The sequence below is a fragment of the Arachis stenosperma genome, chromosome 9 (assembly GCF_014773155.1).
Source record: "Arachis stenosperma cultivar V10309 chromosome 9, arast.V10309.gnm1.PFL2, whole genome shotgun sequence".
NCBI lineage: Eukaryota > Viridiplantae > Streptophyta > Magnoliopsida > Fabales > Fabaceae > Arachis > Arachis stenosperma.
In genome coordinates, this window is record NC_080385.1 from 153,187,853 (window position 1) to 153,248,794 (window position 60,942).

Genomic DNA, 60,942 nt, shown 5'->3' on the forward strand with positions numbered 1-60,942 from the left:
TAATTCAAAATACGGAAAAATTCACATGCTTTCTTATAAAGTTGATAGTTAAAATTTGTTAGATAATTTAATATATTAAATTAAATTATTATTTAATAATTTTTAACTATTAATTTTACATAAAAATGACTCCATATAAATTTTTATTTTAAAAATATCATTGTATCACTATTTATTACATAGTAAAACGAATATTTAATTATAAAAAATAATATATCAAATTACAAAAATATTATATGTATACTAAAAATTAATTATAAAAATAATTATTATATATTTATATATAAATTTATATAATATAATTCATTTTCAATGTATATTCTATATTTTAATATATATATATATATATATATATATATATGTAACTGATATAGTAACTGATTTTTAGTAGTGTATAATTTTAAATATTTGTACAAAACTTATTCTATTCAATATAACTATTTTAAATTTAATATAATTAAGATAAAATAAATTTAATATTTTTTTAATTATCTAATATAATAACATTATCAATTAAGTCTAAATTTTAAATTATCAAATTTTAATCAAAATATGTAATGCACCTTTTTACAAATAAACATTATTAAATGCTCTCAGATTAAAATAAAAAAATTACTTTGTCCAACTAATTTATGTCATACATACTACTAAAATACTATTATTATATATAAATATTTATTGATGACTTATTTTTCAATTAATATATTAATGGAAAAGTTATAATTTTCACGTATAGCACCGAATAATGTTTCTAGTAGGTGTATGTTATACGATTTTCATTTGAAATACATTCTAAACCTCAAACATTAGCATCTTTATATATAAAAAAAAATTAATTTCTACGTACAAGTGTTTTGCATTTACAAGTTTAACAAGTTTAAACGAAATCCATTCATTAAAACCCATCCATTAAACGCGCTGCTTGTTACGTGCCTTTTTAACAGAATTTTAAATCAATTCAAATCAATTAACACACAAATATATAACTTCCATTTTTTAAAAGATTTCGTTTCTTTTTTCGAGTTTCTTGCCAAATTTGTTGGATCTCCTTCATACGTTCTCTCTTTGCTTCGTTTTTTTTTTTTTATTTTCATGATTTCTGAAATCAAGCTTTGAAATCATTTTTAAGATAATGGAACTTTAGAAATACACCCAAACGATTACATAAATACACCCAAACGATTACAGAAATACACCTAAAGATTTAAGAAATACGCCCAAAACATGGGGAGACAGTATATTTCTTCTTGAAATCTTTTAATGTTTTGCTGGTTAAGGATGGGCACATGACAGAGATAATCTAGAAGAAAAATCTAGAAGAACAGTAAAACAGTACCTTGAATAATGTTTCTTCCTTTTTTCTAATGATTTTTTATGGAAATTTGTATCTTTTCTTCTTGATTTCTTCTACTCTTAGCGGGGAGTTGGAAAGTTTCTGTAGAATCGTAGTAATTTGTTTTGAATGTCCCTTGAATCTTGATGGTTTGCGTTTTGATTGACGAAGAAGAAAAAGAGTGAACGTGTTGTGGAAGAGGCGCGTGTTTTTTTCTTGATGGTTTGCGTTTTGATTGAAGAAGAAGACGAAGAGTGAACATGTTGTGACTTTGAGCAACTTGTATAACTTGTAAGCCAAAAAGACTTGTATGTGTAGCAGGCCTCTAAAAAAAGGAAAAAATATAGGAAGTCAGCAACTTTATTAAATTATGGTCAGCATGTAATTAGTAAAATAAAAATAAGTAATCCCACATCATTAGATAAAATCTCACGCCATTAAAAACATTATTGACACACAAATTGCCAACTCCTAGCACTCCTAACAAAAAAGTATTGCTATCACAATAATTGTTCCATTTGAAATACCTAATTATTCAACAAAGATAAGGAGAGATTATCTCAATTAAATTAATTTAATTAATACACATATAATTCGGTTCCCACGGAAGATATAGTCCTCATTTCAACTCTAAAATTCTCCGGGGTCTTTATCTTCATTTCAACGATTTTTTTTTTGTCTCCATATGCATATGTATTGTGATCTTCGAATATATTTATAGATATCCAAATTTACGAATTTTCGTTGTCATTTCTAATTGAAGGAGACATTACAAAACTCTTTCTATTATTTGCGAGCATATAAATATAAATTTTTATCTGTATGCAAACTAAATAGTTTGATATGATATGAAGCTCATCTAAATCTGAGTTTAAACATATAAATGTCGACCATGATACTAGATAGTGTGGTACTGCTTTTCCCACTGGGAAAACATGCACTAACTGCTTAATGGATGGCTTTTTTTTTTTTTTTTTTTGGTCGATGGATTGGACAACCCCCAATCCTAGGTTACACACTCACACACACCACACCCACACACACATGAAATCCCCTTTTTTGTCAAGCTTGCCCTATATGAGGTTCGAACTGGAAACCTCTTGGTAAAGAAGGGGAATGTATGCCACTGAGCTAAGGCTCGTTGGCACTTAATGGATGGCTTAATGAGTAATATGCCATGGCAAGATAAGAAAGCTGCCCAACTACAAGAACCTCATGAGCTTTGGGCCTTACTATTACAAGTATAAAGTGGGTTCCATCTATTTTCATCACAAACAGACAGGACTCTTGTTTTTCTCCTTGTTTTTTTTTTTCCTCCCATCAAACATAGAATCATGATTTGGGTAGTGGGTCATTTGTTGTTTTAGAATTTTTAAATTTGTTTAATGGTTAGTTTATTAGTCTAAAGTAAGTGTTTAGGAGTTCGAATTTTATCTGGTGTATATAGTAATTTATTGGTCAACAATAAATCTTTAAATAAAGCTTCAATTCGCGATACCGTAAAAAATAAAAACTAAAAAGAGAGTACAATGATAGTATTTCCAAATCTAATTTAGTGGCACTAGAAGATTTGGTCTAATAGCATCTATGTGTAACTTGTTTAAAAAGTATATGAGATTCAAATCATGGTTATGACTAGAAAGTGATTATTATAGAACTCGTGAGAAGAAGGAGTATGTGTTAGAATGTAACTTGATAAAAAAAAATTGAGTTTAGTAACTATTAATTACAACGGAATTCTTTTTTCTTTTCATGTGGAAAAGAGTATTATTTCATTGCTCTAAATGAAAAGAGAAAGTAATAAGTGAAAATGGCAGTAAACTTAATATCAAAGCAGGAGCAAAAGTTACTTTGATGAATGATGACATGAAATTCTCTATATATGTGTGTCATTTTGTTGTTCTTGTAACTTTAGCTGACACCAGCAGAAAAAAACCTTGTCCCTTTAAGTGTCTTCACCCTACTCTCCCATATATATTAGGCATTGGACACTCCTAATATTAGTTCCACAAGATCTGCCATTTGATCCAAATCTAATAATCCAATTGTTCCGTAAATTTTCAATTAGATTTATCATTAGTATTAGTATACTAACAAGTGTTGTATTCATGATTCAGTTTTGGTAGAGACATATGATAGTGGCCTAGTGGGACTAGTCAGTGTTAGTAGTTAGTACTTGTGCTTTTGCCTTTCGTAATATGTATCAACTTACTACAGTTGCTTCCCCTTAAAAAGGTTCAAGACCTCTCTCAAGCATACAATGAGTTGAGGGTGGGAAAGTGGCAACAAGCACTATGAAAATTAATAATCACACATTCTACATATGAAGTCCATCATAAGGATTTTAATACAGTCTAAAAAGTACTTAATAATCGCTGTATCATTTAATAAATACTTGTACTTATAAGACCAATAGATAATTAAATCAAATAATAAAAATTATATACCATGATATTAGATGTACAAATATTTTTTTAATCAAATCTAATTAAATTGAGATAAGCCCAAACAAAAAAAAATGTATCTATGCATTGTTGTTCTGCTTCTCTTTGTTTTTTAACATAAAAAATTTTGTCAAAGAGCACAAAAATTTAATAGTATAGCACAAAATTTTTATATAATATAAAAAATTTTACATATAACACATAAATTTTTGTTGTGAATGTATTTTATTAGTTGAGTGAGTTAATAGTTTGGGTATGTGACTTTTAAAAAAAAAATGATATTGTGAGTATTTTATTAGTTGAGTGTCTAAGTTCTAAATACGTGATTCTTCATTTTTCCTTTTTTTTTGTATTGTATATATTTTGTTAGTTTTTTTTGTTTATTCAAACGGTATCCCCCAACTCGACAGGTTAAGAACTAATCCGTCGCGGATCTGAGCTCCATTTAAGGGTCTGCTGCTGGCTAATGGGTTGCTGCATGTACAAGACGGGTTCGAACTCCCGACACTTGCTTAAACGGACGAGTGAGCTGACAGTATATATTTTGTTAGTTGGGTGCTAATATTTTGAGCATATAATCCTTAAAAATTTTTGTATTATGCATAAAAAATTTCTATAGTCTAATTTTGAAGATGAAAAATAAAAAAAAAATGACAAAAATTTTAAAAAAGCATGCATACAATAAACGAACTTAATTGGACTTGATTTAATAAGTACTTGACTGTTTAATTTTATTGTAAAACATATTAATCTTAATAAAATTAACATTAAAATCATATCATTAAAAAAATATATTTATATAAAAATATTAAGATAATAATTGAGATACAATATATTTGATTAAACTACCTGATATAATACCCAAGAATATTAAAAAAACAACAAAAATGGCTTTGTAAAAAAGGAGTACTAGGCCGCGAGTACTCCATGAAATTTGTACGAAAATAGTGAAGGTGTGGGTGCTTATATAAGATTCCAATATTTGTTCTACAATTTCCTCAACAAACGGCCTTGGCTTTTCTTTCTTCGCATTTCTCTAACTCTTTTTTCTCCTTCTTGAATGCAATGGTTAATGCAATGGCAATAGACTGCATGCACTCCATCCCTCAACCACCAAAAGAATCCCCATTGGTGTTTGATGCCTCCGTCCTCAGCCACCAACTCAACCTACCGTCACAATTCATTTGGCCTGACCACGAGAAAGCCTCCGTCCATGTCCCTGAGCTTCAGGTCCCATTCATTGATCTCGGAGGCTTCCTTTCTGGCGATCCCCTCGCTGCAATGGAAGCCTCAAGCCTTGTTGGCGAAGCATGCCGGAAGCACGGCTTCTTCCTTGTCGTCAACCACGGCATAGACAGGAACTTGATCACCGATGCTCACGCTTTGATGGATGATTTCTTTGAGCTCCCCCTGTCTCAGAAACAGAGAGCTCAGAGGAAAACAGGGGAGCACTGTGGCTATGCTAGTAGCTTCACCGGTAGATTTTCTTCTAAGCTTCCATGGAAGGAGACACTCTCCTTTCAATACTCAGCAGAAAAAAAACACTCACCCAACCTTGTCAAGGACTACCTTTGCAGTAAACTGGGTAAAGAGTTTGAGCAATTCGGGTAAGCATAACTAAATAATAAATGTAGTTACTAATTAAACACATTCTAAATTTAAACCAAACTTGGTTTGTCTAGCAGTCAGTTCACTCATCCGCTTAACAACCAACTACAAACTCTTAGATTAAATTCAAAATTCAGATCCACAGACTAGTCCTTAGAGCATTGTAAATTTGACTTGACATGACTTACATACATGCAGGAAGGTGTATGAGAAGTACTGTGAGGCAATGAGCAATCTTTCTTTGGGGATAATGGAGCTTCTGGGGATGAGCCTTGGAGTTGGCAAATCGTATTTTCGAGAATTCTTTGAAGAGAACAATTCAATAATGAGGCTCAATTACTACCCTCCTTGTCAAAAACCTGACCTCGCCTTGGGAACTGGACCTCATTGTGATCCAACATCCTTAACCATTCTCCACCAGGACCAAGTTGGTGGCCTCCAAGTTTATGTTGACGATCAGTGGCACTCAGTTACCCCAAATTTCAATGCTTTTGTCGTCAATATTGGTGATACCTTCATGGTATGTAACACTATACATACTTAACCACATAATTAATGGTTTAACCTCCTAATATGTATAACTGTTTTTGGTTTGTATGCTGATTACTAGGCTCTTTCAAATGGGAGATACAAGAGTTGTTTGCATAGGGCAGTGGTAAATAGTAAGACAACAAGAAAATCACTTGCTTTCTTTTTGTGTCCATCAAGTGACAAGCTTGTGACGCCACCATGTGAGTTAGTGGACAATTTGAGCTCAAGGCTCTACCCTGATTTTACATGGTCCATGCTCCTTGAGTTTACTCAGAAGCACTACAGAGCTGACATCAGAACCCTTGATGAATTCACCAACTGGCTTCAACGGAAGGACGATAAGATTATTTGATGAGGGAAAGACATTAAACAAGAACAAGCAGCATTGAATTGGAGTTTCTTCATGTTTTGAGTATGCTAAAAAAATGTTTAAAAAAAATCAATAAGCAAATCTTGTCAGGTAATTTTGTAATTTTAATTTCATTATATAGAAGGGTATCTCCTTCTAATGTGAATATGTTGATTATATGTTAAATTGAAGCAAGTTTGTATGAATGTATATTGAAACCTTTAAAAGGTTAATTACGTAAGCGTTTGATCAAACAAAGACTTTAAACTTCCATGTAAATATTGTAACAACATTTCCTTATAATCAATCATCACTAATACCAGGCTATATTAGGTCGGAAACAAAGGTTAACACCTAATAATCCTAATTAATGGTGATTAAAAACTTAAAATATTAAAATGATGCTTTAGTTTACCAGTACATGTGATGTCACAATTCTCAAGCATCAAACCAATGATCTTTCAATATCTTGGAGGCCCTTGGACATATGTAGGAGTAAGGTTAAAACTGGCAAATAAATCCAATAAAAATAGGTGGCCCACTATTTGAATGATTCGGTGGAATTGAAAGCTAAAATCCAATGACGATTATGTTGTTATCAAATTTGGAGGTTTAGTAATTTAGTATGCGAGCTAACGTTCGCTAATCTTTGTCCTTTTCCCTGTCCTTAGATGCTGAAACATTCTTCTTATGATTTTCTTTTCTTTCATTTATTTCCCTCATTTTAAATCTTATGTCTTATTATGAATGTAATAAAATTTTATACAGATATATAGCTATTTAAAAAAAGGGTAAGTTAATCTCTATGTATTTAAATTTAAAAATAAGATACCACTTGTGACCGATGAGTTTGCAGTTTGTATTCAAATGGCACATTCGCCATTTCACTCACAACACTGTTTTATTCCTCTCATTTTGGCACAATCTAAGACCCATAGAATTTCTATTACCGCTTGCTTGCTCATCACGTGAGTTGAATGAGTACATCAACATGAAATAATCAAACTTAATGATAATAAAAATATTGCAATGAAGCTCATCACGTGAGCAGAGTGAGTACATCAACAAGAAATAATGAACTTAATGATAACAAAAATCTGCAATGAATATATTATTATAATTTATTTCTGTATTATGATTCGATAACTATATGCTATATGACGCTTGTTTAGTTGTTACAAATCAGATTGATTACATAATACAATAAGGAAATAAATGAAGAAAGACATGCTTGCTTCAAACTCGAAAGGCTCAGCCGCCAGGCCACAACTGAAGACAATGACAGTCCAATTCTCGTACTAAACCCTGCACCACGTGCAAATTAAAACCATTTCATTTTCTCATACTACTTAATACTTATTTCTTCTATCTCACTATGTCTTCAATAAACGTAACCATTTCTTAATATTTGTCATTGGCCATAAATATTTTAGTCTCAACAGATAGAATAAAACTAAAAACTAGTTCAAGAAAACTATTAATTGATATGACTTTTTTGTGTGCAAAATCATTTAAAAAGACCAAACATTGCGGTGTGCAACACAGCTACGGTATCTTCTAAAACAACATTTTTCCTTAGTAGATTTTGGTCATATTATATAGATGCCTCCGATCCTATACGATCTTCACCTATATGTAATTAATATTCTTGTATTTGTAGCATCCCTAGTACTAGCTATTTGTCTATAAGTTCATTTACTTTTATATAATTCCATGGCCCAACCACAAACAAATAATGGTATCCTTAACATACTCCAAAAGAATAAGAAGCAACTAGCTTAATTAGCTGGTAATTAATTATGATTAAGCATGTTTGCATGCCCATAGAAAATATATTAGCTTCCATTGATATTCGGATTCGACCCCTTTGATCTCCTTGACCCTTCAAAATTATTTTGTTAACTATTATTCCAATTCCACCAAGAGTTGTTTTTCATGCACCATTTGGCAAAAAGAGTGAGGTAAGGTAGCTGATGCGTCCAATGTGAATCAAAATGGTAACTATTAAAGTGACATATATATAATAAACAAATGGGATTGGAATAACAACTATTTTGCAAATTAAAGAATTGACGAATAACAACTATATGTAATAGTATAATTCTAAGATCCATGACTATTTAGATCATATCATCATACTCTATCACCAAGCTAAATCTCTTGTGACTGCAGATGTTGTTGATTGAAATAAATGTTTTTGTCTTTATGATAATTTCCATTGGTTCATCAATAAGGACAAAACCTCAATAATTTTTTCATTTTAGTCAGTAAAATACAATAATAGAAGAAAGAAAAATAGGTGTACGCACCCCCTAGGCCTATTGATCATTGAGATTTGATATAATTATATTATTCTTTTAATAAGACAAAAGGAAATAACTATTTATGAGTATGCTCACACAAGAGATTGGTTAACTTGCTATGACTAATTTGGCACTACATTAGGACCACAAAAGGACAAAATAAAGCATGATCGAATCGAGTTGCTGAATGGGGAGTTGGGACCCCTCGTGTTCTTTTTCCTGCCTCCTCCCATCAATTATATATATTTTTCGTTTCCTTTTTTTAACAACATCTAAATTTATTATAAAAAAATTTGATTCCAAAAAATTTGAGTACTCGAATTTAATTATATGATTATAATTACAAAAGAAAAAATTGTATTCTCTTTTCACTTTAAATCTCATCCATAATTACGTGTCTAACTAATACGCACATTTATTAGGGGTTTAATCAAATAATAATGCAGGATGAATATCCGATTTTTCTTCTATGGCCTATTTGTCACTTGTTTTGTAGTTTTGCTATATGGTGATGAAATGGGTTGGAGAAAGAACCGACAAAGCTTCAACAAAATAATGAATCAATTTCCATGCATGTCATGACTCATCCCTTAATTTTTCTAGATTTTAGAGAGGAAAAGAGATCATACTAATGGGTAGATTGATAGGACTACTCTTATTCAAAACACTGGCTAAGATTTAAAGTTGGCCACGTAATTTCAGACATTATAAAAATATGGCTCAAAATGGCTTCCATTCGTTAGTTTTGTTTCTTCTGTTGTTCGGTTTCGTTTGGGAAATGGGAAAATTGAGTGCTCGAAAACGATGCTTGCTTATAACTATTGCATTATGTTATGTCATGATGAGGAACGTATGGTCGTATGGATATGCTACGCATATCTCTATTCAAAATCATGACACGTTCACGTATTATGTATTTAAAATTTTGAATACAGTTCCCTTTTTTTATCTCTTTTAATGCATTGTTTCTTCGGAATTTTATGTAGGCCAGTTCTCGGTGACTAAGGATATGGTGTCTAAAGGTGTCTAATAGTTGATAACTAGTAGAGAAGTAATACATGTCATTGTTGATTATAGTGAGAAACACCCTCTAAAACGATAATAAAAGATTACTTCAATGCTAATATATGTAAATTTTAAATATTTACTGTGATGACAAATGGATAATTTTGTCATCAAAACAGACTTTTTTTTCGTATGAGCTTTCTACTATATGGACCAAGCATGAAAAAAAATTAAATTGGAGGGGCCTAGAAAAAAAATCAGTTATAAACTTAGAGCTTCATCAAATTATGATAAAAAAAAAAAAAAGCTTCACCAAAAAGCCTATGATGTTGGACTGGGTTCATCAAGTATGGTTGTTTGCCAATGAGCCTTAGCTCAAGTGGCACAAGTTTCCTTTTCTACTAAGAGGTTTTAGGTTCGAATCTCATCATGTGTAAACTTGACTAAAAAAGGAATATCATGTGTGTGTGGATGTGGTGTGTGTGAGTGTGTAACCTAGAATTGGAGGTTGTCCAATCCATCAACAAAAAAAGTATGGTTGTTTTGAAACCCTCTTCCGCCGTAGGATCGCAGCTGAGCTGCCCTAAGTGAAACACATTCTAGCTTCCGCGATGGTCACCGCCCAGTGAACGCCGCCTTAATCTAGCGGCCTCTAGTATCACAATAACCATTCTATCGTCACAGGATGGTAGTGAATGATACTAATTGGCTAGCAAGGTTGACCTTTGAAGGGAGTAGTTATGGCATTAGATAAATTCCAGAACAAGAGAGTTATGATGTTAGTTTTGAATGATTTTAAAGTTTGGTGTTCCGTTAGTTGTTGTTCTTTGATTTTGAGGGAAAAAGATCCCAACAGTGAGAATGATATGATTTTGGTGACTAGTGAAAGTGAATCAAATTGAATCAAAGTTAGATGGAAGAGAAAAATATAGTGAAAGCAAAATTGTTACAGTTCAATACCACTTAAATTATTGATTTCTAATATCTTGCAGTTCTTTTTCTTACTATTTTTCTTTGTTTTTTCTCAATAACTGCTTGTCATATGCTCTGATAATATGATATTTTGTTGTATAGAAATAGCATGTCTATTAAAATGTGTTTGGGAATATAATCTGAAAGTTGAAGATGAAGAAAAAGGAAAAGGAAAAGGAAAAGGAAGAAGATATAGTTTTATTTTGGTTGGATTTGGGTTAATTTGTATTTTCTTGGGTTAATGGTTGTGCAATACATGATGTTGGGAGAGAGAAAATTTTACTGTAGTAACTTTACATTAATTAATTCTATTAGTGACCTTCAAATTTGAGTCAAATCTAAATGTTAAATTCAAATCCATGACATGTGTATGCATTACAATGGTAGATTTATCCTAGTCATGACAGTCACCATAATATCAACCCCACCATAGAACGCACTTTTTATGTAATGGTGACCAACATCACCTTGATACGTGAACATGCTCTACTGAACCTTGCAAGCCTTTTTTTTTGTCTTGGAAGTTTGTTCTTTCCAAAATAGGCTTACGTGTTTTTTTTAAAGAAAGGAAATTTTATATTTTCAGCTGGCATTCAATGTTGTCGCTCATACAGTCATAGTGCCTTTGAAAAACATGGATCCCACAATTCTTCCCACTCGATGATTAGTATATATATGTGTTCATATCCTAACCTAACATTGGTCTAGTTCTAAATAAACTCAAAAGCCTTAATTCAAAGATTGGTCTTCGCTGTCGACCGACCTTCTTAAAAAAGGTCGGATTCAACAACTTCACTCCAAAAAAGTCGAGCTCGAAGGAATAAATGATAACTGGCAGATAACACTTATTTTAAATAAGTAACTGTCCCAAAAATCTCTCAACTCACTTTCAGGAGCCATATCTCAACTTTCATAAGATAAAAGGACGGTTACCCACTTTAAAAGGTGGAACTACTCCAACAGTGATTATTGAATCACTACTATAAATACCCTAACACTCTTCAGGTATCTCTAACTTCCAATACTCTCTAAACCTGCCAAAACTCTTTGTTGACTTAGACATTGGAGTGTCTTTGCAGGTACCACCTCCCATTCTTCCATACACACAAGTCGGACGGTAGTCCCCAGATGCTAACCAAGTTGTAGGCCGCTCCATCCCCGACGCTTAGGCCATCTTTATAAGCCCAGTTCATTAATTTTCGGTTACCCATCGTAACATTACGCAGATAAACTAATTTGTCCGATTCATGAAAAGTTATTTGCCATGTCAAACTCTCGCTGATTTTCATTTTTCAATTATATATATTATCTCTCATATATAGGAGGCCCACTTGTCTTTCTTTTTACCATACATACACCTTGGCAAAAACAAGAATTGACAAAATTTGAGGAGATGAATGAATGATAAAATGCTAAATCTAAGAAGCCATTATGCCACGTGAATTTGACACTATTGATGATAGATTCTGTCGCATTCTAATAGGAATATTGTATGTGATTCAAGAAATAAAAGAGATGTTAATGATGGGGTGATCAAGTGCGCCACAGTGAAAAGAAGTCACCTTGATGCATTGATACAGCATCCCTCATTCCCTCGCCAAAAAATATTGCAAAGAAGGAAGAGAAACACAAAATAGTCGCCCTAATACTTTTTTTTCTTTTTAATATATTTTGGGAGTTTTTTTTGTTGTTGTAAAATAAGATTCTTTTTCTTTGGGTCAGTGATCCCTTAACAAGATAAGTGGGCTGAGATTAGAGGTCCATTGTCTAGCACCAAATGAATACTTACGTACTTCTAAGAAAGAAAACGAAAAAGACAAGAGACTATCTGGACTCAAAAAGCTAAAGGAAAAACCTGACTTGAAATAAAAAAACTGGCCTATATATATATATATATATAAAAGAGGATACTCAAGGTATAGTTGATTGCGAATCCCGAAAAGCCACCTAAAGGCCTTTGTATTTTCTTTTGGACCTTGCTTGATTAAATACGGAAATTGAATATAGCGATGATTTTATTCACGTGTGGATAATGAGTAGAGAAGATACATTAACGGAAGGAAGATGGAAAGTAGTAAAATGATGTGGATCAATGAAGAGTTTTAAGTAAATGGAAGACTTTGGTGGACATGGAAGCATCACCAACAAAAATGCCATGGCGACCAGCATTATAAAACTGGCCCACCACATTCACTCTCTTGTCCTTTAGCAGCTTCACGAGCTCCTTCTGGCGGTCCACCAGCTGGTCCCCATCACACCCAAACACCGCAACCCTCCACTCAAGCTCCCTTATACTAGCCAACACCTTTGCCCCTCCATTCACCGTTGGATTCGAATACTCGTGATCCCGGTCAGCGCCAACTGGCAGCGACAGTTTCCACATGGAATCCGTAACCGTCAGTGGCAAGTTCAAGTCCTTCGCTAGCCTCAGCTCCGACGGAGTTCTTTTCTTCCCTCCGAAAAATGGCTGAATCAATATCATCCCTTTGATCTTGAGCGGCCTGATCTGGTCTGCCTTCGCGGCTGCACGTAGACCCGCGTTGTACGCTATGTTTCCTCCAGCACTCTCTCCCATGAGAAAGCATCGGGAGAAATCAGCGTGAGCCAGCCACAAGTCATTGGAGGCTCTGATCCAGTGCAGCGCCTGCACCGAGTCCTCGTACGCCGCCGGCAAGCGGTGCTCCGGAGCAAGGCGGTAATCGACGGAAACGACGACGGATTGGGTGGCGTTGGCCATGCGGACGCAGAAGTCGTGGAAGTAGGTGGAGTTGGCATGGTAGAATATGAAACCACCGCCATGGTAGAAGACGATGAGGGGAAGGTTGGGGTGGTTAGGGGGAGTATTGAGTGCTTGGCGGGGTAGGTAGATCCGCGCCCAGGTGTGCTTGGATTGGTCGATGGTAAGGTCCTTGGAGAGAACGGATATGGGGAGAGTGGGATCTGGTGAGGGAGGGGTCTCTGGATAGTTTTGGAGGCGGGTGAAGGTGCCGTCTGGGTTGGGGATTATGTTGAGAATCTTGTAGGGATCCTCAGATGATGATGAGGGTTCCATTGAGTTCACTCTTACTACTGTGAAGAGGAGAAGATGTAAGCACAATAATGCTGTTATTATTGTCATGTCAGCACTGTAATTGGAGTGTGGGATTGGGAAAGCGAACAAGAGCGCCATGGCTCAAAAAGAAGAACGAGAAAGTATTAGAGAAATGACTAGGAGCGTTTATTTTTCTTTCATGCCATGTGCTGCTTCTTGTTTTTGGTGTCAAGACTACAGCTAGATAATTATTAATTACTTGCCACCGGACAATAATTTACTACTACAAGAGAGAAACCGAACATTACTGGGAGGGTAAATTTTGTAATTTATAGTCATTAAATAGTAATTATTAGCGTTTTTAATGGTAGAAGATTTTATCCAATGAGCTAGGAAAACAGGTGTCTAATTAAGTAATCATCTTAAATTTCAAATGGAGACCTTGGACGACACGGCGGCGCAGCAGAACGTGGTCGTCTTTGATAATGAGTGGTTCTCCGGGTTGTGGCGGTAGTGGACTGAAAACCAAAATTGGTCGGTTGAAGTTGGAAATCATTCCCAGGCAACAACCAGAACTGTTGGACTTTAAAGTTACGGTGTAAGGTAACTCAAACATGCGAGCATCCGGGGCAGGTACACCCGACCCCACATCGTTTCTGATTGGTTTGTATAATGATCGGGGAACACATACACCAAGACATGGTTTCCAGCTACGACAGACGGGAGTGTTCCTACGCTAGTGCCGTTAGGGTCCATGGTAGACTTCACAGCAGGTAGAACAAGAAGAATAAGAAGAGTTGTGATGGTTACACCAAATTGTTTTTAATGGTTGAAAGCTAACCGAGACATTAAGCTAAGGTTAAGCTAGCTAAGCAAATTAAAGGGTGTGCAATAGAAAAGAGATTTGCATATAGATATAGATACATGATGACAATTAGCGTTATTCATGAGGCGATACTATACTTTCTAAACACCGCAGCGTACAAGTCAAAGAGAGTGCAGTGGTGTATTCTTGTCATTATTTGGTTGGAATAACTGCCCTGATCGGAGCGGACTAAGTTATGTAAGCTAATTCTTTTTCGTGTGAAGATAATAGATAAAAATAATCAAATAATTTCATATAGTTTTTAACTATGTCATCTTGCTACGAAAATGAAATAATAAAGTGGTCAAACAAGAATATCAGTTTGTTACCGTAGCTCCACATTTGGCAGGTGTATGTATACATCCTTTAATATTAGGAACGAGTCAAATGAAATTCAAGTCCAACCACTACTTCACAAATATATATGATCATCTTCTCTTATGCCTATCACTGTCAGTACTTGCCATTTTCAACTTGGATTGGTATGGTGTAATCTCTCCGTAATCATCGTCATCCACTTCATCATCACCATTACCCAAACTTAGAGAAGGAGTAACCTCTCTTCTTCTCTTGCCAGCTGCACCCTTAAGCCAATCCACAACCTCTGCCATGCTAGGCCTCTTCTCAGGGCTACCATCGGTGCATCTCAGAGCTATCATCACCACAGATTTCAACTGATCCAAATCAAACTTCCCCTTCAGCTTGGAATCCGCGATGTGATTGAACGCACCCTTTTGGAAATAAGGTGTCACCCATTGAACAATGTCCCTTTTCACTCCACCTGGTAGCTTCTCAATTGGTTTCTTGGCACTAACAATCTCCAAAAGAAGAATCCCAAAGCTGTAAACATCACAACTCTCCGACACTTTACCCCACATGGCATATTCCGGTGCCAAATATCCGAGTGTTCCTTTAACCCTTGTTGTGAGATGGCTCACACCCTCTGGTATGAGCTTTGCGAAACCGAAATCAGCTACCTTTGCTTGGAATTCAAGGTCTAACAGAACATTGCTTGCTTTTATGTCTCTGTGTATGATGTGAGGATTTGCCTCATGGTGCAAATACCTGATACACATAAATATATTTATCTTCTATCCTAACAATACACCAAAATCAACCATAACGTATTAAACTATACATGTATTAAACTATACCTGTATTTATATACAAATATATTAGTAACTGAATTTGATGTAAGAATAATATTTTTATATATTTATATAACAAAAATATATACATACAAGAAGTGATGAATGAAATTGGACTTACGCTAAACCTTCAGCTGCACCAATTGCTATGTTGATTCTTTTAGGCCAATCTAAGAGACAATTAGAAGAAAGGTGACCGTGCAAATGCGTGAGCAAGCTTTGATTAGGCATGAAATCATAAACAATTAACCTTTCATCTCCTCCAGCATAGAAACCTCTCAAACCCAACAGATTCTTATGCCTAACCCTTCCAAGTACTTCCACTTCGACTGCGAACTCCATCTCTGCTTTTGCAGTCATCGTTTTCAACCGCTTCACTGCAATCTGTCTTCCATTTCATTTATATTAGGCTTTTTCCGTGCATAACAAACATCGTAAATAAGCAAAACAAATCATGGGTATAGTAAAAAAAAAATGAATATAATTGCCTCGACGCCTTTACTTGTTCGACCCCAATAAACACTTCCAAATCCACCTTCTCCGATCTTGTGATCTTGGTGAAAATTGTTTGTTGCACGAAGCAGCTCCTTCGATGTGTAGATTTCCCATGGATAATCCTTATTCTTATTCTTTTCTCCTTTATTCCTACATATATTCGAAAATCTCGCGTTAGAATTTTCGTTAAAAGCTTCATTAACAACTTTAATCTACAAATATACACACACACACACACCTTGCTTTGCTTTGCTCTTCTTCAGATAAGAAACAACAGAAACATTTCTTGTGCATGTCTTGTGTATTCTCAATAAGTTCAAGCAGGAAGAAGTGAAAAAGATTCGCAAGAAATTAAGAAACAAAAAAAATGGGGAAATGTAAAGAAAGAACAAGAGAAGAATAATGAGAAGGCTTAAAGTGAAGACAAAAGGGTGCTTTGGAAGTCAAGGACTCTCTAGGTTGAAGAGGAGACAGTTCTATTTGTATTATATATATATGCATGCCAGCACAAGTGTTATTTGCAAGGTTTTTCTTGCCAAGCCACATATTCCATTGGAAATGTCTTCATGTTTATACTCCTCTTTGGCGTAACAAACATTCTTTAGCTTTTTATTCATCTAATTAATCTTATTATATGGATATATATTTAAAAAATACTAAAAAATCATTAAAAATTATTATTTTTTATTATTATTTAGTTATTATTCATCAACTTAATTTTTTTAATTTAATTTTATTAATTTAATAATTCAATAACATATTTTATCTCATATTAATAAATATTAATAACTAATTAATCATTAAAAATAATAAATTCTCATGATTCCCTAATATTACTCTTTATTTCTTTTAAAAAAAGTCAGGCTAAGGTTGAATGGGTAAGCAAGCTACGAACTAATTAGGTCTTCAATTTTTTAAAATTTGGTACATGGACAATGACGCAATCATCGCAACTACTATATTCTCTTCTCCTGGTGGTAGAACACAACACTTTTAATATATTGGAAATGGAACTATATTTAAGAGAACATGACTAATGAATCCCCTATAAAACGTTTGAATTCTTTAATTTATAACTAAATTACATCATATATACACCGTTGGCTGTAGCATCACTCTTTGGAAGAAGGCTTGTTTTTTAAAAAAGAAATGTTTAGTAATTATACTTTTTAGGACAAATTCTATCAAAATGAGCACTTTGATGAGTTTGATCTAAATAGTAATTTCTATTGATTCTTTTAAGGTTTAACTAACATGTGATTTGAAAATTTTTCATGTTTATGTTTAGGAACTGCATGCAGTTATACTTGGGAATCGAGAACTAGAGAAGCTAATGATGAGAAGTATTCCGATCCTTATTAGCTTTCTCTTCATCAATAAGTAACTGGCGTGGACTTTTACGATTGGATTGAATGATCAAGATTGATGGTTGCTGTGTTGTTTTATATCCTGTTCCTGTATATTTTTATTTTGTGAGGATCATATATAAATTTGCCTTACCATGTAGGCCAATCCAGAAGAAGATAAGTTGTCATTATTTTTTATTAATTATCAGTATAGAAATACAAGGCCAAGTCATTTTTGTTCTTTTCTTTTTCATCCTATGCACATGTCCTGTATCGGTCAAGGGATGGTGGTATTGCTTTCCATTCTATTCTATATTACGTACGTATGTCATTATTGAATAATAACTAGCAAGAGGTCCGCGCATACGGCGCGGGTGAGTGATTGAGTTCGTAAAATTAATAACAAAAATAAAAAAAGAATACATAGAAATTAGATAATAATATGTTTTTTATATGTATTTATTGAGTTTAGAAATATGATCACAATAATGTAACTAATAATTTTAAATTGTGTATTGATTAAACATGCTTAAGTATAAGTACTATATTGTAATTGAGAGGTCAGATAGTATAAGTACTACATTGTATTTATTTTTTAAATGTGCGAGCTTTCTATTTTCTAAATCAAGGATCTATTATACACATTTTTTGTTCTATCACACTTTCATCTTCTATTGAAGACCTTAATCTCATATTTTGAATTAAAGTTAGTAACTTATATTCATACCATAGATAAAAGGAATCAATTAATGCATTAACAATCTCCTGTCTAGATCTATTTGTTATCACATAAAGAATTTGAACATATAATAATGTAACATAATACTTATTTTAATAATTTGATTTTGTATTTGTGAAATTTTTGAAGATATCATTTTGAACGGACCTAGGCTTAGTTTGGTAAAACTTTTTGAAGAGATGCTTTTGTTTTTCAAAAGTATAAGAACCTCGTTTTGCGTTTGATAAATCAAAAGTTCATGTGCTTATACTTGTGACTTTTAAAAGTTAGAAATATTTTTCAAAGATAACTTTTTAAAATTTGTAGCATCTATAAATTTTTTTAATATAGTAATTATTGAATATATAAGAATTAATTTTGTATAAATTTTAGAGACAATACAATAATATAACTATCATCAATATAAAATTTTAGATCTTCAAATATATCAACTAAACTTTTTAAATAATTAACATTCTCTTCAACTTAGCTTTAAGGGTAATATTATACTTTACAAAGTAAGTAAACTATTAAAATAGATATTATTTGCAAAAAGTGATCATGATTTATACTAAGAGCATAAGATCACAAATAAATACTCCAAAGTTTAAATTGTAAAAACATTGATAAATAAAATCCTAAAATTAAAATAATAGAATGTATAGTATAATGGTCTAAAAATCTGATGAAATATCTTTATATTTGTATGTGCTTTTATATTATTTTTTATTTTCATAGAAAATATTGTAGGGATGTTTATGGATCGGATCCGATCTGCATATCTGCGATATTTATCCGAATCTGATCTGAAAATTGCGGATATGGATCCGATCCGCAAGACTATTGGATCAGATCCGCATACTAATAGAATCGGATTGCAAATCTCATGTAGGTATCCGCATATTCGCTTATCTACAAAAATAAATAAATAAATATTATTTTTATGTTTTATTTTAACTAATAGTTATCATATATGTTACATTATTTTATTTTTATTATTTAAAAAAAATATGTTTAATATTATTTTAAAAGTAAACATGTTTAAAAGAGTAAAAAAAGAGATTTTATTGATTTTTTAAAATAAAATAAGATTTTAAAAAGTATTTTTATATTTTTCGGATATATCCGATATCTGATTCGATCTGTAAATGTGCAAATCGGTCAGATTCAAGCTAAAAAACTGCGGATATTAGATCCGATTCAATCCGATAATTTTAGTGCAGATCGAATCGAGATTTTGGCCATATCCGATCCAATTCGATCCACGTTCACCCCTAAAAAATAATAATAAAGACCCTCTTAATTTTTAATTTTACCACTCCAATCTACTACTACACCTAACTTTCAGTGCTAAACTAAATTGCCTTTAAAACTGAAAATATGATATATATATATATATATATAAATTAAAAAAGGAAAATTTAATTTCAATTTTTGAATATGATTCGTATCATAAATAAATATTAAATAAAAAAAATTTTAATCACTAATATATCTACATAAAAAATAATATATTTGAAAATATAAAAGTAATTAAATTCCTTTTTTCCTATCCTTTTATTTCTAACTAAAACAGACAATAAAAGTTCATAAATCCAAATTGAAGGTTAGCAATAGAAAAATAATAAAATTTAAATTCGTATTTAAAACATTACATCATACTCAAGAAATAAATCATCTCCTACAATTCAATACTATATACAACTTAAATAAATTATTTCTTGGATGATCCTTTCATGTTAAAAACAAAATTTCTTGGTACTTAACAGCATACAATCATTTTTATATTATAATCCCTCTTTTAGTACTTAATTCCCATCCACATCATATGTTAAAAGATTAGTATATCATACATTATCTTAACATACTTTTTAAATGAAATCTATTTGATTTATTTTTACAAAAATAAAAAATAAAATTTTCGTAAAAAGTAAAATATAAAAAATAAAATTATTTCAAGATATAAAATTTGGATTTGATTGTGAAATAAAAGAACAACTCATCCGATACTATGCCCATTACTACCGCACAATATGAAAAAAATAAAAAAAAAAATTATTGTCTATCTAAACAATTATTAAAAACTAAGTACACTTATTGATTATAAAAAATTGTAACTATTATAAGGATTTAAAGTAAAAGATATATGTCTAAAAATTGAAATTATTTTAAGTAGTTTTAGAAAGATATAAGTTGAAATTTAAAATATATTTGACTATATAATGTAATTTTTATTTTGCTGTTCTCTAATAGGATACCATTCTATTAAATCAATTATTTCGCATATTAATTTTCAATAAAAAATATAATGATTTTCTTAAATGAAAAACCTACCAACACAATATATGTCTTTGTTCGAAAAATGATTTTCTAATCCAAAATAATACATAACTACTAAAGAAATGGCATACTAAATATTATCTACTTGAAATTGGTGATGATAATAATGGGCTATAGAAAAAGTTCACTTCCACTCTTCTTTTTCTCTCAAAATTCCATCTAGTAATAAGCGATATTGAATTAATTTTTTCAATCTACTAACCTTGTGCTTGTATTCGACTTGAAGACAGAACAAATAAAATAATAAAAATAAAGTATTATTTTTATTTCTAACGTTTAGAACAAATCTTTTTTTTTGTTCTAATATTAATTAGTAATTTATCACTTGAATTATAATCATGCAATAGTTATTTTCAAATAAAAAAGGCTAAATCTTTTTTTTGCTTTTATATTTGAAAAAATGAAATTAAAAATTATTGAATGAATTATTAAAATTAAGAATTCTATAATACTTATGGAAGCTATTTCTGTTAGGGTGAGAACCATTCGGTTACAAATTTTTCTAACATTTGCCTTCAAATTGTGAATTAATTAGGATAAAAAACATCACTTTTTTATCAATATAAGGATGTTAAACCTTTTACAAATAATAAATTAGATTCTACTCTTTTAAACTCGATTTTACCTCACTTATCTTATGTTGTAGCAGAGTAAGATATAAAATTTCTTTTATGCATCAAACAAACATTATATAACAACATAGCTTATCAGGTTCATACACTTTATATACTAAAGAAAAATAAAAATAAAACACTAAGCAAAAAGAAAGAAAAGAAAAATACTAAACTATTGCGAGAAGAACTAATAAAAATTTTGGATGCAAATAATTTAATTACTCTCACAAAGAAAAAGTGTTACAACAAAAATATTTAAAAAATGTTTAAAAGAAAGTATCAAAACAAAAAAATGAGTGAAATATTTCTCATAATATTGAATATCTTATCTCTTTAAAATAGCTAAGTACTCCTTACTCCTTAGAGTATCTTATCTCTTTAAGGAATAAAAATTTAAGAAATGCACACATATATATCCTAAATGATAAAAAGAATTAGACTCATTACAACACAATAAAATGGTTTCAAATCAAGTAAATATATAAATGATGGATGAAAATGGCTAAACTTGGCCACAAAAAATCATGTGTTGTAAGTAAATGTTACTCAAACAAACACACTTACATCTCCTTCAGAAGAGAAGAAAAAAAAAAGGATAAAACACATGCAAATACATATATATATATATATATATATATATATATATATATATATACACACACACAAAATCTATGCAATAAATGTCATTACACTTATATCTAATCACTTAATATAGTAACTTATTTTAAACCGATGAAATCAAAGCAATCTCATTCTTTTCTGTTATTCTATCCACCAAACATGAAAAATCTGCAAAACATTGGATAAAATATAAGGGACAGTCACATTTACTTTAAATTATAGATATCAAACATTTATTACAGTTAAAAAAAATTATTACTCAATAAAACAAAAAAAAATTAACTGGTCATCATTAAGTGTAATCAACCAATTCATTATCAATCTTCAACACAAAAATGTTGAGGCATAGAAGCGAGTTATAAGATCACATGTAAATACAGGTAGCAATCTCGTTGTCACCAGCTGAAAAAAAAAAGATGCAGGAAGGCATGGAATTTTGATTTTGAAAGAAATAATTCCACAAAAGAAGATAACAGTATAATTAGTAGTCAAAATAATAAAAGTTCTAGGAAAGAATTATCTACTTTGATCACTTGAATTATGTCATATACGATTCTGTAAATTTATACACATTTTTTCTAAGATCAAGAAATCTTTAAATAAAGTGAATTAATTATAAAGATAAACATATCAAATTTCACAAAACTCACGTCAGATAGATGCACAAAACATAAAGGAATTTTTAAGCCATTTTAAATTTTCTTTATACAACATAGATTAATTAAAAAACAAATTTCGCAAATGTTCAATCACCTCCGCTAGTAATTCAAGATCTAAAAATATTTAGTTTCTGCTCCATCAAGCTTCATCTGGAGCAAAAATATGGTACAACATTTTTTAGCAACACAACAGAGAAAAACATTCAACAAAAAATGATTGAAGGAAATCCTAACGATGGAAAGTTTAATTTAATTGTTCTTGAGGTAACACAAAAGTTTCTCATCAAAAATATATTATCATTGAACCTTCAAGAGCTTCAGATTCTACAAAAACTTCTACAAATGTAATAAACCATTAAAAATTTTGGAATCTTCACAAGTGACAACGCTTACTATGTAAATTGCTCTAGACAAAGACTTGCTAAGCATACAGTATGCATCAATCATCCATGCAGATTGCTCAACAGTGAAATCCCTTTCTTTCAAAACAAATGATAGAATTAAACAAAAATATTAGCTTCTCCTATAACTCATTCAAATACACAAACTTTCAAACGATTCACCAAAGAGTAAAGAGGCAAAGCAAAAAAGTGCAAGGAAAAATATCCAAGGTTATCCCAACAGATCGACCTAAGAATGTACTGAATCAGAATGCAATTTGTTTTGCCAATCTTTATATTTGCCATCCAAATTCACACTCTCTATATTATACTTCTCTCCCTCTTTAAAAATTCGGGGGCAAAAAGAAAACACCTCTTAATTTTAATTATTAGTTGAGAAAAAAATTATGATAGCATAATCATTAATTTAAAAGGTAGCAATCTTATTAGTTTTTGGACATAATCATCAATTTTACATAAATTTTGCTCCAAACATTAGTAGAACTCAATCCATATCATTCACAGAAAAATGACAAATTCAACTCAATCCATTTTGGCCCATGATTAACACCCAAAAGGGAAGGTGTTTTGAAAAAATATTTGTTAAAAAATAAAATGTAGTTTTGTTTTGAGTATACCTTGTTTTGTTTAAATATTTCATGTCTTCATTGCTTATGTTAGTCCTGCATGCCCTCCATTAGGCCTCGACCTCTTCCATCCATCAACCAAAGATCCATTCCTGCCAACTAATCATAAAGCAAGCAAGTATCATTAAATTGGTACGCAAAGGTGACACAATGAATACACAACACCACCACAATAAAAATACTTCTCCGACAAAATAACTTCTCAGGTTTCAGTAGCAACACAAACTTCATCTTCTTTAATGAATTTAGTGAAGGATGAATGATCACACACTCATAAGGGATTGCTTGTCACAGACAGTTAATGAGCAAAATGCAAAAAGGTAAAAAAGTTGCCAACTTTGAAGGTACCCAACATCATAAAAAGCAAAATTGGAACCAAATTTATAGAAAATAGAGAGAAATGAAGGATGGGGTATCGATAAAATAGGAGTGTACTGATTACTTGAGTTGGAGAGGTGAAGCTTGAGGTATAGGGATGAGAGTTCGATACAACAGCTCACCCATTTCCTGAGTTAAGTCCTCTACTTCATGTTTATCCTTCAACTGTTCTACTCGCAATTCTTTCTTGTTAGCCCTCAACTCCTGCACAGCCAACGGGTTATGAAGGAATGCCGCCAGCGGTGCAGTGACTTTAGCATCGCCACGACTTCTACCTTCATCTCCATCATATCTGAACCCACAAAAAAAAATTGATAATGCTAATAATACATCCCTCAAAATCTAAACTAAAACAAAAATTAAACGAAAATTGTGGGTGAAAAGACCTTGAGGGGCATCTTTGGTGTGCTAGAGGCGCTTGAGGATGTCATTTTAAACTCTAATTTCAAATGAAAAAATTGCGCTCAAAATTTGGTGTTCAAATCCTGATTTGAAAGGAAAAGATCGCGCCCAAATTGCTGCAGAAGAGAGTTCTGCTTCATTACCTGAGGGACAATGAGTTCTCAATCCATTGTTTACCCTAATCATCCAATCAAAAGTTAACATTTTCGTTTTTTTCCCCTAAATGGTGGTTTTTGGAATTGCTGCTAGATTAACTCTCTTCAACCCATTGGACAAAGATCTTCTCTGATAACCTTCCACCAAGTAAGAAGGTTTTGGCTTTTTGCTGAGGAGCGAAACACAAAAGAAAGAAAAAGTTTGGGAGACACCTGTCACTCTCTCAGAAACCATCTAACAGTGCTAAATAGTGTGGTTTTAGTGTTTGGCTAGTTAACCATTATATATTAATAGATAGATAAAAAAATTGCCATGCCGTGATAATAACTCACCGGGTGATTGACGAAATTAGATTCAGAGGTGTTCCCTGCAAATTACAGAACCATTTACGACAGCACTTTTAGCTACAACTCGTTTGTATATGTCTGAAACCCTAAACAACAAAACAAACAACAACAAAAAAATGAATACTTAAAGCAATCAACAAAAGAAAAGAACACTAATGTTCAAACCTGAAGCCAATAGTGTTGGCCCCACTTTAAAATAAATAACTAACAGTATGCATTTGGAGAAAGAAGAAGAAAAAAAAAAGGAATCGTTTCCTGCTTTCAGGCGTGTAGCGTGATTTTATTGCCGTTCCACTATTCCGGAAGCCACTTCTTCAATCTCTGTTTGTTGATACGTTGGCACGTTCTTGAAGATCCTTATTCTTCCCCATCATGTTTCCTCCATCTCTGGCTCACCCCTGCTTCTCTGGACTTCCAAAATCTCCTTTCCAATCTAGTCTGACTTTCATGATAAACTTCAAATCTTCAGCTACAATCTCAACCCAACTGGTTGCCAAAAAGTGGGAACCACTCTCACTGCATACTACTACCACCTATCACTGTTATGTTATCATAATGAAATACCAAATTAGTTATATATCTGTTGAATTTTCAAATTATAGCAATGCTATTATAAACATAATTAAAAATTGTTAATCCAAACAAAATAAGTAGAATTAAAACAACGCTATCCACTATATCATATTAGATCAGGTTCAGTCTAGAAAAATTCTAATAATAATATGATGCCAAGTTGAACACTTGAACCTGCTAATTAATTATAATTTTTTTTACTCAGACAATATGAATAATGCAGCCAGAATTAGTGATATATAAGACCAAGATAACCAAAGCTGATTCATTTAAAAGATGAAAGCAAAGCTATATATTATTGAAGTATGTTTCTCTATTTTGTAAGTGGTTTGTGATGTCCTTACCTTGACTTTCCTACTTTTGTCAATAACCAAATAGCTATTGTTGTAATGGCATAGCTTGTTTATGCTTCTTTTTTTCTTTTTTCATAATGAGTATCTATTGCTGCAAGGAACTGTATGATCATATAACAATAATTATAATGATAAAAGAATTGCACGATCATATAACAAATTTCGAGAAGACCCAAGATCATGTTAATCTTAGAAGTTGTGAAATTCAGTTAGAGGCAAAAGTTTGATTGTAGTAAATACATTTAGAAAATTACCTACAGATAATATGATACCTGAAAAATTGTATTAAAAAGTTTAGTAACTCCTCACTTAAAAATCCAAAACTAATTTGAAGTTTAAGAATAAAAGGTTAATAATTCTTACCACCCCTGGTGATGAAGATCCTTATACACTTTCTCAAGTTATTCCATCTCATCATTATTCCATCCACTTTGGTCTTCCTCAACTGTTCCCTCATCTCGATTTTTTTCCTCTTCTCCTTGTTTCTCCTCATCCTCCTCACCATAATCGTTGACATCAAAATCACCTTTTTCATGCTCCATCTACATCACAAAAACAACCCCTCAATCACAAATAAAAAATAATGAACCAGTATACTTGCACAACACTCTAGGGCATAGTAGCTAGAATCTCGATTTAACTCTTAAAATCTTCCGATATTACGATTTTAAATGAGTTTATCGATTTTACGAAATTTGTACTAAATCTGACGATTTTACGATTTAAATCTTGTTAAGATTTTACGTTTTACGTTTTTTATTTACTTTTTCGATTTCACGTAAAATCTCGATTTTCTCTACCTTGCTCTAGGGAGTAAATGAGTCAGCAAACAGCTAATATAGCCCTTAATCCATGTGAAGCCTTAGCACTAAAAGTAACAATAAAAAGCAAGTAATCAAAGAAGCTCTATCTCTATTCAACTTGGCAACTACAAATAGTTCAAGTTGCACAGTCAATGTTCCACTTGCTGCTCATAAAAGATAGCATTTTCTACGCTCTAAATTATTTCAGAATTCTAATTTATGAACATGTGGATCAAAAAACAAAGAACAAATTCGAACAAAAGGTGACATCTTTGACAACAACTTTGTACACTATTTTCCAAAGCAAAGAACTAACCTTTATTTGACAAATGGTTATGGGTTTACGATTTTTTCCATTACAATATCTCATTTTTTTCCATCTAAACCACACATGCCAACATACATTAGAGTAATAATTGAAATAATGCTAAATGGAATAATAATCAAAATGCAGAAAATCAAGCAAATGTCAAAAGATGATCAGATAACCACTTCAAAACTCTATTACACTTAGAAAACTCTATTACACATTATTGTTTCCTTTCCTTCTATTTTTTGTTTTTTTGTTGTATTTGGATCTTTTCATATTGTTGGTCATGTTTCAATCCTAGCCATTGATTAAAATTGAATGTTTATCTTTTAATGGTGGAGATTGAAACACAAGTTAAAACATGAGAAGATCTGAATCTTTTTGCATCTTCCTAACATAGATAAAGCATAATTTCTTAAGGGAGAGACAATACTATCTCCCTCTTTAAGAAGAGCGAGAAACTTAGAAGATCCAATTTTATTATTTATTTATACTGGAAAATTACCTTCAATGTACTTCTTTTGGAAGTAAAACTTATCGAATTCATCGTGACCTGTAAATTGGAAACAGAAAACAAAAACCCTCAATTAAGTTTATAGAAAAACAAAAGAGGACAGGTAGTATGAATTGGTCAGGTTTAATGCTTTTGTTAAGTAATATTGAAATAGTAAATTTTTTCATTTGCACAGTTAAGTAAACCATTTTGATTAAACAGGAAAAAAATAGATATACTAAAAAAATATATGGTGCTTCAATTCATTGAATAAAGACTGGTACCTGAAGATCTCTAGCTTACTATCAGTTGAAGCTCCATTTCAGAAGTAACAATACATAATGTTAGCCAAGTAAATTTTCAAACAATCTAGTTGCTAATTACCTTAGTCATGTATTTTCACAGATACTGCACAACTTTTAGTGATTACCCAATATTCCAAACAACCACAACTATATAAAAATGTTTCAAATTGGGATAACATAAAGAGAAGTTAATAAATTTGTCACAAACCCATATTTAAAGAATCCAAGTGATGCCACAAACAACAAATTCAGCCTTACTTCATGAACAATCTTTAACAACGAAACCAAGGATTCATTCGTCAAAAAGTACAATTATACTCGTACTTTCCACGTTTTGCGGCAAACTGAAATTTAAGCCATACCAATATCATAATAACTAATAAGAATAAGAACCACGTTAACTTCTAATTGAGACAATAATTAGTAGATCTCATAATCAATTTTAACATTTTTCTTATATCATACATCAGCAATTACTAATTTCTTTTTTACCCAAAGAAATACTTACTCTATGAATATGACTGAAACATTATCTATTGTCTCAAGCTCTTCCAATTTTTCCTGCATAGTTTAAGAAAACACAAGAAATTAATTAGTTTGAAAAATGAATAGCAATAAAGTTTGCGAGAAATCCTGACAGATAACAGACAATTCAGAATTTGCAAAGGACTTTGGTTGCAACAAAATTAGACTCCACTTACCTAGTAAGCAAATCAAAATTATAAGAAATAAAGAAAGAACCAATCAGTAATTTATTGTCATGATCGAGGCGCTTGAGTTTTGCAAGAATCCTACGCTTACCTATTTTTACCCGCCAATTACAGAACCATTTACGACAACACTTTAAGCTGCAACTCGTTTGTATATGTGTGAAACCTAAACAGCAAGACAAAAGCGACCAAAAAAATTAATACTTGAAGCAATCAGCAAAAGAAAAGAACTCTAATGTTGAAAACTGAAGCCCAACAGTGTTAACCCCGCTTTAGAATAGATAAATAACAACAGAAACAGTGTGCATATGGACAAAGAAGAAGTAAGAAAGAATCTTTTCCTGCTTTTAGGCACGTGACGTGAAGCAGATTCCATCACCGTTCCATTTTTTCGACAGCCAGTTCTTCAATTTTTGTTTCTTGCTGCGGCGACACGTTGTTGAAGATCCTTCTTCTCGTGCTCTTCATTGTACACCTGAGGCTTCGCACGGTCCTCGATTCCAAGATTCCAATGATCCCCAAATTCATATTTCCTCAAACTCTGTTCTGTGCTTTATTTGTTGCTAGAACAGCAAAACATGAATCTTAATAAGAACATAAATATATAGTTTAATAAGAATACATTTACATGAAAACTGTTAAAAAAACGCAAAATTCTTAAAAAATTAAAAAAAAAATTACCATGATTTTAGCAAGATGTAGGACTCTGTTTTCAATTAGTCGCTCCTTGAGGCCATAAAAGCTATAAGTTCAAGAAAAAATAAGGCTACAGTTGGTGAGAGAAAGAGGAAGAGGAGGAGTGGACATTGTTGATGAGATCTTTAATGGGGCTCTTTTATCTCCTTAAGTGCCAGTGCTGACGATGAACCTTGCAGATTTTTCGGCTAGCTTCTGCTCCTTTCACAGCTGACCAGTGGTGACAAAGAAAGGCTTCATCTGCACCCCATAGGCGATGACATTTGCAACTTCTAGCTCTATTTTGATGAGCAAATGCCCAGCTGTCTCTCGTGACTTGGAACACAATTTCTAGATGCCGAGATGAAGATAAAAATGAGGAGGACAATCAGAGAAGAGAGAAAAAGAGAAAGAGCGTCGAAGGGAAGAGAGTGATTCTGATTTTTGTGGGTAAAGGAGAGAGAAAGCCAGAAATAGATAGGACATAGGAAAATTTATTGAAATTTGAAAATTTTTGAAGAATTGCGCCCAAAATTTGCCATCGATCCCGCTCAAATTATTGCAATATGCTCAATTACCCTTCCATTGCGTGAAGAACCATTGTGCAAAACAAAGCTACATCCTTCATTCAGCTAGAAAGGTTTGGGAACACCTGTCACTTTCTTAGAAACTATTTAACAATGTTAAATAGTGTGTCATTTTACTGTTTGGCTAGTTAACTATTATATATTTATAGATATCTTCAATAATATCCATGTCAGAACATTATAGAATACATAGCCATACCATAACACCGTGTTTGCATTAGTGCCACCAAATTGATTTTTTTTTTCACAGAAGAGTTGAATTTCATAAATTAAAGTAACAATTACTACATTTATCAAATTGATGGGTATGAATAGCACTCAAATTTAAGATTTTTCACGCATGTTACAAAAAAATGTCTCAAACAATTCAATGGTATGCTAAATTGTAGATAAGAGTTTGTTTAGAATTAATTTTATAAAATTGATTTTAATCAAAACTTATTTAGTATTAATGTAATTTATATTTAACAATTTTTATATTAAAATAGATTATAATAAACTAAATATTGTTTAGATTATATTATTCAAAATTACTTATAGATAAAAATTACTGAAAAGAGCATAAATTTAAATAATTATTTTATATTATTTTATAATTTTTTTAGATATTAAAATAAATTTTAATACTCTATTTTCTAGTACTTACAATACTCTTTAGTACTCTACTAGAATTAATAAAATTATAATACAAATAAAAAAATTCATACAAAAAAAATAACAAGTAAAAAATTCATATAAATAAAAAATAATAAGAATTTTATAAAAAATAATAATATGTATGAGTGAGCATTAAAAAAAAATATTATGAAAAAAATAATAAAATTAATCATATGAATAATAAAAGATAAAATTGGTAAATAAAAAATAAATTTTAATAAATTTCTTTAACAGTTTTATCAATGAGTTATTCAATTTTTTTTTTGTTTTTCATTTGTATGGTTAGTATTTTTGATGAACTCCTCGTCTCAATGTTCAATTTTCTTGCTTCCTGTTAGGTTTTTTTTTCTTTTTTTTTTCTTTATTAGATTTCTGCTTGTATTTTTGTTCGATAATCAAAATAATGGGATCATCCTGCACTATTGGAAACATAAAGATTGTAGCGATAATCAAGATTCTAGTGGTCTCTTAAAAACATTAGTTTCTAAGCATACGTGTCGTTGAACATTGTACTTATGAACTACCGATAATCTTTTCAAATAAAGTGAGAATCTTGTTCTTGGTTGCTTGCTTGCATGGCTCTTCTTATATCAGTTCCTTATATTGTTTTTTAGGTGATATGAGTCGAGAGAGATTTGTTTCTGAGTTTGTACTCCAACACTGCATAGAGGAGATGGAACAAAAGTTTACGGTGGAGAAGAGAGGAGATATTCCTGACATAATCAGATGAAAAACCAGTTGCCTTGTTGGACTTATAGTCCACGGCAAATTGTATTGGAGACAGCCGAGCGGTAGTAGGGACAAATAAGAGGTTAACAGCTGATTTGCTAACCAATAATCATACTACTAATGATCCAAAAGCTTGGGAGGAATTCGTAAAAGAGCATGGGAAAAATGCGTTCTCTATTGAAGTCGTTGATGGCATTTCAAGCTATTGCATTAGAGAATTGCTAGAGGCAATACTAATTTACTTTATAAATGCAAAATTGTATACTTTTTTTTGCAATACTAATTGATACGTCACCCACATCTTCGGTCGCCTGGAATACTCGGCACGCGAATATCTGAGGCTGGCGTCACATCAACCAAGCTCGGAACATGAGTAGATAAGTTCGGCCTCACCCATTCGAATAATAATACACGTGCTCAACAAAATTTACTCACCTAAACAGAATATCATAACCAACCTACGAACCAAGAATTATCCACAGAAAAAGGTAAAACAATCCCTATAAAGCCGAACTAACACTCTCGGCTAAGGATCAGGTTCCACAACCAGTTTTCATATTCACTTATTCACTCTCACTTAATTACTCTCTCTTTTGAGATTATCACTAACTTGAGCGTCGGAGTATCTTTTGCAGGTATTCCCGCCATGGTGTTTGATCTCGACCGACGTAAAGCTCTTCCTCCCAATTGACGACTTACTCGGAAGCGCTTAAGCTTGGCCTCCCCAGTGTTCAGACGAATCACTTGGCGCCCACCGTAGGGCCGAATACATCTAACCCCATTTTTTTCTTTGTTTAGTCTTCTACTCTATTTTGCAGGATTCCTGATCCTCGAACATGGCTGACAGAAAAAATCCACAACTCTCACAGGATGACCTCCTGGCCCAAATCACCGAGCTTCAGGCGGAAGTATGAAGGATAGCCGAGCTATCAACCCAGAACAATGGAGAAAGCTCCAAAGGTTCGGCCCAAGTTGCCACAGACCCTTTAAACATCATCCCGCCAAAGGGGAAGCTCACCCTCGACAACCCCTTCTCCGAGGAGATCACAAACTACTAAATACCAAAGAACTTTACACTGTCTACTACACTAGAACCATATAAGGGGTTCGGAGACCCCCGAGCCCACGTGAAGAAGTTCCAATCGATGATGTTCTTCAATGGCCCTAACAATGAACCCGTCCTCTGCCGAGCATTCCCCATATACCTTGATGGTGCTGCATTGCTCTGGTTTTCTAAACTTTCTGCAGGTTCAATTTCCTCCTTTGAAGACCTAGCCAGGTCTTTCATTGATTATTTTGCTGCATCGAGGATATACGTACATGGATCAGATTACCTCGGCACCATCAAACAAGGTCAGCACGAGAACTTGAAGGACTACATGACCAGATTCGCGGATGCCACTATGGAAATCCAGGACCTGGACCCAGCCGTCCACCTACATGCCTTGAAAGCCGGCCTCAGGCCCGGCAAATTCCGGGAGACCATTGCTATAACAAAGCCTAAGACGCTAGAAGAGTTTCGGGAAAGGGCGGCAGGTCAAATGGAGATCGAAGAGCTCCGCGAGGCCCAAAAGTCGGACAAACAACCACATCGGTGAGATGAGGAAAGAACTTTCAGATCACCAAGCCGTAGAGACACTAAGAAGCCTTCCAAGCTCACACCGAAATACAACACATACACCAGATTCAATACCAAGAGAGAAAACATCATTAGAGAGATCCTCAACGCCAAAATCATAAAGCCACCAGCTCGAGCAGGGAATTACCAGAACCAAAGGTTCGTGGACAGGACAAAACACTATGCCTTCCACCAGAAGTTTGGCCACAATACGGATGATTGCATTGTCGCAAAGGACCTCCTAGAAAGGCTGGCGCGCCAAGGACTCTTAGACAAGTATGTCGAGAGCCGGAAGGGCAGAAGAGGAAACTCGGACAGAGAAGAAAACAAACAAGCAACAGCGGACAACAACAAAAAAGAGCGGATGACTCCTGATCCACCAAGGGGAGTCATTAGCCACATATCAGGAGGATTCGCAGGCGGAGGCGAAACAAGCTCGGCCAGAAAGCGAAGTTACAGGGCGATGCTAGCAATCGAAGGAACCATACAGCCAAAGAAGGACAAAGACCCAGACGTCACAATATCCTTCAACCAAGCAGACTTCAGATCGGCAAACCCTAACCTCGACGACCCCGTGGTAATTTCCATCCAGGTCGGAGAACTGTTGGTAAGAAAAACATTACTGGATCCAGGTAGTAGTACTGATGTTTTATTTTATTCTACCTTTAAAAAAATGAAATTATCAGAAAAACTAATACAGCCTTCCTCGGGAGAGCTAATCGGGTTCTTCGGAGAGAGAGTCCCCATCATGGGACACATATGGCTAAAGACCACAATAGGAGAAATCCCTATGTCAAAGTCAATTGACATTTAATACCTAATAGTAGACTGTTATAGCCCTTACAATATTATAATTGGGAGACCCGCCTTGAATATATTCAAAGCGGTAGTGTCCACATTACACCTGTGCGTTAAGTTTTCAGTGCAGGAAAATAGAATAGCAACAGTATACGCTGACCACCAAGAAGCTCGGCAGTGCTACAATGCCAGTCTGAAGCAAACCCAAAAAAAACAAGAAGCTCGGCCTCAGGTTCAAGCAATCCACAATTCTGCCAACACAGCGGCACTGGCCGACCTTGACCCAAGAGAAGACCTCGGCGAAAGACCTCGGCCGATGGACAACCTTCAACAAATAACACTAACGGCAGATGACAAACAATACACATACATTGGAGAAGCACTAGAAGGGAAAGACCAAGCAAGACTTATACACATACTATGCCAGAATGCCGACCTATTTGCATGGACACCAGATGACATGCCCGGAATAAATCTAGAGGTCATCTGCCACAAGTTAGCAATCGACAAAATAGTCCGACCAATAGCACAGAAAAAAAGAAACCTCGGAGAGGAGAAAAGACAAGCAGCACTTGAAGAGACCAAGAAGCTCCTAAACACAGGTTTCATCAGAGAAATTCGCTTCACCACATGGTTGTCCAATGTGGTAATGGTAAGAAAGAACTCAGGTAAATGGCGCATGTGCGTCGACTTTACAAACTTGAACAAGGCTTGCCCTAAAGATGCATATCCATTACCTTACATTGATAAATTAGTTGATAACGCTTCTGGTTTCAAAGCCTTAAGTTTTATGGATGCATACTCTGGTTATAACCAGATTCTGATGCACCCAGAGGACCAAAGCAAAACGGCTTTTATAACAAAACATGGAAATTTTTGTTACAAGGTAATGCCTTTTGGCTTAAAGAATGCAGGTGCGACATATCAACGATTAATGGACAAAGTATTCCAACAGCAGATAGGCCGGAATATGGAGGTCTATGTAAATGATATGGTAGCAAAGACACCAGCACAAGGGTCACACTGTGATGACTTGGTAGAAATATTCAAACAACTCCGAGCATACAACATGAGACTCAATCCGGACAAATGCGCTTTCGGAGTCCAAGGAGGGAAATTCCTTGGGTTCATGCTAACCTCGCGAGGCATTGAGGCCAACCCAGAGAAATGCAAAGCTGTGCTGAACATGACGAGCCCAAAGACAATAAAAGAAGCCCAGCAACTAGCAGGGCGAATAGCTGCCCTATCACGTTTCCTACCTGCAGTGGCAAACCGATCTTATCATTTTTTCCAGACATTCTCTAAAGGCAAGAAATTCACATGGACAGACGAATGTGAGAACTTCTTTACCGAACTCAAACAGCTCTTAACATCACCACTAATCCTCCAAAGACCTGAGACAGGTAAACCATTGTGTTTATATCTATCAGTATCTAACCATGCTATAAGCTCGGTACTAGTAACAGAAGTAGGGAGAAAGCAAAACCCAGTATACTTCATCAGCAGGGTACTTTAACCTACAGAAACAAGATACCCAAAGATAGAACAATTGGCACTAGCATTAGTCACCACGGCAAGAAGACTGCGACATTACTTCCAGAGCCACACAATCATAGTACGAACAGACCAGCCTCTGAGGCAGATATTAACCAGACCCGAGCTCACCAGCAGATTAATAAAATGGTCGGTCGAGCTCTCCGAGTTTGACATCAAGTACGAGTCAAGGAAAACACTGAAGTCACAGGTGCTAGCCGACTTTATATCGGAAATGACTAATGACACACAAAACACATAGGTTAATTGGAGCATGCATGTGGATGGAGCATCAAACAAAGAAGGCAATGGAGCATGCATACTGCTGAAGGAAGGAGACAAAGTGGTAGCCGAGTAGTCACTACAGTTCCGCTTCAACGCAAGCAACAATCAGGCGGAGTACGAAGCCCTACTCGCTGGACTAAAGCTCGCCTTACAACTACAAATACCCCGAATAACAGTTTACTGCGACTCTTCATTAGTGGTGCACCAAATAAAGAGCGAATTCCAGGTAAAAAATCATTTGTTAGAGAAATATTGGCTCATAACAAGGGATCACATTTCAAAATTTAGCAAATTTGACATTATTCATGTGAATCGAGAACAAAACACCAGGGCCGATGTGTTATCCAAGTTAGTCACAACTAGGCAAGCCGAAAACACATCGGCACTGTCCCAGCTAACACTTGACAAACCGAGTTTTGAGCAGGATACAATTTTAAGTATCATACAGGTACCAGATTGGCGAACACCTTTTCTCGACTACATCAACACAGGCACCATGCCAAATGATGAGCCGAACTTGCCGCTCTTCCGAAGAAGAGCAAGCTTCTATACAGTGCTCGAAAACACCCTATACAGGCGAGGACATTTCCAACCACTACTCAAATGCATCAGCAATAAGGAAGCCAAGGAGGTTATAGCAGAAACACACGAAGGAGTTTGCAGAAATCACATCGGCGGCTGAGCATTAGCCGCAAAGATACTGCGAATAGGATACTATTGGCCGACGATAAAAAGGGACTGTATTTCAAAAGTAAAGGCATGCAATAATTGTCAAAAGCACGCCACACTCTCCGAAACCCCGGCCGAAGAACTCCACACCATAGAGGTAAGCTGGCCTTTCTATAGGTGGGGATTAGATATCCTCGGACCTTTCCCGAAAGCGCCAGGCCAGGTAAATTTTCTTTTGGTATCAATAGATTATTTCTCTAAGTGGATAGAAGCACAACCACTGGCACACATAACGGCAAAAAAAGTGCGGTCTTTTTTATGGAAAAATATTATATGCAGATACGGTATCCCAAGAGAGATAATCTCGGATAACGGGAAACAATTTACAGACCATAAGCTCGCTGCCTTTCTAACAAACTTTAACATAAAACATCATTTCAGCTCAGTAGAGCACCCGCAAACTAATGGACAAGTTGAATCAGCTAACAGAATTATCCTGCAGGGATTAAAGAAAAAGCTCGGCGAGGCTAAGGGAGAATGGGCCGACCTCATTCCAGAAATCCTATGGAGTTATAATACCAGCATTCAATCTGCCACAGGAGAAACTCCTTTCAAGCTGGTATATGGCACAGAAGCACTCATTCCCATAGAGGTCAGCGTCCCAACATTAAGGACCGATCTCTATGATTAATCCAATAATTTGCAAGCTTGATCAGCCGAGTTGGATCTTGTAGAAGAGGAAAGAGACATTTCAGCCATAAAACAGCGAGCTAGAAAGCAATACATATAGCGAAGACACAACAAAAGAGTAGTTCACAGGTCCTTCAACAACGGAGACCTCATACTTAGACGAACAGAAGAAGCTCGGAAACCTTCGGGACATGGCAAATTAGCCGCAAATTGGGAAGGACCTTTCCGAGTTCTTCAAAATCTTGGAAAGGGGGCTTACAAACTAGAAACCCTTAAAGGAGATCAACTCCTAGGAACATGGAATGTCTCCTCCCTAAGGGGATATCAATCATGATATAATCTGTAAATTCGCGAATGATGGTACTCTTTTTCCCCTCCGAAGGTTTTCTCCCAAAAGACATGGGTTTTACTCGGAGAGGGTTTTAACGAGGCCGGACGCCACAAATCACCACATCGGTGTACCTTACATTACAAATCAAAATGTTTTGTATCTTAACAGATAGTAAACGTACAACATAATCCGAACTTCATACTCAGAATTCAAAATGCGCATACCGAGCATAATACTCGAAAAAAATACAACAAACATCAAGTTATCCAAGCGAATCCTAAGGGATCAGTCTACCATAACCCTTATATTAGAGCTACTGCTTTCTTTATCAACACTCCGAGAAAACGAGAAACAGTTGCAACTGTCACCAATACACACATGCAATTGTAATGCAAATACAACACATCATTCTCATGACTTTGCTAAAGCAGCCATCGACAAAGCCGAGTTACATGCTCGGAAGCCAAATATCATTACCAAGGGTAAAACTTAAAAATTGTTCAAAGCCAAAATATTCACAAGTCTAAAACATATTACACCAAAAACAGAGCTCACAAAATAAAGCGCAAACTAAAGGCCTAATCTGCCTTATCACCAATGCTAGACTCCCCACTATCATTTGAAGCAGTAGCCTCATCATCCACAACCTGCCTATTCACAACTACTTTAGTCGCGTCAAGCATATCCGCATCTGACCTGGGAAACAGCACCCGCACTTGAGAAACAGCATGCTCAAAGCCCTGCGTATATGCCTCATAGACCTCAGTCTGCAACTCCTTCACCCTTGACCCCAAGCGATCATTTTCAGCCTTAACAGTCTTCACCTCCTCTGCAAAAGAGAGTTGAAGACGTTTCTCCTCAGCAAGCTTGGACTCTTTCAACCTCAACGAGGAGGACAACTCCATAATAGTCTTCTCCTTTTTCTCCACAGCTGAGGACAGCTCGGCGACGTCTAGAGCAGACTTATTTTCTTTTTCAAAAACTAGCTCTTGAGCACGACCAATAGCTACAATACGTGCACCAATTACCTAAAACAAAAACAAGAACATCAACACAATATAACAACACACGTATACTAGACAAAGTACAACCTTTACCTGCAAAAAACGGCTCACTCCTACACATCTGACATCCTCAATCATCTTCATATCATCTGGGAAGCAACAAAGCTCATCAGCCATGATAGAAAAGGGTATAGTTTTCCCCCATAAAGACCGACTATGCACATCCTCTGAATAACCATGCAGCCTTTTTTGAGATTCATAAGCCGACTCCACCCTTTGAAGCTCCATAGAAGACTCTCCTTTCTCCAGAAAAGCTTAAGCAATTTTCTCCTTCGCAAGACCCCTTTTTCGTTTAACCTTAAGGGCAGGTTCGGGCTAAATCACAAGACCTTTGTCAGCATTGGTAGCCGAGCTCTCCTTTTCAGCCTTCTTTCGTTGACTAAAGAATGACTTCAATCCAACAGTAGTAATTGTAGGCGCCTTGTCACCTGCACGGAAGGCCAACAGAATAAGAACAAACAAGGACAAAACAACAACAAATCAAAAACAACTAATTTACCTAGATATCTCAGAACTGCCAGTCTATCAGAATCCCATTTTAACAACTCGGACACAGATAATAATCCCTTTGGGCCCAACTTCTCAAACAGAAACTCCATCATAAGTTGATCATCAACCGACCTATCATCCACGTCTAAAGCTTGCATAGGTTCGGAACACCAAGATAGAGGGAACTTCTCAACAAGAAACTCATTCAGATAGAAAGGAAACTCCTCGGGCACACTCCTCACCTTAACATACATGGTTTTAAAATCCTTAAAAGAAGACTTGTAAAGACCGAAAATAGCACGACGAGGGTAACTACTAAGATTAACCCAAAGACCTCGGTTAACCCCTTTAACCTGAAACAAAGAGAAGAACAACCGAAGAGAGGGCGGTTGCTCAAGAAATTCCATCAACACCTCAAAGGCCCTTACAAACCCCCAGGAATTTGGGTGAAGTTGACTAGGAGCACAGTTCAACCAATAAAGCACACCACACTCAAAATCAGTAAAAGGAACCCTAACCCCCAACTCAGTAAAAAGGCAGTTGTACATATAGAAGTAAGCCAGTCATCACGGCAATGGAAAACCCGGTCACCAACATCACAAGGAAGTATTTCTATCCTTATATCACTACCGCTCCTAACCCAAACATTCGAACCCAGCATGTCAACAGACTCCTTATCACTAAACTGAGACACATAATCCTTAACCCTAGAGTCAACCCAGCCATACGAATCCCCCTCACCCTCATCAGGCATTTTACCTTCCATAAAACAAGGAACAGAGAATCAAAATTAAGAAAGGAAAAAGGAAGCAACGAGAACACGAATCAGCACTCACCTTTCTTGCTCATTTCTCCAAAAACGCAGAAGCACCTAATACAAAAAACTAGGGAAAGCAAGCACGTTTATTACATAGTGAAAAAGCAGTTACATATGAAATGTTTTTCTTTGATCCACACCCTCAGAAAATCCACGATCAAAACTCAGCAAATCAAACGGTCAGGGGCTCCTTGAAACTCGCAACACAATCAAATCAATCATTCATTAATGCACGAAGAACAACGCAGGCATTAAATGCTACAAATTGTTTCAAAACACAAACGCGCCAAAACTAAGACGAACTCGGGGGCTGTAAGGAACACACACAACAAATAAAGCGACCGAGGATTTCGCCATCTAAGGTGTACAAGCTTGCCTTAGTCCTGTCCAAACCAAGGCAAGCTTGGGGCTATGATACGTCACCCACATCCTCGGTCGCCCGAAATACTCGGCACACGAATATCTGAGGTTGGCGTCACATCAACCAAGCTTGGAACGTGAGCAGATAAGCTCGGCCTCACCCATTCGAATAATAATACATGTGCTCAACAAAACCTACTCACCTAAACAGAATATCATAACCAACCTACGAACCAAGAATTATCCACAGAAAATGGTAAAACAATCCCTATAAAGCCGAACTAACACTCTCGGCTAAGGATCAGGTTCCACAACCAGTTTTCATATTCACTTATTCACTCTCACTTAATTACTCTCTCTTTTTTGAGATTATCACTAACTTGAGCGTCGGAGTATCTTTTGCAGGTATTCTCGCCACGGTGTTTGATCTCGACCGACGTAAAGCTCTTCCTCCCAGTTAACGACTTATCGGAAGCGCTTAAGCTCGGCCTCCCCAGTGTTCAGACGAATCACTAATCTTTATGAAATATCATGTACTCCATCTATTAGAGATGTATATCTTAAAATGAAAGAATTTATGTTAACCGAAGAATTTGACTATCACGTTAAGCCTCTAATAAGGTCTGACTGTGAGGCTTGGCCAATTTCATTAAACACCACACGACAAGTTCGTTATTTGTATCCTCTATGGATATTATAGCCTAAAATGAAAATTGTTCTAAATCTCGTAATAATAATTATTTTTCCAATTATTAAATATAGTATTTTTTTGTAGGGTAGTATGAATTTGGGCCTTGAAAGGCCGTGAAAATTGTCTCTAAATCTCGTAATAAAAAAATAAATTAATTTTTCCTAATATATATTTAAATATAGTATTTTTTTTAGTAGGAGTAGATTTTTTTTATTTTTATTGTCAAATTTGGGCCTGAATTTTTTCTATTTTTAAATACCATACCAAAATTTTTGCATGACCAAATTCTTCTTTAACATGGTCGGTCGAAAATTGATTCAATACGCTATTGAAATTGTTGCCAAAAAGCATAAAACAGTTATAATCAAATTATTAGTCTCCAAGGCGCTTCAAGAAGTGAGTATCATGCTGATATGACGGCTATTGTTATTTGTATAGACCTTTCCTTATGCAATAAAGAGCTATCATACACTACCATAAAAATGGTATTTAGTTACCAAATTTTAATTACGAACATTAAATCGTGATAAAAATAAATGAATGTGTCTTCTATTTATCACGAAATATTATGATAGTGACTAAAATTTAATCTTTTGCTACGAACAATATTTTTTTTTCTTATGCAATAAAGAGCTATCATACACTACCATAAAAATGGTATTTAGTTACCAAATTTTAATTACGAACATTAAATCGTGATAAAAATAAATGAATGTGTCTTCTATTTATCACGAAATATTATGATAGTGACTAAAATTTAATCTTTTGCTAGGAACAATATTTTTTCGTAGCTGTATTTCTTACTTATATTAACTTATATGGCTATTTTGTCTTGAATAAATTAATTTTTTAAATAAATTTATTAATGTATAGTATAATTTTTTTAATATTCTAACATTAATACATATTTATGAAATTAAATCTAAAAATATAAAAAAATGAATTTAGATAAAATAAAAAAATTATAAAAATAAAAATAATATTCTATATTTGAGTTATTATAAGATAAAATTTATTTAGCTAAAATAATATATTTGAATAGATAATAAAAAGTTCATATTTGTAAATATAAAAATTTTTAATTTTTATTAAAAATAAATTATTTTATCATTTTTTGAATTTCAAAAAAATGAGAATAAGTTAAAAAAAATAGTCTTTTATTTACTGATTTAATACTCCACTATATTTTTTGAGTGTACTCTTATATATGTATATTATCTTTTTAAAATTATTTTGTAAAATTATGAATTAAATTTTTTATTTTTACTATTATTTAATTGGTATATTCCATTAATTAATTATTTTACAATTATTTCAATTATAAAAAAATTAATACTCATTAATTTATGAGTCACTTGTATAAAAGTTTGAAATTTTATTAAGTAACAAAGAAATTAATTTATAAAATTTCTTATAACAATTTTATCTGATAATTAATTTCTCTATAATAAAATTTTTAGTAACTAATTTAGTAATTAAATTTAAAACATTAAATTTTTTTAGGTAAAAATATTTACAAAATTTACTTAATGTATAACTCTTATTATATTATTTCGTATATAATAGGTAAATAATTAAATGATAGTATATTGTTTGAATCATCAACTATCAACCGCATGAAATGAGAGATTGTGACGGTCATATATTTATTAAAGTAGTTTTTTGGTTATTTATTGTTATTATAATAAAAATTAAAGATAAAATATTACAGAATTAAAATTTAAATTTAAATTTCTTATTATATTTGACCATTAAAAAATAAATAAATAACTATTGTATTAAAAATAAAATAATTTAAAGTATATTTATCAGATAATAAATAGTAGGATGGAAAGAAATATTCTTAACATTAAAAAAAGTTAAAAGATCTAAACAACATTGGTCAAGCTGAATTTTTTAAATTTAAAATTTTAATGTGCGCTTAACTTCTAAAGTAGCTTTTGGCGGAAAGTTAAAATAATCACGGACAAATTACAATATAACTTCCCATCATTCACGTTATCTTTTAACTCCTACTTTTCTGCAGCACCTTAAAAGCACTCTCTTTAACTACACTATATAAACCCTATCATATGATAGGGTATCCTCCAAACTCAAAATACTGATTTTTTCTTTGTTATTTGTTAGTTTTTTTAGTAGATTTTTTCGTGAAGCATAAACATAATAATTCAGAAGAGGCCTTTTTAGCAGAACTACGATAACACAGAATATCAACAATAAAGAAAAATTACCAGGAAAGATTATAATGACCCTTTAGTTGTGAATGTCAAAGGTATATGAAATTTCAATTTTTTTACGTGATTTTTTGAGTTCTAATATTTAGTTTATTTCTTTTATTCAATTTTGTATTCATTGTAGACACTTCTATGGAAGAAATTACAACTGGCAAAAGGATGACAATTCAAGTTTGACATTTGAAAAAGGATGAAAAAGACATTATGGAACTTGATGGGTATGGACAAAGTCGAGATAATGACGTAAATTTATTGATACGATTTCTGGGTGTAATGGCTCGTAAAGCAACATTGTAAATTGGAAAGGTCTTTGGTGCTGAAAATGTAGAATGTGTGATAAATTTAGAGAAACTGATTGAAACTTTAGAGAAAAAGTTATGGATATGGCAGCTCTATACAAATTTTTGTTATCAAAATATAGTGATAAAGTGTCTAGTTTATCCAGTGATATGCTAAACATTTAATTGATGTATTTAATAAGTAACAGTTGAAATTTTAAATATATTTAATCTAAAAGGGATTAGAATTTATTTTATTTATGTTAATTTTTTTATTTTTTATTATATATAAGTTTAGACTATTATTATTATTATTATTATTATTTTATTATTATATTTTTATGAAAAAATATTAGATATTATATATTTAAAAAGTTTGATTTTTGTTATTAATGTAATATATAAATATAATTTTAATTTAATAAAATTGTTCAATTAGAGTAAATTAGCATAAATTAGCCATAGATTGTATGTGAAAAATATAGTGAGTTAGCCATGAAAATAGTGTGATTAAATAACCCAGCGTTAGCCACAAAAAAATTTGGCTGAAAAATCCGGCCTGCACAAATTAACTACGGATAAAGTGTAGTAGAATTATACTTTTTGATTTAATTATCCTTATTTAGCCACGGCATTATGCGTGGACAATGATATACAAATCGTAGTTTAGCCACAATCTTTTTCGTGGCTAAACCCCTTATTTCTTGTAGTTATATATGTCAATACACTCCATGAAGGCATTTTACATGGACAATCCCCAGACATATGGCTTCTCGAAAATTATTGATATTATGTGATACCTCAAGAAACTCCATGGAATCATTTTCAGTTTTATTGAACCTTTTTTTTCCCTATTGTTTGTATCTTGTCTAGACATTCCCAATATTACCCTACAAATATTAGATAAAGACAATACTTAAAACTTAAAAGACTCCTAATATAAAATATAGTCTTTATAGTATAGGGTGCTGATTATTAGGGAGTATACATTGGCTATGAAGTTCTGTGTTGTTGCAATTTTAATGGATTATCAGTAAAAATAATACACTGTATGTAATCACGATAGGCTGAAGTTTTCTAATGTTGTATAAACATTTTTATTTAGAGTTTATAGGATTAACATATATAAGATATTACTTTGTGATGACAAATAATCTATGCATGTACAAGTTAAATTTTAGTTTCTAATAAACGAAGTTCTTGTCTCTTTTTTAATAAACAAAACGAGAAATATAAAACAATGCTAGTAGATAATATGATTAGGTTTGGTCCCGATAACTTGTGTTTGTTTGTCGTTTAATTTGAAAGTGTAGAGCATGATAGTCACTATATGCATGGCGGCAGGCAGGTACTATAAATTTTTTTATTAAATAATCATATGACAAACGTATTCAAGTAATGTCGGCAGGTTTCCTAGCTATCCCAAGCTCACCCAATTTAATTAGAATCTATTACTTTTGTTTTTAATATTTAAAGAGACTGTATCAAATTAATTATTATATATGCATATTAATTAACAATGCGTTGCAGCAGTGAAGGAGATTGCAAAAGAGATTTGACATCATACATCATCGAAACACTGAACCCAGACTTATTACTTTCACTGAATCACTGTGCTTTGGCTTTTCCTCAATTATTTGATTAATATTCCTAAGAGTAAAGTATTAAATTATTTTTTTACGTTTGGATATAATTTTATTTTGATTCTTAAGGTTTAAAGTATTTTATTTGAATCCAAAAAAATTTTATTTAATTTTAATGTAGTCCCATAGTGAGGTCAAAGTTAAATAATTAACGAAATGTCCTATATAACAGCAGTACAGAATTAAGGTCGATAATCTAAAAAACAATTACAAGTTTCAGAGGCACAAAATCAACTATAAATGCATCACTACATTTATGATGATAGCAACTTTGCTACTATTAGTAAATGTTTATATATACTGCCAACAAAACAAATTAACGTTTTTTTTTTAATGGGTTGTGTGGGTTTGCTTAGGGATATTTGGATAAGATCAAATAATTATAAAACAAGAAGCACGCTCGTCGTTCATATATATATATATATATAGAAGATCTCAATAGACTAAACTTTATTATAGCATGTAGCACTTATCATTTTAATTTGGTACATGCTGTGTCGGAAGATTTCTTTTAAGGAAGCATCACAACCGAGATTAGCTTGGCTGTCACCATATCTTTGATTCCCTAATATATATGATGATGCTTTTTCTCAAATTTATTGTTTACAAATCTCTGTCTAATTAGCACATGGAATTCGTTACACAATACAATTCTTAATATAGAACTTAATATAATGAGGGATACTACTGCCTGGTTTATATATAGTATGCGTCAAACCTAACTGTTTTGATTTGATTTTCAGAATCAAAGTATTGTTTGTGGTACAATATAATGGACCCAGATACATGAATGTAATCACTTGAAGATCACTATGTTTGAACTTTGAACTAATTAATCCGCCCAAAAAATATCATCCAAGAGATTTTGCTATAGAATTGAATAAAATAAAATAAAATAAAGTTTTTTTTATTCAAAGTTTTTGGATGAAAAGAACTAAGAAAGTTTTAAAATCCTTTTTTTATCTAACAAAAGTTTTAAAGTCTATTTTTTTATATTAATGTTGTCCTTTTCTTTGACATATAGTCTATAATTAAGAGCCATGCCGTCTTGAAATATAGTCACTTAATCATTAGACTTCTAATTAAGAATGCATAGTGTATGTTATAAACAGTTCAGTTTAATAGTTGTGAATTAGTAAAGTTTTTTTTATAATGTTTGAGGACATCACATAACATCTTTTCTCTTGTATTTAGAAAGGATTCCATACTGTGCCTGTGAAACAATAAAGTTTTAAATAAGATAATTCTTCTGTCCAAAGATAGAAGGGAAATTTAGAAAATTAAACTTTCAAAAAGTCATCGAAAGAAAATTGAAACTCAAATCGGTAAATATATAAATTTTGAAGTTAAGTTATAAGTATGCACTACAAAAAATTACTAGAATAGCAACTGATTTAGCGACGGATTTTTCTTAAACCATAATGTAAACTCTTTGTGCTAGCTAGAAGCAATTATATATTCGAGCCAAGAACATTTATATCAGAGTGGGGTTTATTTTCTTAGTGATTTTCTTCCCAACAATTCAAACTCAGACCTTGCTTAAAGGGAGATGGAAACCAATCTCGTTTATCCGTTATGACATTGTTCAATTCATTTTATTTTAGTCTAATAAGAACATATGTAGTTATTGATTGTGTACCAAAGATAAAATTGGAGTACAACGGATGAAATATGCGAAAGATATTGTAATTTTTTTCCAGTGCATTTGATATGAGAGTAAACACGTACAATTTAAAAAAAATAAAAAATAAAAAACCTTCTACAGATTTGAAATCTGATGATTTATAAAATAATTCTTTTTAGACTCATTTAATTTGGAACACATCCTTGATAACAGAATTAATGAAGGCAGTATCAATGTAGATACATTGAATTGAGACTCTAATAAACGACATTCTAATATTATTATATCTGACATACATTAATGAGTTACTGCACTATACTTTACCACATATACTAATACGATTGCACCTTAATGATATATCAACTCTCAAGTTCAAACATCAGACTCATCCAAACCTACCGTTGATACTAATAAATTATGATTAAACGAAAAAGATTAAAAACAGGCCAGGCCACATAAGATAATTTTGTGAAGCACAAAAAGATACATAGTATGTATGTAGCGGAATACTAATTACTTGATGATGATATAGCTTCCTTAAGCTTTCTTTGCAGTTCAGTGTAGTCAGTCTCAGTGGTCATCACTTGTGAATCCTTCAAGTCATACATAAACATTATTATAACAACATGACACTAATTAATAACAACCCAAATTGATAATCTGAAATAACAATAATGATAATGGTACCTCTGATCGGATAGTGTGTATAAACCTGTGATCATCAGTGGTGATTGAAGAACAATCAACAACATTAAGGCCTTGTCTAAGCACAATGTCCAAGATTCCTGATAAAGGGAATGCATAGTTCCTGAAGCTATAACTGCACTTAATCAGAACTCCCCCAGAGAAGGGTTCAACAATGACAAAGGTTTGATGATGATGATGATGAACATGCTGTGTAGAAGAAGAAGAACTACTTCCACTCTTAGGTCTCAAATTAATCAACTTCACTAACTCATCCCTTTTGGCTTGCAACTTTTCCACCCTATTTTGTAAGTGTTTGATGTATTTCACCCCCTCATGCATGTGATCAGAAGTTGACCGCTTTCCCTAATGATTTTGGTCATCATCAGTAAACAATACAAATAATTAACTGTCTAAAAAATCATGTTTATACTTGGTTTCAAATTTTAATTACTTCAATTTCTATATATATACAGCTGAAAATAAAACTAAAGAGATGAAATATTAATACATACATAAACAATAAAATACAATGTGTATGGAAGGCATAAATAGTTAATTACGTACCTTAATATATTCAAAAGGTAGAAGAGTTCTAAAGGTGGTGCAAAGTCTTGACATTTCTTGCCTTCTTTGTTTTTCTATCTCCCTATGCATCCACTTCTTGTTCTCATCACCATCTTCTGCTCCCAAAGCATTATTATTAGGAGTCAACTCTTTTCGCTGCTTTCCCTTTCCCTTTCCCTTTTGATTTGGACAAGGTGGTACACTTGCACTTGCATCCACCACAGCAGGATCATATTCATATCCATGAACCAGGATCTGATGATGATAATCTTCCGCGGCTGATGGTGATGTTTGGATTATAGGGAGGGATGAATAGTCAGCAGAAGATGATGAAATCTGAAAGTATAAATCATCACATGGCTTCCAAGGATTCATGTTGCGCAATCTTGATCTGATTTGGGCTCACAAATTAAATAAACTAAAAGAGGATGGAATTAGGGTTCGAGAGTTCTTGTTCTGCCATTATTATATACGATCCTCAAATCCCTTATAGCATAAGATAAGAATCCATTCCCCAGCCGTATCAATGTTATAATTGCTATTTCAATTGCTTTTGTATTTTTATTTATAAATTTATAAATTACTGTTCTGGTGGGACATGGTGTTAACCCCAGTTTTGTTGGGTGACTCGTGACCAATCTTTATGTATAAATATATTCGGAAACACACATCAATCAATAATTGTTGATATATTCATGTAAAATATTTAAATGAAAATTGAATTTAGAACTAGTACTCTCTTGAATTGTTTACATTGGTTGCAAATTTTCTCCTTTATATTCAGCGCTGAACAGTGGCAACTGTGATATGTTAGGATCTATTTTAAAACGTGCTTTTTCACTATTCCCTTAACGGCTACTTATTTATATATAAGATTTGTTTGTTTGTTTGGTCAGCATGATAGCTGTAAAGCTTATGTACAAATAGAAATTTATCATGATGACCACAGAATAAACGACTAAAATCGGGTTTATCATGGTAAGCAAAAATAATGTTATACCCTAAACAATAAACGGAAGAAGATAGGTTAGGGACATATATTGTTGTACAAAATTTAATCGATTGTGTTATATTTTTAATTGATTAAATTATCAATAAATATGATTTTTTTAGTTTTTAGGAATATAACAGATTAAAAAATAAAAAATTCATTGATTCATATTGCCAAAATATTTATAGAAATCACCATTAATAAAAGATCTATTTAGTTTTGTTTTTGTTTCTAATGGTAAACAAATAGTATTAAAATAATAATTTATTAAATAGATGGTAGATTTTATAATTAAATAATATATAAAAATTAATTTATAATTAAAACTAAATAAAGATTATTCGATAATTATTAAAAAATTTAAAAAATATATTTTATTAATGGGACCTCTTTCGTATTCCACAATATTCAGTCAAAAGAGTAAATATCTCGATCAGTTATTTAGTACAGATAAACCACTACGCAAGCTGCTGCCCAGAATTTTGGACCTAATCAAAAGTTGGTTACACAAAAGTGCAATACATAACAACGTTTAGATTCGGTAAAAAGATAGAAGCAAGAAAAAGATAGACCATATAATATCACACTTATTCTCTTCTCAAAAGATATATCACTGACTTGAGTGTAGGGATGGCAACCGGTCCCATGGAGGTAGGGACATTCCCCCCCCCCCACCCTCACCATTATCCGCCCCCACCCCCTCCCCCGGCCTCGTCACGGGTGACGGAGACCCCGTATCAGCGACGATGAGCGGTAGAGAGGCTGTTGGAGGCGACGACGATTGTGTTGGTGGCTGTGACGATTCTGCTGGAGTCGGCAACAACGAAGAAGACCGATTAAGAAGCTGCAATGATGATGAACGAGCATAGAGTAGGAGGCGGCGACAATGAGTGACAGGACGGTGATTTGCAATGTGAATGAGGGAGGTAGGTGGTGACCAACAACGAGGCTTGTATGCGGCGGAGATGTAGAGAATCCTAGAGTGGTTGGCGAGGTGAGGAAGTGGGAAGAAGACGACGGCAACGCTGTTGTTGGAGAAGAGAAGTAGCAGCTGGAGGCAGAGAAAGAAGGAGGTGACTAGGTCAAGGTGAGGCTACCAGATGAGGCCGTGAAGGAGAGAGTAAATCTTAAGTGAGGCTGCTAGGGTAACATTAGGATTTTTAACTTAATATATATATATATATATATTATATTCGCGGGTACTATACGGGTATCCACGAGGCGGGTACCTCTTCCCCTGCCCTCTCCCCATTTAATAAATGGGTATCAGTTCCCGTCACCCACGGAAAAAAAATGCTCCACATATCTGCTCTCCGGTGGGTAAATCTCCGCGGATACTTGTCCCACCGAAGGAAATTGCCATCCCTACTTGAGCGCGAGAATCCTTTTTGCATGTTTCATGCCCGAGTCCGAGTTCTAAGAGCTACTTCCTTGCTGATCAAAAGGCTTCAAGGATTTGCAGAGAAGCACGAAGCCGAAAGAGTATCATTGATAGAACAGGACCATTTAATAGTTATGGGACCATCGAATCTTTTACCCCGTTAATGTTGTAAGTGTAAAAACTGCATGAAGTTAGTCCCACATAAAAAAAACAAGGAAGAGTGATGAGGAGTGTATAAGATGAGAAACCTATTAACTTGGCACCTTAAAGTTTTGAATTGGATGTGGTGTCTTCTCATCTTATGTTCTCTCACTTGGTTCTTCTCCAAAATTTTCCAGTAGTCGAGAGCTCTCCACGGTGGCCCATTAAGTAGTATGGGAACCTAGTTAATCGATCTGATGATTTAAGGAATATTCAAGATGAAATATCAAAAGTTTTCCCCAGGCTGTGACATATGTGTTTAAGATTCTTTCTTTTCCTTGGACATGAGAGATGATACGTCGGTTTTCTCCAAGAACGGCAGCGGTAAGTACCTGCAAAGGCATTCCAACACTCAAGTCAGTAAAAATAAAAGATAAATATCAAATTACTCAGAATGAATAGCGTACATCTTTCATGTCAGAAGTGGATGTATTTATAAAATTGATGTGATATGCTTACTCTAATATTGTGGAGCTGTTACTTAGTGGGTCTAATTATGTGATAACTGCTATTTAGTGAGCTTGTTTAAAGAGATATTCCTGTGCCCATCTGGGTTGACACGTAGTTATTTGATTTTATAGGATAAGTTCGTTAGGAGAACAAAATACGTACTCTCCACGTACTCCTAATATGGCACGTGTATATTTAGTCAGATTCTAATTTATAGTTTTACCTGAGTCGAGCTATAGCCAACGGATGGATCATAGCCCCTAAGTTTGACCTGTAAAAGTTTTCAATTAAACAGGTTGAGCTTCTGACCTATAAATCAGAATTGTGATTATAACAGCCCCTAAGCTCAACTTGTTAGATTGAAAAGAGAGAGAAAATGGAAAAAAATTGGTAGTATAAAAGTTATATTGAAAGATTGTGAACGATCGAACAGATAAAATAGATAAACAAATGAATAAAGATGAATAAAAAATATTAGAAAGTGAGAAAGTTATGGTTATTCAATGAGTGGTAGTCCCCAAACTTAGTCAGTCGATATGTATTCAAAGAACAATTTTTCATGGATGGCATATAGTATTTGATTGACGCGAACTGAAAATTTCAGTTCGAAAATGTGTATTCGTTGACTAGATCGATTGTATGATCTGAGGATGCAATGATCAATTTTCTTGAGAATTTTTCAACCCACAGTAAGTTATTGACGAATTTCTTGCCCAAAACAATTAATAATTGAATATTGAGTGAATAATAAAGATTTGTAACATAAATAAAATGGATTGAAAGTAAACATGCAAAATTATTGTAAAATAGAAAAATAAATTGAGATAATTGCTAATTGAGTTTATTTTTTTATTGGTAAAAAGTTATTTTTTTCGGATTGATTAATAGCCAATTTTATTTTCGGATGATTTGATTGATTGATTTTGATATATGAAATGATAAGATACATACCTCATGTGAAAAGCAATCTGAATATATAGAGTAGTAGATACTCATAAGAAACTATGATATATTGAAAGTTGACATAAAAGATTTATATGAGAAAATTAGATTATGCATATATATAATTTTACCGAAACCGCAACTTATAGGTAACTTGGTCTGAGTTGATGGAGGAAGAGGTGAAATTTGCTCACGAGCTATGATTGAGGTCCATTCTCATAAGTTGAAGGTGAAAAATTGAAGACACGTTAAACAGGTCCTGTTCCAATCACCAATATATTAAGATGAAATTTTATTAAATATATATTCTGAATTTATTGGCTAAAGTTAAAATTAAGCTCCATCATTTCGAATAATTAAAAAAAGGGCCCTGCTACACATACATGCAAATAACGCATACAATCCTTACAAGTTGGCCCAACCCAGGTTTAATCCACGCGCACTCCCTTCCTTTAAATGGAGCGTCAATTCCACGCGCGTCACTCAAACGATTACGCTTCGAAAAAACCGCTCGTTATGGCTCATTCTTCCTCTTCTCCTTCAAAGATAACACAAATCTTCAAGTTTCAGCAACATTCCAAACTGAAGAGACATTCGAACTCGTCGCGAATAATAGCAGAAACCATCAACAAAAAATTATTCAAGGTACGTTATTGTTTTACTCATCTTGTACATTTTCCATATTTCTGTTTCTGATTTCGAATCGAAGAACTAGGTTTTACTGTTCTTCTATGTTCTTATAGGTTTTACTGATCTTCTTGTTCTAAATCTCATATCACTGTTTTTACTGTTCTTCTTATTCTAGGTTTTACTCTTCTTGTAAGTTCCTCTAGGTTTTACTGTTCTTCAAAGTGGTTCTAGGTTTTACTGTTCTTCTTGTTCTAGTTCTTCTCGTAACTGATTTTTCGCTGTATATTACTTAATTTATTGGGTGTATATGGAGTAATTTGTATGGGTGTATATGGTTGATTGTTGGGTGTATATGGCGTAATGTGTTGAGTGTATATGGTTGATTGTTGGGTGTATACGGCGTAATTTGTTGGGTGTATATTCCTGAACCCATATCATGTAATATAATCAACTGTTGCAACTGTTCTAATATTGCTTGTCCTTGGGTGTATATTGCTTGACATTGTAATATTGCTAGAGCTTGTATATTTATCCATGTTTTAGTGAATTGAACATAATTTTGAACTGATCTAATTAAATACTTATGAAATCGGTTTGGGTGTATGTGCCTCATCTAAGTTTTTACCGTTCATCTTGCTCTAGCTTTTACTGTTATTCTTGTTCTAGTTCTTCTTCTAATTGATTTTTGTGTGTATATTGAGTAATTTGTCGGGTGTATATGGCGTAATGTGTTGGGTGTATATAGCATAATTTGTTGGGTGTATATTTCTGAACTCATATAATTTAATATAGTCAACTGTTGCAAATGTTCTAATACTGCTTGTCCTTGGGTGTATATTGCTTGACATTGTAATATTGCTTGAGCTTGTATATTTATCGTTGTTTGAGTCAATTGAACATCATTTTGAACTGATCTTATTAAATACTTATAAAATCGGTTTGCGTGTATGTAGTTGATCTATGGGTGTATCTGACTGATATCTATGGGTGTATTTTTCATTGCAGTAAAAATGGAAGGCAAAAACTAAGCTGGAAAAAATGTAAGAACAACTATATGTCTTCGATCAAATCAGTTTTTCGTAATAGAAATATATCTAACTCTAATTTTGCTTTGTTTACAGCAAATCAAGGACCTAAAGTGTGCAACCCATCTGTTGAGTGAGAAATTCAGAAATATGAGCGAGGAGAAGTGATGCAATAAGACTGTCCAGGCCATCCTCATTGCTATTGAGTCCATTTTGTCAGATAGATTCTAATGATATTGTCACTGATTAATGTAACTGTTATATACTCTTGTAAGAAATTGAACACATGGTGTAAATATATTTGATCCAATTATAAGTAAATTTTTTTCCATAATTAAACTCTCTCAGGTGTATTCAAAATGTCTGATTTACAGGTACTATAATATGAAGGAAAACATCAAACCAAATATACACCCATAACCTGGCATTTTACACCCAAAGAATGTTGATTATACACCCAAAACCCTAAACCCTTAAACCATAAACCCTAAACCCTAAAACCTAAAACTTAAAACCATAAAACCCTAAACCTTAAACCCTAAAACCCTAAAACGCTAAACCCTAAACCCTAAACCCTAAACCCTAAACCACCCAACCTACTATACCCAAATCATTGAATTTTAGGGTTTAGGGTAATTATCGTATTGTTTGATGATTTGAATAAGCGAACTGTTCCGGGTAATAAACTTGTTAAAAAATGAATGCATGCTCTCGCTCCTTTGTGTGCTTCTCATCCCTGCCCAGAAGTAGTGATCCAGATAGATTGGAACCCATATATGATGGTCTGCATAGAGATCTGCATAATACACCCAAACACAGACTATAAATACACCCGATAAAAATTAAATTTACACCTCTGCTGCAGATTTTAACCCAACACTACCTGAAAGCCACTTGTTGTCCACAAGACCAAAATTTAGCAGAAAATCATTCCAATTCCTATCAAATGAATCTTTGCTATGAGAGTTCCATTTTCCTCTCTGCTACATGTAATCAATTGATTCTTAATCTCGTTTCTCTTCCTATTTGTGCTCCGAACTCTTGTAGAAAAACCTGCAGCCTTGACGTAATTCCTGTAAAATTTTTTAGGGTCTTCAAGGGTAGTAAAGGTCATTCCAACCTTTAGAACAAACTGGCCATCAACAACAGAGAGAGGCTGCAGAATACACCATGTCAAAAACTATAAATACACGCAATTATTGCTAATATAATACACCCGAACGGCACCAACTCAACTAAAATGACAATAAAAGTCATAAACTGTAAATACACAAGCTGCAGAATACACCATGACAAAAACTAAAAACACACCCAATCATGTCTGATATAATACACCCGAACGACAACAACTCAGCTAAAATAACAGAAAAAGCCATAAACTGTAAATACACCCACACTCCCGAAAAAATACACCCAAAAAAGTTTTGGTCTACACCCGAGCGTCTGCTATAAATTCCAGATAATCAATCAAAACTAATACATTACATTCAATCCACAGATTTATGTTCACGGGAAAGTTTCACAGTCAATGTTCACGAATTATTCAGCTACACGATGCTATACAAATTACCGCAACAAAATTCAGAGTAATCGTATGTAAATCAAACCTCAGGAATTTCGTTAGATTCAAATTCATAATCCACTTTGCCCTGATTTAACTGACAATATGAGGTTGAATCATCCATTATCTTCAAAACGAGTTCAAACTTTGATTTCAAAAACCAGAAAATCGAAAAGAAAACGAAACTGGAGTTACAGAGAGAGGAACTAACGTCAATAACGAAGAACAAACCAATGAGAAAGGAGAGAAAAAGAATGATCGAAAAACCAGAGGAAGACGCGCGAGAAGAAGAACGATGAAATTCGGAAAGAAGGAAAACAAAGAAGGAAACAAATCTTTTAAATTTGGTAGTTATACAAACGCAGGATCTTTATATAGCGCGTGTAAGTGACGTAGGAGTTGTAGTGCGTTTTAGTGGATTAGGCGTTAATGAACTTGTAATAGTTACAAGCCCTAATCGCTTGTATACTGAGCTTTTCCCTTAAAAAAACATGAATAAAACAGCATTAACATTGAGTAATTAGTTGAAGAACAAGCAATAATTGATAATAATAATAATATAAACAACAAATAGAGAAGTTTTTAATAATACATGAAAATAATTGAGAAAAAATAAGAAAAAATTAGTTTATTAACGTGTCAATAGGAATAAGTAGTTATGTATGGTGCTGTTTTGCTAAAAATCAATAAGAAAGTGTTATTACCATAGTAAGTTGCTTAAAATTTTCATTGTCGACAATATAAGAAGAAAAAAGAGGAATTTGGTATAATAATAAATATTATGATGAGAGTAAAGCAATGTAAAATAAGTAATACGTGAATTTAAAATTAACATAAAAAAATTCAGTATCACCACTAAAAGGATAGAATAAATGATAAGTTTGTAAAAATTTAATATTGTAAAAGATTGTTAAATTTGATTAAAAAACTCGAATATAATTCCAACTTTATGAATTCTGGTGGAACAAAAATTAGTTTATTCGGCCCATTTTTTTCTCTTGTTTTTGCTTCCGTTGGCCCTCTATCAGTCAGAAGTTCGGCCATTTTCTTTGCCTCCACTTGGAGAATGATGTTCATTGCCACCAATTCATCATGAGAAGGTGGGGGAACAACATCATCAGCCATGAACCTGCAAAAATAATAACAAAAGATTGTCGTGGGTTATTCAATAACTTTTTGGTATTGTTTTTGTTGTATTTTATTTTGTTCATTCAATCTATAACATAAATATTTTTTTACATTATAATATAGATCTAATTTGAATATTATTTGATTAGAGTCTATTAATGTTGTAAATGTAAATATTAAGAACTTTAACTTTGAACTTTGTAGGATATTTCCGTTTACGACATGTGATTAAAATGGATATTACATAAAACTAGAACGTATTTGTATTTCATTCATATTCAATTCAACAATAAATAAAAATTCCATTTAGATCACTCAAATTTCAATATTTCGTTGCAAAGATTCAGTTCTTCGGTCAAACGAATTTTTTTAGATTGATTATACCATATGGATATAAACGAGGATATAATCAAAAAGACGAAAAGGGCTAGCAAAAACCTAAGACTAAGATTTGAAAGAGGAGTCAAGCCGGGGTGTCTATAATAAAATTATAATATAATAGCTAAAGGGCAACTCTTTTTTATTTTTAAGTCTTTTGAAAGGTTTCAAAGAATACTTCTCGAATCCAATTGAATACACGAACAATTGGTTTAAGATATAGAAGAAATACATGTATATGTGATACTAGATATTGGATGTTAACGAATTATCTAGAAACCAGCTATAAATATAGTTATCCAAATTTGTCCTGCTACTGTCAATTTCGATAGGGATTCAAAAAAACGAAGCCCTTCTATATTCATCTGTAATTATGAATTGAATCTTGATGAATGACTAACGAAATTGAATCAAGAAAACTCTAAAAGAAAAGAATGGTTCAAAAATTTTATTTTAAGGGAAGATAAGAACAAAAGTGGTATGGATTTACAAAAATTATGGGAATAGAAAAATAGAGAAATATCGAAGTAGTTCCAACAGTTCAATAAATATTCTTTCTTTATTTTTTTCTTCATTTTTTTCCTCAATTATTTCGACTGAATAAATCTTTTTTATTAATTGAAAGATGTATATTAGATATATATTAGATATATATTAGAGTCTAGAAATGTAGAGTATATAAATAAATGGATATGGAATAGTTAAATTGGAGTATTTCAATAAAGAGAAATAGAAAAAATTGAATTAATAATTTAATAATTTTTCTAAAAAATTAGAAAGAATATTGACAAATATCAACTAGAATATTTATTTATATAATAATAATAAAAACAAATTACTAAAAATATAATCAAATTCGATTTATATTAATATTTCATTTTTTTTTTCGAATTTGAATTCATTTGTTTTTCGCGATTCTATGTTTTCTGAGCACATTCTCCATAAGGCCCTCGTATCTTAATGCATGTATTTAATTTATTCGGAGCTATTAGAGCGGGATCTACTTTTTGGAGAGTATGAGTCGAAGCAATAACAAGAATATTTCTAGTGGAACATCTTTCACAATCCCTGGAGAGATAGTTCACTAATAGACCGAGGGATAAGTAATTCGACTCATTCACATCCAGATCATGAATGTTTGGAATCCATATTATGCAAGAAGACATTGCTTTTGCTAATTCGAATTGAAGGGTGATATAAAATCGGTCTATTTCTGGCATCATATCCATAGTTAGCGCATTCATCATAGTTAGAAGCTCCAGCTCCGTATCAAGGTCACGGTCGATATCGTCACTATCATCAAAAAAAAACTCTTAGGCTTGTTATCCAGGAACTTGTTCAGAAATACTGTAATGAAAGGAACATAGGAGTTTGTCGCTAGGTATTTGACCAAATAGGATCGTCCAGTTCCTATAGAACCTATCACTAAAATACCCCTGGGGGGTAGGGCTAAGCGGAGCGAAAAGGGTTTCCCATGAGATGGGAAATGAAAACTATTAGCCCCACAGAGGGTTTGTGAATAAGTGATTGTCTGATAATGAGCAAGGAATATCCGTCTTTCTGCTAAACAGGATGTATTGAACTCATAATTCATTAGATACTTTTTATGAATGTCAACTAAGTATCGTAAGTAAATTGCTTCCGGTTGTTCAATCATTTGATAACCAGAGTTATACTAATCCTTTTTGACTGAACTATGTGGTATGGTTCAACAACAACTCCGATTGAATTATTTGGCCCCATCGTCTAGTGGTCCAAGACATCTCTCTTTCAAGGAGGCAACGGGGATTCGACTTCCCCTGGGGGTAGGGTACTACGAAAGGAAGTTGATCATGGATCATCTAAAAAGAATCAAATTGATTCTTCCTGGGTCGATGTCCGAGTGGTTAATGGGGACGGACTGTAGATTCGTTGGCAATATGTCTACGCTGGTTCAAATCCAGCTCGGCCCAACAATTTGCCGATCCACCATAAAAAGATATAACCATTTGTTATTCTCCGGAAATGGCCGATATGCTCAGATATGGGAGAAAATAAAATGTGATTAATCTTTAGGGATCTTTTTTTACGGACCATATATACATATAAAATTCAAATCTTGTTAATGATCTAGATCCTTATTAGGATCGGATTTCTTATAACTTATAATATTTATATAAAAAAATTCTATTAATGAATTTATAACTGATTTTTAAACATCGGGTTAAGATTGATCTAAACCAACTCAGTATGTATACGACTCACCATGCCAACTATGAAACAACTTATTAGAAACACAAGACAGCCAATCCGAAATGTCATAAAATCCCCCGCTCTTCGGGGATGTCCTCAGCGCCGAGGAACCTGTACTAGGGTGTATGTGCGACTCGTTCAGATCATAGACTAAGACAAAAAAAAAAGGAAAAAAGATTTTCCAGTATCGATGTATCGGTTAAGATAGTGAATGGAGCTCTTCCCTTCACTATCTTAACTGAAAAAAATCTATAAAATTTAGAAATGGATAATAAAAAAAATGATATCTATATATATTCTTCTATTGTGTATCAAATTTATAGTTTTTTGGTTGGTAGAAATCCAATCACCTCAATTTTTACAATTTAAGATGAGACAAATTTTCCCATTGGTAGCAAATGCTTACCTATTAAGCAGGGAAAATCCTTTATTTTCAATAAATAGCGGAAAAATTATGCTCTTATTTTGCTTTTTGAAAGAACGGACTACGAGGGTCAGCTACCCAGCTAATATGCATACTTAAATACCGTTACTTTATAGCTAGATTTCGTTGTGAAAGACCTATTTTACTGGATATTTCATGGGTAGAGCCAAAGAGTGTGAACTGTACAAGTTAATAATATGAATGAAATCCGGGAAGGGGCTCCGGTGTATAGAGAGGATCTCGCCGTTTAAAAAGTAATCATAGAAACGATGGAACCCACCATTTCTTTATCTATTTCTATTTTATTTACTATGTTTTTTCTCAATTCAATACACTTTCATATGGATAGGTTAAATGCTTTTAAATAAAAAGCAAAAAATGGTGGTCAGGAAGGTTATAGTAGCAAAAGCCATTGAAATTCTTACTTTATACATTGGAAGAATCCATTTTTGTTATTAATAGACTGGGCAGAAAAAAAGAATAACTGAAAGAAAAAAAATCGAATTGTTATTCATCAAAGTATCATTTACTCAATGATCAGAATTAAACGAGGATATATAGCTCGGAAACGTAGGACAAAAATTCGTTTATTTACATCAAGCTTTCAGGGGGCTCATTCAAGACTTACTCGAACTATTAGTCAACAGAAAATCAAAGCATTGGTTTCGGCTAATAGGGATAGAGATAGGAAAAAAAGGGGGTTTCGCAGTTTGTGAATCCATCGAATAAATGCAATAATTGGTAAGAATAAAAAAAAAACAATACAATAGGTATAGTAATTTATTGTATAATATGTACAAGGAACAATTGCTTCTTAATCGTAAAATAGTAGCACAAATGGGTATCTTAAAGGGGAATTGCCTTCTTATGATTGCCAACGAAATCATAACATAAAATAAGAATTTTCCGGAGAATGAACTCCGGGAAGGTAGTAGAGTAGGGATTTGTATGATAAAATAGAATTCATATGATAAAGTCATCAAAATGAACAAGCACGGCTCAATAAAAAAAAGATTGATTCTTCGTTATAGATTATCTTTTTTCTTACAAGACAACAATCAAAATTTGATTGTCATAGTTTTCGTTTTCGAACAAAACATCAATCCACATTTGATTTGTGTTTCAATTCCAATTTGAATTCACTTGAACAATAACTCTAATTTTTTTAACCGGTAGTAGTAGTTCTAGCGGTTGACTCAATTTTTTCAAATTTTTTTCATTATTAAGAATCTTTTTTTCATTATTAAGAAAGGGTAACGAAGATAAAGTACGAGCTTGTTTTATAGCAATCGTAATTAATCGTTGTTGTTTTAAGGTCAATCTATTCACCCGTCTAGATAATATTTTTTCTTATTCACTAATAAATCGACTAATTAAACTCATGTTTTTATAATCAATTCGATCCCCCGATTGGATCGGGGGCAAACGCCTACGAAAAGATCGTTTGGGTTTAAGAAAGAGTCGCTTAGATTTATCCATGATTTGTTTATTCCTATCCCGAGAATTCTATTTCTTAACAAAAGGGTTTTTTTTTATGTATACTTATACAATGAAATTTATTTTATCTATTATGTTATATATAATCTAAATTAGATTATATATAAATTAGAAAATGCATCTATATAAATATTAGAATATGTATCATTCTTCATATTCTTTGTTTGGCAAGGTGACACACAAACAATCCTTTTTTCTATTTCTTTATCTCTGCTTTCTATTTCTTTATCTCTGCATGAATCGTATGTTTACAACAACAAGAACAGAATTTTCTTAATTCTAATCGACTAGGCGTATTGTGTTGATTCTTTTGAGTAATATATCTGGAAATACCCGTCGATTCCTTATTAACACTCTTTTGAGTACAACAGGTACATTCCAAAATAACCCTTACTCGGATATCTTTACCCTTGGCGATGAACCTCCTTTTCTTTTGATTTTGGATTCACTTATCTATTTTTGTATTCGACGAAGAAAGGAATGACAAAGAAATAAAAGTTGATAATTCTAAATCCAATTTCGTTTCAATTAATATATTACCGGAAAATTGAGGTAATACAAACAAAACAAGGATTTCAAACAATTTTTCGAATCGCAGTACAGTATTTTGGTTTTCATTTAAGTATCTTAAATGATATTGTTGCCCCCAACCTAACTATTCTATTTCCATTTCCGGTCTAAATCTCTTAATATTAAGAATGGAATTGAATTATTCATTCAATTCCATTGAAGCCTGTACCAGATTTCGAGTTTCGCGAAGGACAAATCCACCTTTTCTTTTATTCTTTCTCTTTTCTAACTTATTCTATTCGATTCGAATTCTAAAAAAAATATGAGGAA

At 33.1% G+C, this 60,942-nt stretch overlaps 4 protein-coding genes across 4 annotated transcripts; 1 reads left to right on the forward strand and 3 right to left on the reverse strand.

The window, feature by feature from the left end:
* The first annotated feature begins 4,766 nt into the window (after positions 1 to 4,766).
* Positions 4,767 to 6,418, forward strand: LOC130951152 (gibberellin 20 oxidase 1). The gene is made up of 3 exons (XM_057879779.1): positions 4,767 to 5,384; positions 5,584 to 5,905; positions 5,996 to 6,418. The coding sequence occupies exons 1-3, from the start codon at positions 4,843 to 4,845 to the stop codon at positions 6,266 to 6,268; spliced, it is 1,137 nt and encodes a 378-aa protein (XP_057735762.1). The 5' UTR covers positions 4,767 to 4,842; the 3' UTR covers positions 6,269 to 6,418.
* Positions 6,419 to 12,529: 6,111 nt separating this feature from the next.
* Positions 12,530 to 13,803, reverse strand: LOC130951636 (carboxylesterase 1-like). Its single transcript, XM_057880334.1, has one exon. The coding sequence runs from the start codon at positions 13,712 to 13,714 to the stop codon at positions 12,635 to 12,637; it is 1,080 nt and encodes a 359-aa protein (XP_057736317.1). The 5' UTR covers positions 13,715 to 13,803; the 3' UTR covers positions 12,530 to 12,634.
* A 910-nt stretch (positions 13,804 to 14,713) lies between these two features.
* LOC130951635 (PTI1-like tyrosine-protein kinase At3g15890) lies at positions 14,714 to 16,610 on the reverse strand. The gene is made up of 4 exons (XM_057880333.1): positions 16,323 to 16,610; positions 16,078 to 16,234; positions 15,711 to 15,973; positions 14,714 to 15,506 (listed from the first exon to the last, which is right to left on the reverse strand). The coding sequence occupies exons 1-4, from the start codon at positions 16,376 to 16,378 to the stop codon at positions 14,870 to 14,872; spliced, it is 1,113 nt and encodes a 370-aa protein (XP_057736316.1). The 5' UTR covers positions 16,379 to 16,610; the 3' UTR covers positions 14,714 to 14,869.
* A 29,518-nt stretch (positions 16,611 to 46,128) lies between these two features.
* LOC130951512 (transcription factor bHLH36-like) lies at positions 46,129 to 47,810 on the reverse strand. Its single transcript, XM_057880182.1, has 3 exons — positions 47,263 to 47,810; positions 46,699 to 47,061; positions 46,129 to 46,604 (listed from the first exon to the last, which is right to left on the reverse strand). The coding sequence occupies exons 1-3, from the start codon at positions 47,635 to 47,637 to the stop codon at positions 46,521 to 46,523; spliced, it is 822 nt and encodes a 273-aa protein (XP_057736165.1). The 5' UTR covers positions 47,638 to 47,810; the 3' UTR covers positions 46,129 to 46,520.
* Positions 47,811 to 60,942: the final 13,132 nt, after the last annotated feature.

Bases quoted from the DNA above. Each gene is read 5' to 3' on its own strand.
- LOC130951152 (XM_057879779.1), top strand. From the start codon at position 4,843: ATGGTTAATGCAATGGCAATAGACTGCATGCACTCCATCCCTCAACCA. The intron at 5,385-5,583 runs GTAAGCATAACT...ACATACATGCAG, and splicing joins AAAGAGTTTGAGCAATTCGG to GAAGGTGTATGAGAAGTACT. The intron at 5,906-5,995 runs GTATGTAACACT...GCTGATTACTAG, and splicing joins ATATTGGTGATACCTTCATG to GCTCTTTCAAATGGGAGATA.
- LOC130951636 (XM_057880334.1), bottom strand. From the start codon at position 13,714: ATGGCGCTCTTGTTCGCTTTCCCAATCCCACACTCCAATTACAGTGCT.
- LOC130951635 (XM_057880333.1), bottom strand. From the start codon at position 16,378: ATGCACAAGAAATGTTTCTGTTGTTTCTTATCTGAAGAAGAGCAAAGC. The intron at 16,235-16,322 runs GTGTGTGTGTGT...GAATATATGTAG, and splicing joins GAAGAGCAAAGCAAAGCAAG to GAATAAAGGAGAAAAGAATA. The intron at 15,507-15,710 runs GTAAGTCCAATT...TATGTGTATCAG, and splicing joins GGTGCAGCTGAAGGTTTAGC to GTATTTGCACCATGAGGCAA.
- LOC130951512 (XM_057880182.1), bottom strand. From the start codon at position 47,637: ATGAATCCTTGGAAGCCATGTGATGATTTATACTTTCAGATTTCATCA. The intron at 47,062-47,262 runs GTACGTAATTAA...CAAAATCATTAG, and splicing joins TACCTTTTGAATATATTAAG to GGAAAGCGGTCAACTTCTGA. The intron at 46,605-46,698 runs GTACCATTATCA...TATGACTTGAAG, and splicing joins TACACACTATCCGATCAGAG to GATTCACAAGTGATGACCAC.